Source organism: Crassostrea angulata, chromosome 1 (assembly GCF_025612915.1).
Source record: "Crassostrea angulata isolate pt1a10 chromosome 1, ASM2561291v2, whole genome shotgun sequence".
Taxonomy (NCBI): Eukaryota; Metazoa; Mollusca; class Bivalvia; order Ostreida; family Ostreidae; genus Magallana; species Magallana angulata.
Genome location: NC_069111.1, coordinates 4,147,537 through 4,212,173, shown reverse-complemented (window position 1 = coordinate 4,212,173; position 64,637 = coordinate 4,147,537). Strand labels below are relative to the sequence as shown.

The following is a 64,637-nucleotide window of genomic DNA, read 5'->3' as shown; positions in this document are numbered from 1 at the left end:
GTTAATAAATAAAATGTAATGCATAGAGTTTTTCAATTCCATATTTTGTAGTTTACTAGAAAAGAAAAAGAATGTTTTGTTTTCCAATTGCCGTTTTTAATGATTGTGCACTATAAGAACTCAACAACAATGACTTAAACTCCTTAAAAAAAGCATGTACTCCAACAAAAAAAAAATATTCTTATAAATTATTGCCTCCTGTATAAACCAGCATACTTTCTGCGGCAACTTTATGCCAGTTTTACGCACAAAGACTTTCGTTTACTTGTCAAATAAAACCAGATACATGTCAACATGTAAAGCTTTTTACACTCATACTACACAAATCACTTACAAAATAATATCGTTACGACCTTTATGAGATCCTAACAAACAACTTTTCCAGCGCCAGCCATATCAAAATCCTAACCGTTTTTGAGTTATTAAGCAAAAACTTTTAGGGGCTATTGGTCCTTAATTTAAGGGGACAGCCCTTTTTTATTGGTGTCAAATGAAAGCCCTTGATATTCTGCACAACTTTTATTCTACATGTTTTAACAAATTATTTTTCGTTAAAAAGATATAAAGGAAAATATGTCTAAATTTTTGCAATTTTTTGAAAACTGTTTTTTGACCCCCTACCTTTTTCTAAATAAGGAACGTAATCGAAAAACAAAAACCGATGTGCACCACTACAAAGTCTCTGCTATTCAAATTCGTTGGATTCCTATTCCCTGCTATCATAGTCTCGGAGCCTTTGTCTGGAAACAAAAGACCCTAAAAAATTTTAAAAGGGGAATAACTCTTTAACGAAAAGGGAATTCTAAATTTTATGAATTGCTTAAGATAGTGTTTTGTAAAGTACACTAGTCCTGAAAATTTGAGCAAAAACCGTTCAGAAATGAGCAAGATATGAAGCCTCAAAGTTCGCGTCTAGGAAACCAAAAAAAAAAAGAAAAACTAGAGCAAAGCTCGTTGCAAAGCAACGAGTGGGTTTTCCGCTAATGTCGAAAGCAACGCTAGAAGTACGTCTAAGAAAAAGATAAAAAAAAATCGAATGATTCTTGGTACAACTTAACATGATCCGAATGTTTTTAAGTACGACTTAACCAAAAACCCTTAACCATTTCAAGAACGACTTAACAAAAAAAACCAATGTGTTTAAGTACGACTTAACAAATCTGACTTCATTTTAGGTACAAGTTTACTTTACCTTGAACTAACATCTTTTTTCTTAAGGATGACGTTTACTCAGAATGAAAAAAAAATCCACTGATGATAATGAAAAACCATCTATTGTGTGTTAAAGACCTTTGCTTGTATTGTTATTTTTCACTTTCAGAAAAGTTGGTCAATGACCTATTTTTTGAGTTAATGGCCATTGAATATTTATTGACAAATCAAGAAAAATCCCATAAAATTTTACACTACGATTGAGATTTTCTTAATTATAAAAATATTACAAATAATTAAACACTTTAAAAAATAAGATACAGTTTATGAATGGTAGTGCCACTAAATAAGTACACAACATTAAGATTTCAGCATCAATTTCAAAAAATAATTCAGTCCGAATTTCCTCTATCAGTTTTCAAATCCCTACCCATTTTTAATTCAATTTTACAAAAAATTGAATGATGATAATACAAAAACATTTCTGATCTTGAACTACTTATATCGACCTTAATCTGTTGGCATAAAATTTATATTAGGTCAATGATCAAAATTTTGAGATATGATGACTTTTAGCGTTTTTAAGCATTTTTCAATATTTTTATTATTCGTGCCATAAGATTATTTTAATGAATAAGTGAGGTAAAACCAACGGAAAATATGCAAAATTACGTAGACTTAAATATAAAATCCAAGCTTTTAATATTAGACTACTGCCAAAAAACTTTTAGCAGAAAAACAAAATCTGCAAAATTTAGTCCGAATTTCCTCTGTTTGGCTAAAAGTCAATTTTTGTTTGAGCATAATTCCATAATAAAGTAAAACTATTGAATGTTTTGTCAATAATAATTTATTTCATAAATTCTTTTTGTGTATAGAACAAATTTTACTCATTACATTGAACATTTTAACAATCGGAATTTGAGAACTCAAACCCTGAGTAAATAACATCCTTAACCCAGAATGCAAAATTAAAATTTATGTAAAAAATCAATTTTGTTTAAAACATATTTCTGAGCAAATTTTCCTCTTCACTGCTTTTCAAAGGGTTGACCTTTCGTACTGTGTGCTCGTTGCGTCATTAATGGTCAGAAACTTATCGATGTAAAGTTTACTTTACTGTACCTCTGTGAATATTTTCTATGTAAAATTACTATGAACCAGACAACATTGAAATGGTGAACATTTCAAAGGGCCCCGCTTATGTTATTTCAGAGAATTCTGCTTTGACCTTGACCTATAACTTGAAATTTTTCCAGCTGGCATAGAACTTTTAATTCAATTTCATTCCCCCTAACATACATGCATTTTTGTTCAATCTGACCAAGATTAAGCATATTTGGAAAATAATCTACTATTTAAAACTAATTTTAAAAAGATCTGCTATGACCTTCACATTGACAGACTTGGTTCAAGGTCACTGCACGCCATTAACCAATAAACTCTGTAAAGGTAAAATATTAGCCAAATAGGGGCTAAAAGGAGAGTATATCTATGCTCTTAAAATATGGATTTTTGTGTGATCTGATATGACCTTGACTCTTCATCTACAAATATCATTCGAGGTCATTGCATATATTTTGAACAAAGGCATCATGTGGGTAAAGTATGAGGCTGAATGGAGCAAAGGGAGAGAAGATATACTCCGGACAAGGATTTTTAAAAATATAATTCTGATATGACCTTCACAGTTTCTTTTCACTGAAAATAGGTTCAAGGTCACTACACACCCTTTCACCCTTTACTCAAAAGCTCTGCTTATGTGAAGTCTGAGCCAAATAGGGGTTAGTAGAAATTATATATGCTCTCAAAAAAGGATTTTTGCATGATCCGATATGATCTTCACCCGTTACCTAGAAATTTCATGCAAGGTCACTGCACATCGTTTAACCATAGAGACACTCTGTGAGTATTAGCCAGATTGGACCAAAGGGAAAAAAGATATGCCCCAGACAAGGATTTTATATATATAATTCTGCTATGACCTTAACCTTATACCTAAAAACATGGTTCAAGGTCACTGCACATCCTTCAACAAAAGGAACCCTGTGGATGAGGTATGAGCCAGATTGGGCCAAGGGGAGAGAAGCTATGCTCCTGTCAAGCCATCTCGGATGGACAGACCGACAAATTGATCACTAGAAGGCGCCCGCATAAACATGCCTTTTTATCTAAAATAGTATCCATGCTATCTGCCCATGGTGAATACTCATCAAAACCATTCATTAGCAGAATTTGATTTCCCTCCTTTTTAAGGTGGTATGGGACATCTGTCGATATTAATGTGGATTAAAGTACTACTGTAGAAGCAGAAATATTCGTTGAGGATTTAATTTCGTTATTTTCGTTGATAGTATAAATCAGCGAAATTAAATCCATGACGAATTTTAAACCCGGGTATTAATGATAAAAAAGAGATTACGATATGACGAAATTAAATGCTAACGAAATTGCATTTGGTTTAAAAACAACGAAATTTTGACCCAACGAACATATGTGCTTTTACAGTATATAATTGAAAACTTTTCACCGGTTTAGAATTTTCAAATTTTACAATATTTAACCAAAATAGCTTTTAAAAATATTCGAAAAGGTAAAAATTGTAAAAACCCCAGCGGGATTCGAACTCATGACTTACAGGTTCCTAGTAAACCCTCTAACCCACTGTGCTAAGGAGTTAGGTGACCATTTTTGAGAAGAAACTACATGTACTTATATAATTACACTTTATTTTATTGTTTATTTCGATAAACAATACGTCACAACATGGAAGTGTCCCATGTCACCTTAAACTCGGAACACCTCTGACCTAATAAGATCGCCACATTAAATACAAAGTTTGATTTAACTCTAATTTGTTTATCATCAAGAAATTCTGCATCGCTGACAAATAAAGTTTTCTTCTGTATAATGAAATACCAATTAACTTACTATTTGGACAATAGCAAGTTTATTGTCCCATTCAACAGCTACTATTTCCCTTGGCTTTGCCTCATTAAATATTTGCTGTCTTGGGGGACAATAAACTTGCTATTGTCCTCATACCCAGTAAATACTAAATAGGCATATAATATCCCATCCACCTACATTTCATGTTATATAACCTCCCGTTTGTAACCTTCAATTTCACTGTAAAGTCAACATATCTGTCAAAGCCGCAAGTTTCACAATTTATTTCTGCTTCTCATGTACTTAAAATTAGGGGCCTTAATATTGCTTACCAATTCCAACAAGAGACATCCCTCTAACTATTGGTAATCATTAAAATTCATTTCATGAATCTACGCAACAATGATAAACCTTCAAGTACAGTCACTCTCAATTTTACAAAAATATTGACGGTACTTTATCCGAAACTGTTCCTTGTATCTTTAACTTAGTACACTAACATTTTTATGAAAAGACGGTTTGTCTTAGAATAAGAAAGCTAATGCAATTTTGAGAAAAAGAATACCACATATTGCCAATTCCATTGAGGTTTAATAAAAATATGGCCATTTAAGTGAACCCACCATTTCCAATTTCCTTTAGTAAACACAGATTTACAGGGTTCTCCATAGTAAAACATCTTTATCTGACCTTTTAGAGGTCAACTTTTGTTCAACCACCTTTAAAAAGAAACCTTATTCAATACAACATATGCCTACATGATATAATCATGATAAAAGCTTCACATCACTTAGAAATACCCTTACATGTATACCCCCACCCCCCAATCTTTTGATTTTCATAAAAAGTCATGGTTTGAAATGTTTTACCTAATTTTATGAAACATGTGGCAATTTCCTTGAGTCATTTCTCACACATATTTGAAAACAATCATCAATGATTCTAAAATGTGATCTTTATTTGTTTATTGTATGATTTGTACCATTTTAATTAACAAATAGACAGCTGTCCTGCTTGTGATTTCTTGTTTTCATGAAAAAAGTAAGCTAACAATCATATTTAGTGAATATCTAATCTATTCTGATTTCTAGTCTTCTTCTAACCATGCTAAAACAGTAAGTTACAACCTACAAGTTAGACATCTGCCTTAAATTAGAATTAAATTCAAACACCCAGGTAGCTGGAGACAGAGTTGATTTCAATGAAAAATGTTCAAATTTGACATGTTTTTCTACTTTTTTATGCATATATACCTTAGAAAGGTAGAAATAGGTTGTTTCTTGTTCATTTCAAAAGTAATTATCATAGCAGATGTTATTTCAAAGTCAAATGTACATTTACATATCCTACATGTAATCTTAATGCAGACAATTAAATAGAGGGGGGGGGGGTTCAATTATGTAAACACATCTAAATATCTTTATGAAATAAAAAATAAAGGAAACATAATTGTATACTTTTATTGAAAAACAAATTTTCACAGCAATTATGAATTTCTTTAAACAGCCTTAATTTTGTTTTCATAATTTCTTATCAAACACAAACCACAACATGGCATGATGCTTTCTTCAAGTTCCATTATTGTTCATGCATTATCGGATTTAATTTGAATTACCAGTAAATAGTCTGTAGAACACAAGGAATATGCATGTGGATAGAGGTGACAGGTTAATCTCAGGAGCTGACCCACAAGAATCAACAGGTACCGGTAAAAGCCATGTGGTAACAAGAGTCTGTTTTGAGCTGAAATAAATAAAAAAAATAATTAGCTGTGTTTACATACATGTACTAGTAATAGCTGTGTTTACATTAACATATGCATAGTATTTCTGTAAAAAATACACTGACCATGCAGTGTAATAAGTATGACATATCCCAATACATGACATAACATTTAGGCAGTACAAGATCAAAAATTTGCATATCAAGTCATAATATAATATTAAAAAATTTTCATAGGTATAAACACTTATCAAATTGAGAAAGAGAGAGAGTTTGAGAGAGAGAGAGAGTTTATTACCATACTTGTAGTGCAACAGTCAATATTTCAATTCGTAAATTACAAATGAATATTACCCACCGAACAGCGTCAAAGTACATGTACTGGTATTAGCTTCTGGTATACCATTTTTTATCAATTCTACTGTGTATTTTTTGTTTGCAAATAAATTTAGCGATGGTTTTTGTTTATTTTCTTATAAATTACATGTTTTAAAAACAATACTACGTGTAATAAGCATAAAACATGTATGAGTAAACTTAATGAAGAATTTTTAATAGATTATTTTTCAAAGAATGTGGTACATTACATGTATGTCAATCTTTATAAAACTAGCGTATATTTCGTGCGCCATAAATTGCAAGTTTTTTGTAAATATCATTTACTTGCATGATAGGTATATATGGTCTAACCAAAATTTTCTTCATAAAGCTACAGCTGTATGTACCACATATATGTTTTGTCACAAGTATACATTTTTAAAAAAAATACCCAAATTCCAACAGTTTAAATAAACTCAACTCATTCTCTGATAAGTTCATTGTGTTTTGTGCGTGCATATCTTATTTGTCTGCTGCAACAGCAGCCAATCAGCGGTAAGCTGAATCCACAAAAAGAAAGTTTGCGTTTTAGGAGGGGGTAAATTGTTTATGCGACACTGTCAAGAAAACCACACCAAATACAGTAATAACAAGAAACATAAATATTCACTTAAATGTATTCTGTTGTAAAGTAAAGGTTTTTAACACTTATTGCATCTTGCAAAACATGTGATGACCTTAATCATCTGTCATATATCTGATATACATGTATATGTAAAAGATGGGAGAAATAACGACGGAACAAAGTGGGATTCGAACCTGGCCCTCTGAATATCTAGTCAAGTGCTCTACCAACTGAGCTACATGTATCTGGCACCGGTATTCAAACCAGTCTGACCGTCACATTCCTCCCCCTTAAATGATCTTCACCCTCAAAGATCATCCCTGGCAGGATCGAGTTAACCTGTTAGTTCCAGGGGTTGGTCACAACACCAATATTGTAACAGGATGGGAGAAATAATGAAGGGATTTGAACCTGGGCCCCCTGAATCTCTAGTCAGGTGCTCTACCAACTGAGCTATCTGGCACTGGTATTCAAACTGGTCTGATCGTCACATATATAAAGAATTATTTTAAACAATGTTGTTCAATTAAAAATAACACTCGCAACCTTCAGTTTTTGTCTGTAATTAATCAATATTGGCGTGCGATCAGTTCTCGCCGAGTACTATTTCTCACCAGTGCATTGTTACGTCATTTTATCAACACATAAAATTATATACGAAAATATGATGTAACAGTGCACCAGCGAGAAATGGTCCTCGGCGAGAACTGCTCGCACGCCAGTACTGCCAGTAGTCAGATTAAAAAAAGAGAATAAAAAATTACATTTAAAACATTAACAAGGACAATTTAAGTACACATCATAACTGCTAAACAAGAAAAATTATGTGAACTGGTAGAATGGTAGGCATAGTTCTAACTTGTAACCTACATGTACAAGTACATGTACCGGGTACCCGTTGGTCTGCTATACCTCTTTAATGATACAATGATCGGCATCATAAAGATATTAAAGTCATGTTTTAACTCTGAAGTCTGAAGTATACAATTTTATTTACTTGAAGTTATGTCTACAGGGTATTCATGACTACATTTGGAGTCCTCTGCACAAGAAGATATGATATGTTTCTAATTAGACCCTGCTTTGAATTTTGAGTTGAAAATTCACAATCTGTTATTTTTTAAATAGATAAATTCAGTTACCCTTTCCAGTCCCCCATGAACCTCGAGCGAGTCTAAACACCCATGAAACATGTAAAAATTACACGTTAGTAAACAAACACCCACACCATAACAAAAACATCTAACAGTGTGCACGTACTTACATGTACATCTATACTACAGTGTATATACTAAATTTTAACCAGTTAACAAGAAACTTTAAAAGGAGTAAAAGCCTCACCTTCTTCAGTAACATCCACATAAATCACACACTTTAATGTCCATCTTTTCTCCTTTATTACTCGTAGCTTATCAACGGCTGATCGTCGACAGAAGTGTGGCTGTCAGAATTTCCTCGTAAACGATTCACACGAGAAAAATATCCCCCTTAAACAAATATGTAGTATTGTTCCCTGTGCATGTTCATATGTTTCACAGCAAATTGAAAATGCATGTGTACACCGAAAGAATACACAACTTCTCTTCTGCATTACGGCTCTCTCTTTTCTACAATGCCGTTCGTTACTGTTTACATTCGGCGCGCGCGCGCGGGGGTCACAAACAGGGGCGCCCCGACAAATAGTTGCACATAGAACGTTTAAATAATGTGTGTTCATTGAATTCATAAATATATAGATGAAAAAAATGAAATTGAATCACAACAATTCATCTAAGACGCAACACAACGTAATGCAGTAAATGCCTGGGCCTTAAAGTGGCATTTGTTCGCTTGTGTGTCTATGTAGACATATTAACTCGTTCGTGTACGATTCTCACATATTTGTTTTATGAAATTTGAAAAAGAATATAGGACAGAATTTGTTTAATTTGATACCAAATGACATTATTTAATATATTAACAATAACTAAATTAATTTTTTTTCATAAAATGATAACGATTTTTGCTATCAGAAAAATACGTGTATGAGCTGCTGACCCCTAATTATAGGGGCCAGCCCTTTTTTCTTAATTTTAAATGAAAGCTCTCGTTATTCTAAACAACTTTTGTTCTATATGTATTAACAAAATATTTTTAGTTTAAAGGTTATAATACAAAAAGCAACAAAATTTCAGCCCCGAAAAAATCTTAAACTTTGGCGACAAATAGCTCAAAAGCTAACAAAGAAATTTCCAAAATTTTCATGCCAGCAAAATTATAAAATGTTACCGACAATTTCGCCAAATTTCATGCATCTATCATTTGTAGTTCCCGAGATCAACTCTGGACAAAAGACCCCCCAATTTTCAATTAAAGGGCAATAACTCATAACCGGAAGTGAATTTTAAAAATTTGAAAAAAAGTCTAGAGATATTAATATCATCTACATACCCTGAAAGTTTCATAGCAATCAGACAAAAAATGTTCGAGAAATCTCGTGCACAAAATTTGCGGGAAAAAAAAAAAAATAATAACTAGAGCAAAGCTCGTTGCAAAGCAACGAGTGGGTTTTCCGCTAATGTCGAAAGCAACGCTAGAAGTACGTCTAAGAAGCAGAGTTCTTAATCTAGTAACAGAAACCTAAGTACAAAAAGATAAAAAAAATCGAATGATTCTTGGTACAACTTAACATGATCCGAATGTTTTAAGTACGACTTAACCAAAAACCCTTAACCATTTTAAGAACGACTTAACAAAAAAACCAATGTGTTTAAGTACGACTTAACAAATTTGACTTCATTTTAGGTACAAGTTTACTTTACCTTGAACTAACATCTTTTTTCTTAACCCAGAATGCAAAATTAAAATTTATGTAAAAAATCAATTTTGTTTAAAACATAATTCTGAGCAACTTTTCCTCTTCACTGCTTTTCAAAAGGTTGACCTTTCGTACTGTGTGTTCGTTGCGTCATTAATTGTCAGAAACTTATCGATGTTAAGTTTACTTTACTGTATTTCTTTGAATATTTTCTATGTAAAATTACTATGAACCAGACAACATTGAAATGGTGAACATTTCAAAGGGCCCCGCTTATGTTATTTCAGAGAATTCTGCTTTGACCTTGACCTATAACTTGAAATTTTTCCAGCTGGCATAGAACTTTTAATTCAATTTCATTCCCCCTAACATACATGCATTTTTGTTCAATCTGACCAAGATTAAGCATATTTGGAAAATAATCTACTATTTAAAACTAATTTTAAAAAGATCTGCTATGACCTTCACATTGACAGACTTGGTTCAAGGTCACTGCACGCCATTAACCAATAAACTCTGTAAAGGTAAAATATTAGCCAAATAGGGGCTAAAAGGAGAGTATATCTATGCTCTTAAAATATGGATTTTTGTGTGATCTGATATGACCTTGACTCTTCATCTACAAATATCATTCGAGGTCATTGCATATATTTTGAACAAAGGCATCATGTGGGTAAAGTATGAGGCTGAATGGAGCAAAGGGAGAGAAGATATACTCCGGACAAGGATTTTTAAAAATATAATTCTGATATGACCTTCACAGTTTCTTTTCACTGAAAATAGGTTCAAGGTCACTAAACACCCTTTCACCCTTTACTCAAAAGCTCTGCTTATGTGAAGTCTGAGCCAAATAGGGGTTAGTAGAAATTATATATGCTCTCAAAAAAGGATTTTTGCATGATCCGATATGATCTTCACCCGTTACCTAGAAATTTCATGCAAGGTCACTGCACATCGTTTAACCATAGAGACACTCTGTGAGTATTAGCCAGATTGGACCAAAGGGAAAAAAGATATGCCCCAGACAAGGATTTTATATATATAATTCTGCTATAACCTTAACCTTATACCTAAAAACATGGTTCAAGGTCACTGCACATCCTTCAACCAAAGGAACCCTGTGGATGAGGTATGAGCCAGATTGGGCCAAGGGGAGAGAAGCTATGCTCCTGTCAAGCCATCTCGGATGGACAGACCGACAAATTGATCACTAGAAGGCGCCCTCATAAACATGCCTTTTTATCTAAAATAGTATCCATGCTATCTGACCATGGTGAATAGTCATCAAAACCATTCATTAGCAGAATTTGATTTCCCTCCTTTTTAAGGTGGTATGGGACATCTGTCGATATTAATGTGGATTAAAGTACTATATAATTGAAAACTTTTCACCGGTTTAGAATTTTCAAATTTTACAATATTTAACCAAAAAATAGCTTTTAAAAATATTTGAAAAGGTAAAAATTGTAAAAACCCCAGCGGGATTCGAACTCATGACTTACAGGTTCCTAGTAAACCCTCTAACCCACTGTGCTAAGGAGTTAGGTGACCATTTTTGAGAAGAAACTACAAGTACTTATATAATTACACTTTATTTTATTGTTTATTTCGATAAACAATACGTCACAACATGGAAGTGTCCCATATCACCTTAAACTCGGAACACCTCTGACCTAATAAGATCGCCACATTAAATACAAAGTTTGATTTAACTCTAATTTGTTTATCATCAAGAAATTCTGCATCGCTGACAAATAAAGTTTTCTTCTGTATAATGAAATACCAATTAACTGACTATTCGGACAATAGCAAGTTTATTGTCCCATTCAACAGCTACTATTTCCCTTGGCTTTGCCTCATTAAATATTTGCTGTCTTGGGGGACAATAAACTTGCTATTGTCCTCATACCCAGTAAATACTAAATAGGCATATAATATCCCATCCACCTACATTTCATGTTATATAACCTCCCGTTTGTAACCTTCAATTTCACTGTAAAGTCAACATATCTGTCATAGCCGCAAGGTTCACAATTTATTTCTGCTTCTCATGTACTTAAAATTAGGGGCCTTAATATTGCTTACCAATTCCAACAAGACACATCCCTCTAACTATTGGAAATCATTAAAATTCATTTCATGAATCTACGCAACAATGATAAACCTTCAAGTACAGTCACTCTCAATTTTACAAAAATATTGACGGTACTTTATCCGAAACTGTTCCTTGTGTCTTTAACTTAGTACACTAACATTTTTATGAAAAGACGGTTTGTCTTAGAATAAGAAAGCTAATGCAATTCTGAGAAGAAGAATACCACATATTGCCAATTCCATTGAGGTTTAATAAAAATATGGCCATTTAAGTGAACCCACCATTTCCAATTTCCTTTAGTAAACACAGATTTACAGGGTTCTCCATAGTAAAAACATCTTTATCTGACCTTTTAGAGGTCAACTTTTGTTCAACCACCTTTAAAAAGAAACCTTATTCAATACAACATATGCCTACATGATATAATCATGATAAAAGCTTCACATCACTTAGAAATACCCTTACATGTATACCCCCCACCCCCCAATCTTTTGATTTTCATAAAAAGTCATGGTTTGAAATGTTTTACCTAATTTTATGAAACATGTGGCAATTTCCTTGAGTCATTTCTCACACATATTTGAAAACAATCATCAATGATTCTAAAATGTGATCTTTATTTGTTTATTGTATGATTTGTACCATTTTAATTAACAAATAGACAGCTGTCCTGCTTGTGATTTCTTTTTTTCATGAAAAAAGTAAGCTAACAATCATATTTAGTGAATATCTAATCTATTCTGATTTCTAGTCTTCTTCTAACCATGCTAAAACAGTAAGTTACAACCTACAAGTTAGACATCTGCCTTAAATTAGAATTAAATTCAAACACACCCAGGTAGCTGGAGACAGAGTTGATTTCAATGAAAAATGTTCAAATTTGACATGTTTTTCTACTTTTTTATGCATATATACCTTAGAAAGGTAGAAATAGGTTGTTTCTTGTTCATTTCAAAAGTAATTATCATAGCAGATGTTATTTCAAAGTCAAATGTACATTTACATATCCTACATGTAATCTTAATGCAGACAATTAAATAGAGGGGGGGGGGGTTTCAATTATGTAAACACATCTAAATATCTTTATGAAATAAAAAATAAAGGAAACATAATTGTATACTTTTATTGAAAAACAAATTTTCACAGCAATTATGAATTTCTTTAAACAGCCTTAATTTTGTTTTCATAATTTCTTATCAAACACAAACCACAACATGGCATGATGCTTTCTTCAAGTTCCATTATTGTTCATGCATTATCGGATTTAATTTGAATTACCAGTAAATAGTCTGTAGAACACAAGGAATATGCATGTGGATAGAGGTGACAGGTTAATCTCAGGAGCTGACCCACAAGAATCAACAGGTACCGGTAAAAGCCATGTGGTAACAAGAGTCTGTTTTGAGCTGAAATAAATAAAAAAAATAATTAGCTGTGTTTACATACATGTACTAGTAATAGCTGTGTTTACATTAACATATGCATAGTATTTCTGTAAAAAATACACTGACCATGCAGTGTAATAAGTATGACATATCCCAATACATGACATAACATTTAGGCAGTACAAGATCAAAAATTTGCATATCAAGTCATAATATAATATTAAAAAATTTTCATAGGTATAAACACTTATCAAATTGAGAAAGAGAGAGAGTTTGAGAGAGAGAGAGTTTATTACCATACTTGTAGTGCAACAGTCAATATTTCAATTCGTAAATTACAAACGAATATTACCCACCGAACAGCGTCAAAGTACATGTACTGGTATTAGCTTCTGGTATACCATTTTTTATCAATTCTACTGTGTATTTTTTGTTTGCAAATAAATTTAGCGAGGGTTTTTGTTTATTTTCTTATAAATTACATGTTTTAAAAACAATACTACATGTAATAAGCATAAAACATGTATGAGTAAACTTAATGAAGAATTTTTAATAGATTATTTTTCAAAGAATGTGGTACATTACATGTATGTAAATCTTTATAAAACTAGCGTATATTTCGTGCGCCATAAATTGCAAGTTTTTTGTAAATATCATTTACTTGCATGATAGGTATATATGGTCTAACCAAAATTTTCTTCATAAAGCTACAGCTGTATGTAGTTGTACCACATATATGTTTTGTCACAAGTATACATTTTAAAAAAAAATACCCAAATTCCAACAGTTTAAATAAACTCAACTCATTCTCTGATAAGTTCATTGTGTTTTGTGCGTGCATATCTTATTTGTCTGCTGCAACAGCAGCCAATCAGCGGTAAGCTGAATCCACAAAAAGAAAGTTTGTGTTTTAGGAGCGGGTAAATTGTTTATGCGACACTGTCAAGAAAACCACACCAAATAATAACAAGAAACATAAATATTCACTTAAATGTATTCTGTTGTAAAGTAAAGGTTTTTAACACTTATTGCATCTTGCAAAACATGTGATGACCTTAATCATCTGTCATATATCTGATATACATGTATATGTAAAAGATGGGAGAAATAACGACGGAACAAAGTGGGATTCGAACCTGGCCCTCTGAATCTCTAGTCAAGTGCTCTACCAACTGAGCTACATGTATCTGGCACCGGTATTCAAACCAGTCTGACCGCCACATTCCTCCCCCTTAAATGATCTTCACCCTCGAAGATCATCCCTGGCAGGATCGAGTTAACCTGTTAGTTCCAGGGGTTGGTCACAACACCAATATTGTAACAGGATGGGAGAAATAATGAAGGGATTTGAACCTGGGCCCCCTGAATCTCTAGTCAGGTGCTCTACCAACTGAGCTATCTGGCACTGGTATTCAAACCGGTCTGATCGTCACATATATAAAGAATTATTTTAAACAATGTTGTTCAATTAAAAATAACACTCGCAACCTTCAGTTTTTGTCTGTAATTAATCAATATTGGCGTGCGATCAGTTCTCGCCGAGTACCATTTCTCACCAGTGCATTGTTACGTCATTTTATCAACACATAAAATTATATACGAAAATATGATGTAACAGTGCACCAGTGAGAAATGGTCCTCGGCGAGAACTGATCGCACGCCAGTACTGCCAGTAGTCAGATTAAAAAAAGAGAATAAAAAATTACATTTAAAACATTAACAAGGACAATTTAAGTACACATCATAACTGCTAAACAAGAAAAATTATGTGAACTGGTAGAATGGTAGGCATAGTTCTAACTTGTAACCTACATGTACAAGTACATGTACCGGGTACCCGTTGGTCTGCTATACCTCTTTAATGATACAATGATCGGCATCATAAAGATATTAAAGTCATGTTTTAACTCTGAAGTCTGAAGTAACCAATTTTATTTACTTGAAGTTATGTCTACAGGGTATTCATGACTACATTTGGAGTCCTCTGCACAAGAATATATGATATGTTTCTAATTAGACCCTGCTTTGAATTTTGAGTTGAAAATTCACAATCTGTTATTTTTTTAAATAGATAAATTCAGTTACCCTTTCCAGTCCCCCATGAACCTCGAGCGAGTCTAAACACCCATGAAACATGTAAAAATTACACGTTAGTAAACAAACACCCACACCATAACAAAAACATCTAACAGTGTGCACGTACTTACATGTACATCTATACTATATACTAAATTTTAACCAGTTAACAAGAAACTTTAAAAGGAGTAAAAGCCTCACCTTCTTCAGTAACATCCACATAAATCACACACTTTAATGTCCATCTTTTCTCCTTTATTACTCGTAGCTTATCAACGGCTGATCGTCGACAGAAGTGTGGCTGTCAGAATTTCCTCGTAACCGATTCACACGAGAAAAATATCCTCCTTAAACAAATATGTAGTATTGTTCCCTGTGCATGTTCATATGTTACACAGCAAATTGAAAATGCATGTGTACACCGAAAGAATACACAACTTCTCTTCTGCATTACGGCTCTCTCTTTTCTACAATGCCGTTCGTTACTGTTTACATTCGGCGCGCGCGCGCGGGGGTCACAAACAGGGGCGCCCCGACAAATAGTTGCACATAGAACGTTTAAATAATGTGTGTTCATTGAATTCATAAATGATATAGATGAAAAAAATGAAATTGAATCACAACAATTTATCTAAGACGCAACACAACGTAATGCAGTAAATGCCTGGGCTTAATGTGGCATTTGTTCGCTTGTGTGTCTATGTAGACATATTAACTCGTTCATGTACGATTCTCACATATTTTTTTTATGAAATTTGAAACAAAATATAGGACAGAACTTGTTTAATTTGATACCAAATGACATTATTTAATATATTAACAATAACTAAATTAATTTTTTTTCATAAAATGATAACGATTTTTGCTATCAGAAAAATACGTGTATGAGCTGCTGACCCCTAATTATAGGGGCCAGCCCTTTTTTCTTAATTTTAAATGAAAGCTCTCGTTATTCTAAACAACTTTTGTTCTATATGTATTAACAAAATATTTTTAGTTTAAAGGTTATAATACAAAAAGCAACAAAATTTCAGCCCCGAAAAAATCTTAAACTTTGGCGACAAATAGCTCAAAAACTAACAAAGAAATTACCAAACTTTTTATGCCAGCAAAATTATAAAATGTTACCGACAATTTCGCTAAATTTCATGCATCTATCATCTGTAGTTCCCGAGATCAACTCTGGACAAAAGACCCCCCAATTTTCAATTAAAGGGCAATAACTCATAACCGGAAGTGAATTTTAAAAATTTGAAAAAAAAGTCTAGAGATATTAATATCATCTACATACCCTGAAAGTTTCATAGCAATCAGACAAAAAATGTTCGAGAAATCTCGTGCACAAAATTTGCGGGAAAAAAAAAAAATAATAATAAGAAACAGTAGAATAACAGAAGGGTTTTCCGTTGAAAAACGGAAAACCCTAATAAGAAACAGTAGAATAACAGAAGGGTTTTCCGTTGAAAAACGGAAAACCCTAATAAGAAAAATCTTAACCCGCACAATAATAGAAAGGTCTTCCGTTTCCAACGGAAGACCTTAACTAGCACTATATAACAAGAATAACAAGTAATAACTAGACTTTGACCCGTGCGTGCGTGCACGGGTCAACATTGCATATTGGACAAAAATAGATACATCGACACACCGTATTGTTGACATTTACATAACATAGCTATAAGCTCTTTAGCACTATTTTTGAATTATTGTTTTTCAATTTTCGGCAATAAATAAAAATATTCAGACGTTTAAGGTGATGCTTTGTATAATTTATTCGTTATTCTATCGTTATTTCACAAACTAGTCTTAATTTAAAGCAGAGATATATGGGAATTATTGATTTAAAATTTGAGGGCAATACACTCCCTTAGCGACGGGCTGAGACAGAGAAATATATCAGCCTTGAGGGCGATACAGCCCTAGCTTCCGGTTGCTGTCTCAACTAGTCCAAAACACGTGAATCAGGGCTGATACACTACTAGGTATATGATATATACATAAGTCCAATATACGAAGTGTAATAAAAAAAATGTAACAGATAAGCTCACATTACAATGGATATACATATACATCTCAAGAAACAGTTCATAAATATAATAAATCACTTGAGATATTTGAAAAACAAATACTGTTTGATATCTATGCTATATATAGCTATTCATATAACATACATAATCACATACATACGTATGTATGTACATATTTTATACTACAGTAAATACAAATTATGTATCGTTACAATAAAAAAAGGGAATTTTACAAGAAGAACAATTAATATCATATTACAGATTCAAGAAATATAAATAATTTAGACACAAGTCCACATACAGTTAATAATTAGGAAACAGTCACAAATCACAGGGATTATTGAAGAAGGAAACATGTATGGAGAATACCTCACAGTTCAAGAAAAAGAAGATGGGCCACCTTCAGATCTGCAAGTTTCTTACGCAAACGCAGGTTTTCCTCTCCGCCAGCAGATCCGGAGTGTTGGACGTCACAGAACGAAGCTTCTCCTCCGCCACCCTTTTCTTCTGTTGCACCGAGAATGACAATCCCTCTAACCATTGAATGTATGCCAAGATGTCTTCCTGGCTCTCGGGAACCTCGGGGAAGGCAAACGGGGGGAGATCCTGACACCTGGTCTGCGTGGGCACATCAAGTGGAAGAACGGAACACACTGAACGATCCCTGGAAAGATTTTCCAGAACTGTGGGACTCGTCCTCTCTTCGCTGATGGTTCCAATTCCAAAGGATCCGGGCAAAGAATCTCCACAGGAGCATCAGAAGGAGATGAAGAAACCGTCAAAGATTTCGGTACCAACGGCATTGGAGGAATATCCTTGTCCGCAGTAGAACTGCTCCTACCGTAGAAGGTAAACATGTCAGGATTAATGAAGGATCCATTTGGCCGAGAATTTCTCTGGCTCTTGGAAAGAATGCTTTCGACTAGTCCTTTGGCAGTGTTGTGGACACGCGTTACGGAGAAGATGGACCTTCATGTCGTACTTCCTACGGCAAGACACTTGATCAATGGAATACAGAACAGGATTATGAGACAACTTCAGAGAGGTGCTTATTTGTCCAATGTCGTTGGTACTTCGCCTTGGTGGGAAAGAGAGAGATGGGGGACAGCCGTCTATCGGACAGGACATGTCCGGGGAGAAGAAGAACCCTATGTTCTTTTGAAAATCCGTAGATGAGGCTGGTGGTCGGAAGACATGAGTGTCTTCGAGGAAATCAATCTCCTGATCATCAACTAGAAGACCTCGGGCAAAGTCGTTAAAATCCATACTGTAATTAAAATGATAGCACAAATGATTAATTATTGGTATTTAAAATTGTTTAAATATACCCCCTCCCTTTCTAAAAAAAAAAAATGAGGTATCTTTTGCATATTTTAAAAAAATCTAATACGGGGCTTATTGTGTTCCGATGGGGCCACTTCGACCTTCGCACTTTCGCCTCTAGGTCGAGTTGCGAAGGCGAAAGTGCGACGGCGAAGCGCGAAGGCGAAGAAGCGATACTATTATCTTCGCGCTTCGCCTTTGGGGAAAAATAATCACTCTTTATTTTACCACTATTCATGAAAATAAAAATCTCTGCGGGTTGATAGAAGGAAGCAACACCTACTGCGACACAGAGACACACAACCAAGTTTGGTGGTAAAACTGTTTCACAAAGCGCGAAAATCGCCATGTTGTGACGTACTGTCATAAAAAGTAGAAGTCACGGGGTGTCGAGAATCCTTATGCTATATTCCTTTCCAGTATCCTGCCTAATTCCATTATCTAAATTTGTTCTTTTTTTGTTATTAACTTAATTGTTATACATGTATAAGGACCCCATTGGAAGTAAGCTTTTTAACAAAGCTTTTATTGGTGTCCAAAGGTAAAAATAATCATTTCTTATACTTTCATGTTAAATACTGAAATCTGATTGGCTTAGACGCAGTTGATAATCCGTTCTATCACCCTCAGCGTTAGCAACGCACTTGGCAACGGGTAACACAACGAATTGTAACATGCCCGTAAATTATGCGCGTACGGTTCGCTGTAGAATTCATGTCATTCTTATATAAAAGCAGTAAAATTTATATATTGTAGGTCATGTAATCTATATTATAATAATTGAACAGATTGATCCTTGTGAAGTTGCATAGTGCTGAGACAATGTCTTTCTATCTGTTATTTCTTATATATTTTATATATGTAATCATGGCATTCTCTGATCATATATTTACCTGAATAAAATCACTCCAGGGCTTTCTTGTCATGAAGGGACAAATATCCTGGCATTGTTGTCTGAGAGGACATGTAATATATGTTATATATATAACAATTCTAACCAGATCAAAATCAGTTTAAAATACATTTACCTCATTAACAAGTTTATTTTAATTATCAATGCATCCTCATATCTTACAAATCGATGTTTTGTAAAATGTCGATTGGTGCTTTAAACAAGTACTACATGTAGTACAGAAGATGGTTTTTTTTTTTCAAAACAGACAATTAAATTAAGTTCTTCTGGATATTAGACGTTCTCCTGATATTGTTATTTTCGAAGAACTGTTTACGTTAAAATTTGCTTAGCTAAATTTTGAATCTGACGTAATTAAATTTGCAGCGATATAACTAGTTCCTGTGAAATATAACTATTTCCGATGTGATTCTCAGCAATTTTCACGGCGTAGGAATAAAGTTATCTCATTTGTGACATAACGAGAAAACTTATTAAAAAATATTATATAACGCATATATTTGCGTTACTACGCACTTTGGAAAAACGTTGTTAGACACATTTAAAAAAAGGCGTTACAACGCCGTTTTTCGCGTTTTAACGCCTTTTGAAAAGGCGCAATTACACTTTTTTTCCGCGTTATTACGCTTTTTATTTTATTTTTCAATTACCTTAATAAAATTTATAGGATTTCTTACGGCCATTACACAAACAGGTCAACGATATTTTTCTTCAACAGTTGAGTTCAAAATCGACACTTGATGAGTGGAAAGTACTTCTTTTCATACTTTCAATAAAATGTAAGATTAAACTACAGTAACTCAGAAACAAACTCTATTAACACTCATTTTACAAAAACAAGTTAAGCGTTTGCAAAATAATCTAAATGAAAATTAAAAAGAAAAAAACCTTAATAATAATATTAATTAATTAATGAAAAAGAAAAAAAGAACATAGAATAAAATCTGGTTTAATGGATGGAGGCTGTGTGGAAAATTAATTAATATAGGCCGCATTTAAGCGTACCAGTACAAGAGCCTCTCACTAACACACATACGTCAATTTCCCCATATTATTAAAAAACGTTTTGTTTTTATGCACCTGAAAATACTAGGTTAGAAGTTGGTTTAATATTATCACCATGTAAAATGTATATTTTTCATGTTGCGAACAGTTTCTATAGTTTAGCTTGTTGGTAAATTAACGATATATATTTAATTATCACCATGTAAAATGTATATTTTACATGGTGATAATGTATCAAAATACAGTTCAAGTGCCAATTAGTGGTTTGGTTCAAAATTTAACGCACATTCAACAAAAAATCAAAGTGCGTAGCAACATCGCATGCCCACAAACTATAGCGATCGTGTGCCCACTATCAGGTTGTAAATTTTGAATTTACCGGGTGGCAGTAAATACAAAATCTACACATGACAACTAGGTGGCAGTAAACATAAAATCTACAACATGACAACTAGGTGTCATGCCACCCGGTAAATTCAAAAATTTACAATATGACACCACTATTACTTCTATAACAAATCCTTAATTTGGATACTGGCCTCACGTCTGACGATGTCCGCTGTCCTCTACTTCTTACAAATGTCTTAAAAATAACATAGACCGTGTTTTATCATCTTTATAGCAAACCGCCTTTCCTGTTTTACATTGCTTGATAATTAAATTTATACTGGTATAAAATAATAAGGTGTTAATTTCACTTTGATAACAATTTTAGATTCTGTTTAATGATGCTACGATGTTATTGAATTTATTTTTAAGGATGATTCAGTCATTCAAAATATCTTGCTCTTCTTCAAAGCCAGGTACTTTCTCCCCAAGATGTCATGAACCTTTACATAGACTTCATGCTTTTCGACACTGACTCTCCAAGCTTAATACTGTTAAAGTGTTGGAAGACTCCCACGCATTTGTTTTTTGGAAAGTTCAATCCAACATTTACAAAAGAGACATCTGAAAAAATTTGTTGTAAAACTATGGAGCTCCGGTTTTTTCGTTCGATTGTGGGAAATTTGTGGCGAACGTTTACAGTTTCAGCACATGTCAGCAGTCTGCTTTAGAAGGAACAGTTGTTCTCTGAGAAGTTTGGTTGACACAGTAACTGAAGAATTCGATATATCACCAAGTGCCGAACTTAGTGGTCTTTATCCACAGGACCTCTATGTATGAATATTTTAATTTGCTGTTTATTTTTTAATTAAAATCTATATTTTTTTTCAAATTGGTGTATTTAAAAAAAATTGATTTGTCTGCTTTGTCTTTACCGTCTCTCTAAAATAGCTTTTGATGAATATCTGATTCTGTATTTCATGCAACACATACACGTTCTTGTATATTTTGAGTAATTAAATCACTTAATTATCTTACCTGGTCAGATTACCTTTTTGCAAACATTATCACTATACCTGATTTCCCATGTGTGCAAAAAAAGATCAAACCATTCAAAAAGTTTGTTTATTTCATTTCATTAGGTTGACCACAATTTGCGTACCTTGTTTGGAAAGCTAAAAAAGACTCATGACCAAGTTTCATTCAAAATTTTAATGTCAATGAATATAATAAATATAATACCAAATTATACAAAAAGCCGTCAAATTTCATTTCAATATATTTTATCAAAACAGACATGTAGAGTAAACATCAACAAAAAAACATGCACATGCAGTATGATAAATGACAGTTTCATTCAAAATATAAGACGCAGTGATGCAGTTTTGGACGTGGCTTTAGTGATAAGAAGATCTCTGTTCTATGACCGTGGGTTCTCTCTCTCTCTCTCTCTCTCTCTCTCTCTCTCTCTCTCTCTCTCTCTCTCTCCCTAAGATTTTCGTAATTCAGAATTCAGTAGCTTTCCAAACACAGCGTTGTAAGGGTGAGCGAACTTGGTGGTTTCTCCCCGACTGTTGACCATATGTTTGTTCTCATTGGCCCATTTAAACAAGCTTCCCTCCAGGTTATATACAGATATGTTGGTACTTGCTGCATCTGAAAAATGAAGACCAAACAATGAATACTACATGTGTAGTTATTCCTAATTTTCCTGTAGATAAGTAACCTGGGTGTCTCTGAGATATCGCTGTTTTGGTTCCATTACCTTTTGACTTTTTGACGTAGTCGTGTAGTTTCTCAGCGACTAAAGATGACCGATATCCAACTGAACAGTAACAAACGACATCCATGGGTTCTGTTTAAAAAATCATCATCATCAGCATCATCATCATCATCAAATACATTATCATTAACAGCAATATAATTTAGTACAACTAAAAAACGAAAAAACAAGAAGTCTCGCACTAAGAGATAAAAAATGGATCTAAAGTATATGACAGCTGATAGCACACTGGACAATATCTATTAAACAGGAAGTACCTTTCCTGGATAGGTCAATTTCAGCTAGTTTAAGTAGTTCCTCCGGAGAGGATTCATAGTTGATCCGTACAGCGCCCTCTATGTGGCTGATGTTATACTCATCTTCTGCCCGGCAGTCCTGTGTTTAATCAATATATTTTCTATTGATTATAACACAAGAGTTTTGGGTATATTTGGTTTGGGGTATCCGAAATGCAAATATTGTTACATGTACTCAAGGATTCGCTATCAGACACGGATCATCAGGTAGCGGTGGGAAGGGGGTCGCCTCTTTTTTCTTGCAACAAATATTTTTTTTAAATTTACATATAGGAAATTGAACTATCATGGACTTGCCCCCTTCCTCTACTTTTTGATGATCATTTAAAAAAATTAAAAATTGAAGTGAAAATCAGGAAAGATACAGTGAAATTGCATTGCAGATATTCGCACTCACTCTCTATCACAAACTCAACACCCCCTCCCCTACCCCGGGATAAGGATTTTCACGAATTTGGCCGTTATTTATTTATTTTTATTTTTTGCTTGTCAAGAAATTTTGGATGAGTCTGCCACCACACCTCCCCTTTCAAAAAGATGCTTCTTGTCTGGCTGTGCAGCTGCGTCAAGCATCGACCTTCATTGTCGATTTCATTGAAAAATACAGATTTTTGTTTTTTTTACAGTATAAAGTAGAAAAATCATATATATGTCAGTAATTATTTCCTTCATCTCTTTCACATTGGTTTAAATTAATGCTTTTTCTTTCTTTTTTGAAACGGTTGGTAAAATCAATCAAAACCAGCTAATATAATATATCTAAAGCACCTCTAATCGAACTGAAAATTTAAATGTAGTACACCGTTTAGTTTGTACATCAAAGCAGAGTTTTAGCAAGGCGTCATGGGCAATAAGTTTTGGCCTTAGAATAAACTTATTTTTGTTTTAAGTGTGAAGTCGTTATAAGTAAGTTTACTGTAACAGTGTGTTGCTATAAAATATTTAAAAAAATGCTGTTTTGACAGAGTTTTTCACTACTTTAATTCGTTAAGTTTTCATAAATTCCTGACCAAGATTTTGACGGATGAGGAGTGACTTTGTGGCCCCTGTCCCCCGTGAAGTCGCTGGTCCAGCCAGTGCGTGCTGACATTGCGGGCCGATGGGAAGCGCCGAGCGATGGATGAGATTGCCAGCCGCATCCCGAACCCGGGCTTACTGGCTTCCTCCGTCACTGACTCTGCCATGGCGGCACAGTAAGCACCTACAGAAACAAGCAATTCACGATGAACCAGTCCTTTTCAAGTTTATTGTAACAAAAGAAATCTTGTAACATATTATTACTTTTTTAATTGTTGACAAAGATTTATTTTCTAGTTTGGCTTGCGTAGATATTCGTAGCTAATTTATTTATGCTAAGATACAAATTCAAAATGGTTAAATATCTTAGTTACCACTATGTAACAAACATAAACTCTATCTTATTCAAATATATAACTTTTGTTCATCCTATTAGTTATAATGAATTTTAAACATGAACATTTCCGCTTGAAACTCGCACATGATGTCGATGTATCTAGTCTTTAATTAAATATTTCCAACTTCAAAACAAATATATACAATCTACCGGCTATAGGCTTGTTGCTACGACCCTAAACGCAACCCAAATCTGCATAAAAGCCCTTCGGGCTACATGGGATTTGATCATATGACCAACCAAGTTCATATCCCATTAAACTTTTCAACTTAGAAACTGGTACAACTTTTATTTCTCATAGCGGTTTAAAAAAAATTTAACGTCTCGGGCATGTTATCTTTCCGGGGAAATAACTTCCACTGTGTCGACTTCATGTTTTAGAGCAACATACGCCTACTTTCTCTTTCCCGGGTTCTGGTGCTTTTATTAGATTACGCATTATGGTAAAAGAAATTCACGTACAGGGATTGGAAGCTTACAAAAAAGCTGTGGATGAAAATAAAGGTAAAACTATATTTGCCTTGTTTTCTGGTTCCACCGACGCTGATGGGAAAAGCTGGTGTCCCGATTGTGTTACAGGTAAGTCCGACTTGAACAGCTGTTGAAGAAGGCTATATAATTGTGCACTCTCCTTGTTGACAAATAACAATTGATCACATCAATTTTTAGAGAGAACTAAGTATAAGAATGTCACGACATCGGTGGTTTTTTTTTCATAATAAAAGCAGGAAATAATACACGGAAACTAATATTTGACATCGTATGAGTTGACTGCCTGGTTCCGAAATATCGACTTCTGTTTCAGCTGACCCAGTTGTAATGAGAAATTTAAAGCACGCTGAGGAGGACGCGGTGTTTATCCATTGCGGAGTGGGAGATAGAGCTTTGTAAGTACTTTCCTTGATAGTAACACGCTTCATTTTTTCTTTAGGCTTCTGCCAAGAAACACGATAAAGGGGCACAATTCAATGAACACTTACGATTAGTTAATCTTTAGGAAAAAAGTTATATATCAATTCTTTGAGAAAATAACATGAATATCTAACATAAACTTCATACATATTTTTTTAAAGCTGGAAAGACCAATCAAACGCTTTTAGGAAAGAACCCGGATTAGAATTAAAATCTGTCCCTACATTACTGAAGGTTGGCCAGGTAATTAACACTTTGACACACTTACCTTTTCACTCACCTGAAATCATCAAATGAAATAAAGATCATTCTTAACAAATTCTATTTTATTTTTATTTTTTTGGTAGAAACAAAGACTGGAAGAAGGACAATGCGCCAACGACGATCTTGTTCAGATGCTGTTTTCTGATGAATAAAGACAGTTATACTATAATTACTCACTACATGTTTTGCTTCTTTATCAGTTGTCATCGCAATCGCAGAAAGTTGAAATAAAACAGGTTCATTTGAGTTTGTTTTTGAAGAGTATCACAGTCTTTTCGTATCTTAAACTGGTTGAAGTTAATTGTCATGTTGTAAATTTTGTATTTACTGCCACCCGATAAGTTCAAAATTTACAACATGACAAAAGACATGCGATTTTTTTAAAGCAGTAATTCTAAATCAAATTCCTTTTAAATTTCAACAAAGACATAAATTTCAATAAGGCATCTCCTTCGTTAATTTTTTTAGTGTATAAAGAATACTTTAAAAAAAACAAAACAAATTGTCCTCGCTCATATTACATGTTATAGATCCATATTTCAAAATCCCTGTCCATTCTTTCTTTCTTTATTGACCAAAGGAGCCATGTGGCTCATAGGCATATAATACATACAATTAACAGGCGAATGGCGGGGGATTCTACATGATATATATATCAAATGGTGTACAATATTATTAATATATAATAGATATGTAAATATACGTAAGGCAGATAACATCATAAGTGATTAACATAATAAGTTTTCTCTCAGCTTCGAAGCTTTCAATAAATATTGGCAAAGTTTCTGAGTAGATTTAAAATTATCATAACTAAACAACTGTATAAATTTGAAAAAGGAAGGTTTCTTATAGTAGTAAGGTTTTATGTATTTTTCTCGAATATTCGAAAAAGCAGGACATATCAGAACAAAATGAAATTCGTCCTCTATCTCTTGAGAATTACACAAAGTACAATTACGGTCATTTCTAGGTATGTTTTTATACCTTCCGTTTTCAACGTTTAAGGAATGCGCTGATATTCTATATTTACATAACAGAGACTTTTCTTTATGTGACAGTCGTTTCAAAAGATATTTCTGTAAACAAAAATGTGAAGCTATTTCCTTGTACACTATACATTTTGAAGAATTTTCAAAAACACTATAACAATTCTGTATGAACGCGTCCGTAAGGCGCTGTTCAACTAGTAGAACAAATTGTTTAACATTAGTAACTTCTTGTTGTTCCCAATAATTTCCAAGTCCCAGACAATAAAGTTCATTTTTAACGAGACTTACCCAGTTTTTACATTTTTGCTGTTGTTTTTCATATTCATATAACAATTCCTTATAACAGTTCTGAAGTATACAATTATTTGTTGTCGGCAAGCTACACCAGTATTTCAAAATACGAAGTTTTCTTTGTACATACATAGGATATCTACCAAATGCAAAGTAAACCATAAAATTATTTGTAGATTTTCGAAGCGACATAATTCTTTTCAAAAAATCAGTATGTATTTTTTCAAGTTGTGGGGCTTTATGAAATCCATGCGATTCTTAGGACGAGTTCATATTTTTCTTTTCGAATTGAACGGGTAGCTAACACAGTTTCGTATAAAATCCGGGGGGGGGGGGGGGGTTCTCTGGGGAAAAGCATGATGGGTAGGGATTTCCTGCTATTTTTATACGGTATACATGAAAATTAATTTTTGAAAATCTCAGTTGCATAATATAGTGGATTATCTTTCGAATACACGAAAAAAGTAGGTAGAAAAATTTTAAAAATTAATTTTGTGAGACTCTAAAATAAAGGGAGGTAACTCCAAAAACATCCGGATTTTACACATGCAGAATCTTATGAATTTTTTAGCGGGTAACATAGCTCTTTAAAAAGCTGGCGAATGTACCCTGAAAATACTATGAAATGACGCATAAGGACTTGTTCTTGAAAATGTATAGAAATTAAAATGGCTGATTTGGTTGCATTCTGCTTTTAGGGGGGGGGGGGGGGGGCTAAAATGCATGGGTGAACTGCATTTAGAGGCATCATTTTGTCTATTTTCCGCATGTTTTGAGTGCCAAATAAATTCTAGCATTAAATTACATGTGCATTATTTTGAAATATTTAAAATATTCACGATTTTATCTTTCTATTGATATATAGAGATATATATGTAACATGTTTTTACAATTTATTTTTATAGGGGTCAATTTTGCTTGCCCCTCATCTGAAAACGGCTTTATAACGTTACATATAAAACAGTGATTTGCACCCACGGCTATTTCAACAGAAATAGGCGTCAAATTACTTAAATTATATGTTTATATTTACATTCTACTGTGTTTTTCCATTAAATTCCGTGATGTTTAAATGCCTCTAAATGCAACAAGTAGTCAAAGGTCAAATTGACGAGTTTTATAATGACGTCACAAACGTTGAACGCTGTAAACTGCAACGTCACAAGCGAAAATCAAAGTTCACGCTTGTGGCTGTTACTGTGGCTCTTCTATTAATATTAACTTACCCTTAGGATAAGATAGGAATTTTAAGGTATGAATCACATTTGCAGACAAGGCAAGAAGTTAAAAAAAATGTAAATATAAGCATTAAATCATGATTTTTTGAAGTATACACTCTCATAACTGCAGCGGTGTGTGCATACAAATTTTCATAACGCGCTAACGCGCGTTACTCAATTTGTATGCACACACCGCTGCAGTTATGAGAGTGTATACTTCAAAAAATCATGATTCAATGCTATAATAACCTGCATGCTGAAATGTACATTCAGTATAAATAATGTTAAAATAGGATTTCTAAAATGTATAGATTCTTTAAATTATCCATTTTAGAATTTTGTTTTCATACTTTGATGCCTAAAGATCTTCTTTACTCCACATAAGAACTGAAATTTAAATAAAGACTGAATTAAATTCAAAAGCTAGTGACCTTTTACTTAGACATCATAAAATGGGTTCGAACAACGTTTTTAACGTTTATCAACACATTCTTAGTTCGTTTTAGAAAAAAAATAATTTAAAATTCATTTTTAACCGGGTTTTCCAACGGAAAAATCCGGTTATTAAAATGGTGAAAATGGCAGGCGGGCGGCTGCCTAAAGGGTACCCTCATTGTACGGATAACTCCTCCTACAGTTTTCAAGATAGAAAGTTGTTCTTTTGCAGATCAATTGAACATATATCAGACGTGTGCATATTTCTAGGATTTTGATTTCAGATAATTTATCGAAAAAATACCAGCTTTTGAACTTAGTCATTTTTTGGCAAAATATTGCATATAGGGTACCCTCATTGTACGGATAACTCCTCCTACAGTTTTCAAGATAAGAAGTTGTTCTTTTGCAGATCAATTATACATATATCAGAGGTGTGCATATTGCTAGGATTTTGATTTCTGATTATCTATCGAAAAAATACCAGCTTTCGAACTTAGTCTTTCTTGGCAAAATATTGCATATAGGGTACCCCTCATTGTACGGATAACTCCTCCCACAGTTCTCAATATAGGAAATTGTTCTTTTGCAGATCAATTGTACATATATCAGAGGTGTGCATATTGCTAGGTTTTTTATTTCCGATAATTTATCGAAAATATACCAGCTTTTGAACTTAATCATTTTTTGGCAAAATATTGCATATACGTGTTCTCATTGTACGGATAACTCCTCCTACAGTTTTCAAGATAGGAAGTTGTTCTTTTGCAGATCAATTGTACATATATCAGAGGTGTGCATATTGCTAGGATTTTGATTTCCGATAATTTATCGAAAAAATACCAGCTTTTGAACGTAGTCATTTTTTGGCAAAATATTGCATATAGGGTACCCTCATTGTACGGATAACTCCTCCTACAGTTTTCAAGATAGGAAGTTGTTCTTTTGCAGATCAATTATACATATATCAGAGGTGTGCATATTGCTAGGATTTTGATTTCTGATTATATATTGAAAAAATACCAGCTTTCGAACTTAGTCATTTTATGGCAAAATATTGCATATAGGGTATCCTCATTGTATGGATAACTCCTCCCACAGTTCTCAAGATAGGAAGTTGTTCTTTTGCAGATTAATTGTACATATATTAAAGTGTGCATTTTGCTAGGATTTTGATTTCTGATTATTTATGAAAAAAATACTAGCTTTTGAACTTAGTCATTTTTTGGCAAAATGTTGCATATTGGGGAACTTCATTTCACTGGATACGGGTTGACATGGATTATGGATACAGTTCACATAAAAGAAAACCCGGTTTGCTGTCACATTGACAGCTTTTCACTTGTTATACTTTTATGTGGTGTTAAATTGATTTGATCAATCATCGCTTTATAACCTGCGAATTTGGGAAGGGGAAGAATTATGAAATGTACATATGCCCTATTGAATCTTTTTGTTTTTCTTCAATGGCCGCGGCAGGTGCAGTAGTACCCTTCGAAGAATTGTTCTATAAATCTTTACATTTGTTTGGATCTCTAACATAATTCATCAGGCCTCTGGAAGAAACTTAATCCAGTGGTAGGATTAATGTTCTATATAGGAAGCTCATCCAGTATGGATCAGCGCATGAGAAATGTCCTTGTCAATAACGTCTGACGCTATTATCTCCCTTGCTGAAAGAATGGATTGCCGTATTTATTCATCGAAATGAAATATCAATTAATATTTCATTTATAATCACAACTATACATCTAAATGTTAAAAAAAGGATTAATTTTTTCAAAGTGCGTTAAGAGTCATGATGTAAAAAAAAAATGCTGGTCAACACCAATAACCCACTGTGAAAAAATATTTCAAAGTGTGTTGATTTGGACCAAAATTTAACGCACTTTGAAAAAAAATTCAAAGTGCGTTGCCACAACCTTCATAACGCACTTTGAATTTTTTTTTCAAAGTTGGTTAACTTGGTCCAAAATTTAACGCACTTCAAAATTTTTTTTCAAAGTGCGTAATTTTTTCAAGTGAGTTGCCACATTCCTGTCATACCTTCCTAAATTAGGTTTCACTCTTTAATGACACTACTTTCGTTAACCAGCAAATCTATGAATTAAACAAAAACCAAAATAAATTTTGCAGTCTCTTAATAACAGACCCACCGAGCTATTTACAATGTGTGGTCTCTTTGTGCAATATTTGTGCTTTAACTCGAACTGTGTTTATACTTGTACGTAATTGCTATGAAGACACGATAGGTGAGTTTTCTATTAGAATTGAGAACATACACTGTAATCAATGTGAAAATAACTATCGTCTTAGATATGTATTTTTCTGAACAGAAATTCGGTAAATGACAGCGTGAAAATTTCGACGCAAAAAGGTGTTGCAATCAAACGGTGGCTTTTTAAATCATCCGGAAGACAGTGGTTGATCCAATTTTAATTGTTTAAGAATCAATCTAGCATCCTGAATAGGTATATCTACATCTACGAAGTTAAATACATCCCCATTCATCTTAATGAAAAATATCTATTTAAAAATGTTAGCCCTCAGTAGGCACACCACGTCTGTATACCTTGCGTGACATTTGGTCAAGTGGTTAGTGGCGTTGGAGATACAGGGGCTTTTTCGTGATTTTGGGCATATTTTATTTTCTTATTTTTATAGTTTACAAGCTCTAGTATCTTATGATCAACCAAAATTTGAATGTCAGTTGTAGAGGTATACGCAGGATACAGAACTCACAATTCTTTGTTATTGGCTAAACCGTTTACATTGGCTAAATATATCGGTAAAAGTTCCATTTTAAGCTGATTTTTCTATCTGCTAATTTGTTTTGAACATAGAAAAACAGTTATTGGCGTTTGTCCATTCATTTTAGGTCTACACCTTCAACAACCAAAATGTAACAAAAAAATAACCCGAATAAATTGTTTCTTTCCCTAAATTGTTACCTAACAACATGACGCAACGGTTTAGGTGTTTACAACGAATCTGGAAATCGGATACCGCTGGAAATTTCATAGTTTTTACCTTTTCAACAAATTATTAACATATATATGAGTAAAATATTGTACCATTTTAAAATGTTAAACGGGTGAAAATATTTTATTCATTATCCAATGCTTATTTTATCCATATTAATATCGACAGGCGTACCATGAATCCATAACTATTTTTAAATGGACTTTCTTAAATGTCTTGAGTTATTGAGAGTTAATTTATTTCATGCATTTTAATGTTATAGGATTATTTATGAACAATTTATGTTCTTAGCTGCGTTGAAACCATTTGATACGTTTTATTTTTTTCATACCTACATCGTCTATTCTGGTCCTTATTCAGCGAAGTGTGTGGCATATATCTTTTTTAGAATGATTAAAATTGCAGATGCGCATTTACCCGTGGACGAGTTTTGGAATTGATCAACATATTTGTTAACAAACACATTCCAACAAGCAAAAAAGTAAGAACGTGAGATAAAATACATCAGAGATCTTTATACTGTGACAACAATATTAAAAGCTACTTGATTTGGTTTAAACAAGGGATGCTGAATGCGTCGACGAGTGATTTACAAGTTTTGGCTGCCCGCCATCTCCCTGGTAGTCCTGTATCTGTTATATGTTGTCCGTCAGCGAACAGCCCAAAATGTACAGAGGGTTACTCTTACAGAGAAACCCAGAGAACGGACCGAGGACGAGAGGTTAGGACCGACTGAACTGGACAAGTAAGACGTATTGACATCCTTAAGAATATTGTTATGATAATCAAATTTTAATTAATCAGAACTTAATCTTAACTTTGCAACTATGTGACAAAAATAAATCTCAAATTTTAACATAGCATAATTAAGAAATAAACAGCTAATAAAAAAATTCACCGGGATATGAACTTGGGTGGTCACATTAACGTTATGCACGCACTGTTGAAAAATTACGTGCTTTGAAGATTTTTTAAAAGTGCATTAAAATGGGACCAAGTCAACATACTTAAAAAATCATTTTAACACACTTTGAAAAAAATACTTGAAGCTAACTGGGATATATTCAAATGAGAGCCCAATGGATTTTCTAATGCTTATTTTCAGTTGATAATATTTTAATGTTTTCACGTGTAATTATCTTTTTTTTAATAATGAAATGTTGGGGGTTTTTTGGTTTGAATTTGATAAGCGTAAAATTGGGTTGATTTTGCCCCATTTAACACACTTTGAAATTGTTTTCAAAGTGCTAATTAAAGTCAGTATCCACATCGCACGCAAGCATGACTAAATCACGAATATAAATAAAATTGAATAGTGGAGCAAAACTTTGGAGAAACAGTATCCATCTTTCCATTGTTGTTTGCGGTGACCGTCGCAACGAGTCCATTACCCTCATCAAGTCTGCTGTCCTCCTTACCAAATCTTACATCGTCATCCACATCTTTGCGGAGGGAGAGTTACATTCTTCATTACAGAACCAGGTGAGTGTTAATATAGATCACTGATGTTTAGAGGTGTATTTATTTCATAGCTACAGTACAGGCAACGCGGATCCCGTATTGGCCCGCGTTACCGTCACGGTATTTTTATCGTTCCCGCGATTCACCATCGCGGTTTTTGATCGCGGTATGGATTGCGACCGTGATGACACCGCGACGGTGTGATTTACCGTTATTCCTGCTACTGCTTGTTGTTGTTACTTTACCTGTACTGTACATTACAGGCAATGCGGGTTGCGTAAATCCACGTCAAATATGCGACTTCAGATTAAAGCCTAACAGCTGCATTGTAAATAAATTGTGGTCCATATTATTATAAAATTAATAAATTATATTTATGAAATAGTATTTCATAAAATCGGAAACTACATTCGAATTACAACATAACATGATTATTACGCTGTTAAGTTTTGTGATGTGTAAATAAGAACACATATCTTTGTATTTGACGTGTTTATTTCGGTTATTATTTCTATTAGTTAATAATCCTGTTTTTATAACAATTTTAAAATTAAATATTTCATTAGATGAACTCGTATCAATGCAGAGCAATTTCATCTTCTCATTTTATAAGTTGACACGCATAGCGCCGTAAACTGTCAATACATGTCTATGTTTTAAATTGAGAAATGAACAAATGTCGGGAATCAACTAACAAATCTATTTTTCCATTCAATAATAAAATTATCATTCATATAATTAAGTTGGTGCTGCGTTAAAGCACATTGAATCTAACGTGTTATCAGTATGCGTTTCCTGTGTATACATATAAAGTTTAAGTCACGATCATTTTCTGTGTATACATGTAGTGATTAACAAACTCAAGGTAGAAAACGACATGCCCTTGAGGGTTTTCACACCTATTCAAGACAAAAGAACAATTCTATATCGCGTACGGCTTCGTCTAATCGCACAACACCTTACTCATACTGAATGTCAAGAAATTTGAAGAAAAATCGCTTACATTACTATTTCACTAATTATATTCTTGATATTTTTTTTAATTGATGCACAAGTCCAGATTTCAAGTAGAACCATTTTAACATTATATAAATAGTGCCTGCTTGGGAGGATAACTGTTGAAATTGACACCCCGAGAAAACCGACCCGAAGCGAAGGTTGACAATGGTTTTCGAGGGGTGTCAATTTTAACAGTTATCCTCCCAAACAGGCACTATTTATTTTATTATACTAAATGTCTTAATTTTAGAGAAAATTTTACTGCTTTTATATAGAAATGAAGTTAATTTTACGCCGAACCGTATGCGCATAATTTACGCGCATGTAACAATTCGTTGTGTTACCCGTTGCCAAGTGTGTTGCTAAGGCTGAGGGTAATAGAACGGATTATCAACTGCGTCTAAACCAATCAGATTTCAGTATTTAACATGAAAGTATAATAATAATATATAAATATAATATCTTTGGGTAGAAGTGTCAAACAGCAATGTGACGAAGGCCTGTCTATTTCGTTGCTAGTCACTCAGCCATGGCTCTTTGAAATCAATAAGATTTGTCTGGCTTTTGCGCTAAGACTACGCAATCAGTCCAAATTTGGCGTGAAACCGCGCCATTTTAACTTGTTTTGACGCAAGAATTGGATAGCTATACCCTACTGAAAGTCCAATGTTAAATTTTAACAAGACCTTGGACTTTCAGTCTTTCTAATATTCAATCCCTAACAGCGTGTTTTTTTATTACAAGTATAGCAAAAACTACGAAGTGGTTGTTCATGTATATTTATTTAAGACTATTGTAAAGGCACATATTTCCTTTGGGTTAAAATTTCGTTGTTTTTAAACCAAATACAATTACGTTGGCATTTAATTTCGTCATATCGTAATCCCTAAAATGTATCGCGTATCAACTCTGTCACCCCTGCGAATGTTATTGTCATTTAAATATTAGACAACGTGGTTTTATTTGACCCTTTCAGTTTCGCAGTAAAAATCATGCCTCGTGTTTATAGTCTATTTCATATATAGAATCTAAGTATTTGTAATCAAATATAAAATCTAGAGGTGTATTGATTTTAAACTTTATCTTCATTAATTGGTGGATAAAATGTGTTCTAAAAGTAAATGTGACAATACAAAATATAGTTTTTGTCTGCTGTTGCAACAATTAACATGCTTTAGTAGAGATCCCCCATAGGATTTATTTTCGATCCGCGCCTAACCTAGTAATAGCATCAAAAGTGAAACAGACTATACTATTTTATGCAGAATGTTCCTTGAAAATGGCTCGATATGCTAGGTTTTTATGCAAAACAGACACCCATTATTTTTCTAAAAACATGGTATTGCATACCACAAGCATCAAACATGGCCATGATTTTATTAAGCAACCCAATGTTTATATTTTCAACCACTCTACACGTGGTTGAACACGAACGATAACTTTGTTCTGAATATTATCGTTTAATATAAATAACCGCTAGACGATGAAATAAGACATACATCTTAAAAGATTTTCATGTTTTAACATAAATCAAAGTAGGATATAATATGAAAAACGACCAGTACTTACGTATTTTGAGAATATTATTCGAACACTCATATTTCCACTCGAAACTGAACAAATCTCGGTGAAGTCTCGTGAACTTTCATTCGAACACCTCTGAATTTATTACATACTTAGCAACGATAAAGAAAACATTTCGAACACATTCGCAGGGGTGTCTGTATTTATTGATACTTTGGGTGAAAATACGTCATGAATTAAAAAAATAACGTCTAGGGTTTAATTTCCTTGATTTATAATTCAACGAAAATAAAGAATCAAATCCTCAGCGAATATTTCTGCTTCTACAGTATGTCTTGTTCAACTTCAATGTTGCAAACCTCTGCAAAATGTTAACGATCCTAATTCATTTGAGAGATAAATGCAGATTTCTATGGTGTTCCGATAGGGCCACATCGGCGAGTGCGAAGATGCGAAGGCGAGAGTGCGAAGTTGCGAAGGCGAAGGAGCGATAGTAGTATCGCTTCGCCGCCTTCGCATCTTCGCGCTTCGCCGTTGCACCTTCGCACTTTCGCAATCGCAACTTCGCACTCTCGCATCTTCGCCCTAAAGGCGAAAGTGCAATGATCGAAGTGGTCCCATCGGAACACCATAGATTTTAGACCGTTATTTAAAGGGGCGTGGTCACGATTTTGGTCAAAAATTATTTTTTCGATTTTAATGTTTACAATGCTTCAGTAAGGCGTTTTTAAAAGGCAACCAAATTTTGATTGTCATTTGTTGAGTTATAAGCGAATTACAGAGCTTACAATTCTTCACTATGTAAACAAAGCTTTTGTTTACATTTTGAATGTTGAAGTGAAAATTCCAGTTTAAGACCTCAAATGAATGTGTTAATCGTTAGTAACTGAATATTTATGCTTAAAATGAATAAGATGATAGACAAATTAGCTTAAATTTTTTTTATTGGTATATTGAACCTATGTAAACAATAACAGGGCACGAGCCTTGTTTACATGACGAAGAATTGTCCTGTATCTTGCTTAAAACTCATCGACTGACACCCAAATTTCATTTGATCATTAGAAATGCATTCCTAAAGCATTGTAAATAATAAAAACAGAAGAAAAAAAATTTGACCAAAATCGTGACCATGCCCCTTTAAGAGTGTGATATCGTGTTACCTGTATATTCAATGTTTATTATTTTCAGCTCAGTTCATGGCCACACCATATCACAAAGAACTTTGAATATCATTTGTATAGAACAAAGTACCCGGAACCATCCCAAGAGTGGAAACTATTATTTAAACCATGTGCATCACAAAGATTGTTTATTCCAGTGAGTTGACGCCTATAAAATGACACTTGCCTATTCAGCTTACTGAAAAATAAAATATTAGACGTAGTGAAGAAGATATGCGCAATTTAAACTCGTCAGGCGCAATAATTTCAATGGCGTTGTAAGTACTAGTATGCTCTTTGCACTCAAACGAACATAAAAATAACTAGATAATAATACGATCTCGTTACGAATAACGAGTAGGTCTTCCGACCGATTTTTTTAAAGGGACTTTGACACGATTTTAGAACAAAATTTTTATTTTTATTTTTTATATATAAAATGGTTTACTTGAACATTTTGAATGATTGACCAAAATTTGAATGTTAGAATTAAAGGTATAAGGGAGATACAGAGGCAAGAACGCATTGTTATGTAAACAAAGCTCGAGTCTTATATATTTGTTGACAAATAATGTAAAGTATGGAATTATCATCTCTTTGACATAATAACTCGTGGAAAACAAGGCAAACCTATTCAATGTGTTTATAAAATATATTATCAATAGAAGAAGCAACATTTGATCGAAACTTATACCAATAAAACACATATTTAAACAATAACAAGGCTCGAGCTTTGTTTAGAAACAAAGAATTCCAAACTCTGCATCTTGCTTATAACTCAATATCTGACTTTCAAATTTTGACAAAGCATTAAAAATACCCATATCATCCATTCTAAACATTAAAAACGGAAAAATAAAATTTAAAATTTTGAGCTCAAATCGTGTCCAAGTCCCTTTAAATAACACGTTGAAATAAATATACAAATCAGAATTGCCCTCCCCCCTTTTCAGATAATAAAAAAAATTCCATAAGTATTTCATAAATGGGTGTGGCAATAATATTTTTTCAAACAGGTATTGTTAAGAATACCTTTGTTTCTATAATGCATTACAATAAATTGAACGTTTTTAAGTCACTTGTTATAGACTTTTCTAATTTCTTGGCCGCTAATAAAAGGGACCAGCCCCCTTTTAGTACTTCCAAGTTTTGCAAAAAACTGTATTTTGAAGATATGCACCTATATCTGATTCAAAAATAAACTCTATTTTTATACCCTTATACCCCCGCTCCGAAGGAGAGGGGGTATACTGTTTTACCCTTGTGTGTCTGTCTGTCTGTCTGTCTGTCTGTCCGTAACAAAAATTTCTGTCGCATTTATCTCAGCAACTTATTATCGCAGATGCTTGAAATTTTTACACAGTGTTTGTTAAAGCATGCCATATCGTGGGATATATTTTTTTACCAATCGGACGTCAACTTCCTGTTAAATGACGACTTTGCTTATTTTTTAACCAAAAGTTTTTAACAAATTTCCGTCAAAGATTTTTCAGCAACTATTTATCGCAGATGCTTGAAATTTTTACACAGTATTTGTATAGGCATGCCATATCGTGGGATATATTTGTGTACCAATCAGACGTATACTTCCTGTTAAATGACGACTTTGTTTATTTTTAGCAAAAATTTTCAAACAAATTTTTGTCAAAGAATTATCAGCAACTGTTTACCGCAGATGCTTGAAATTTTTACACAGTATTTGTATAGGCATGCTATATCGTGGGATGTATTTTTGTACCAATCGGACGTCAACTTCCTGTTTAATGAGTACTTTGTTTATTTTTGGCCAAAGTTTTCAAACAAATTTCCGTCAAAGATTTCTCAGCAACTATTTATCGCAGATGCTTGAAATTTTTACACACTATTTGTTTTGCCATGCCATATTGTGGGATTTATTGTTGTATCAATCGGACGTCAACTTCCTCTTAAATAATGACTTTGTTTATTTTTAGCCAAAATTTTCAAACAAATTTTCGTCAAAGATTTCTCAGCAGCTATTTATCGCAGATGCTTGAAATTTTAACACACTATTTGTTTAGGCATGCCATATTGTGGGATTTATTTCTGTACCAATCGGATGCCAGCTTTCTGTTAAATGTCGACTTTGCTTATTTTGCATATTCACATCAGAGCGGGGGTATCACTAGTGAGCATTGGCTCACAGCAGGCTTGGGGCGAATTACATTGTAAAGTAATGCATTACATTACCATTACCAAATTCATGAATTTGGGCATTAAATTACCATTACCATTACTTGATTTTCTTGAAGTAATGCATTACATTACCATTACATGAGTAAAGTAATGCATTACCATTACCATTACTTTGTTTTAAATAAGCAAAGCTAATAAAGAGTTTTTGCAAATGTTTCAAATATAAAACACTCTTTAACATATCTAGAGGTTCATGCTCAGTATCAGGTTCAAATTCAATGACTATACAAGAGTCATTCTTTATTTGCTCAATATATAATCATATTGTGGCATTATGAACAACATACGTATTACATAAGTAAAATGATATTCATTGACATTTGGCATAATCCAATGTAGGATACGAAATAGAGACACAGAATTACATGCATAACAAAAAACAATTTATGGAATAATGTTGCGGTTATCAAAAGCTAAATAGAGATATTTCCCACAAAGAGATTACACAAATCTTTACAATTTTGGACACTTAATTGTATTAATTCATAAACAGATGGTTTTTCCCAGTTATATTTTTTAAGATACGGTGTTTTAATCGTATTTCTTTTTACTGAGGACACTTTAAGACAAAAGATTGCTGTTGCACATTATGATCGAAGTTTCAGAGGGTCATCTTTGAACTGCATCCTGTTAGTTTGAAAATCTTCCCAGCTATACTAAATAAATGTTTTAAAAATACAGGAGCAGTCGAAGCTTGGACTGAAAAGTACTGTTTGATGATCTTTATCTTAGGGTATATTAAGTGCAATAATAGAAAAATACATGAATCTTGTATTTTCTATCAGCACAAACTAATGTACAGTGTACTTCATATACAAGAGAGAGAGAGAGAGAGAGAGAGAGAGAGAGAGAGAGAGAGAGAGAGAGAGAGAGAGAATAAGTAAGTAAAATTATTTTCAAATGGGTTATAATATTGGAAGTGATATCTATTTTCATCATGGATGGACAGTGCATTCATTTTGCTTTGAAAGGTGCATGTCTGTCTCCTATTCTATTGGGACATAGCGAAGGGAAGTGGATTGGGGTGTTTAGCACTTAATTCTTATAACAATAGATTGTTTTGATACTTAGATTATCCTGGGGGCATAGTGTGTTGTTGACACATTTCTTATTGAAGTGCAAACTAATTGGAGTAAATTGTTTAAATGATTAAAAACTCTTAATAACAACACTCTTAAAAATGTTATGAAATTGTGCTGTTATATTTCAACTTCATGTATAAACTTGCCTTTTTCAAGTGACCAGTATATGTATTATAACATGTGTATATTAATTGTATATGTCTATGAGCTGTACAGCTGTTGACTAATAAACAATACAAAATACAATAAACAATATTTAGTAATACATGTATTAACAATTCAAAAATGAATCTTTTAAAAACTTTTTTAATAATACAATTAAAACATTTTTATCTTAAGAATTATTTCTTTCTTCTTTAAAAATAAATTTAATCAAATTCAATTTCAACTATTCATTTATTCATCACATTTTTAAAAGTGAACATGCATAAATAAGCATAGTAATGAAAAGTAATGCCATGTAATGCCAGCATTACACTAGATTTTGGAAAGTAATTAGTTACATTACCATTACTTGTAATGCTAATTTTGTGGCATTACACATTACTAGCATTACTTTGAAAACATGTAATGCATTGCAATGCATTACCATTACATTAAGCATTACCCCAAGCCTGGCTCACAGATATCTTGTTTTTTTTATCTTTTACATATTTGTTCACGTTGCTGTTACTATGTCACCCCTGCGAATGTTATTGTCATTCAAATTTTATACCACGTGGTTTAATTTGACCCTTTCAGTTTCGGAGTAAAAATCGTACCTCGTGTATAAAGTCTATTTCACAGTATCTAGGTTCTAGTAGTCAAATCTAAAATCTAGAGGTTTATTGATTTTAAACTTTATCTTCATTGATTGGTGAATAAAATGTGTTTTAAAAATAAATGTGACTATACAAAAATTAGTTTTTGTCTGCTGTTGCAACAACTAACATGCTTAAAAAAGATCCCTCCTGAGGATTAATTTTCGATCCGCGCCTGACCTAGTAATAACATCAATAGTGAAACAAACTATACCATTTTATGCAGAATGTTCCTTGAAAATGGCTTGATATACTAAGTTTTAATGCAAAATAGACACCCATTATTTTTTTTAAAACATGGTATTGCACACCACAAGCATCAAACATGGCTATGATTTTATTAAGCAACCCAATGTTAATATTTTCAACCACTCTACACGTGTTTGAACACGAACGATAACTCTGTTCTGAATATTATCGTTTAATATAAATAACTGCTAGATGGTAAAATAAGACATACATCTTGAAAGCTTTTCCCGTTTTACCATAAATCAAAGTAGGATATGATATGAAAAACGACCAGTACTTACGTATTTTGAGAATATTATCCGAACACTTATACTTCCGCTCGAAATTTCACAGGAACTGAACAAATATCGGTGAAGTCTCGTGAACTTTAATTCGAGCACCTCTGGATTTATTACTTCCTTAGCAACGATAAAGAAAACATTCCGAACACATTCGCAGGGGTGTATGTACAGGTAGGAATTTCCATAAACAAAGATTAAAATTTGTAAGTAAGAACAGACATTTTTTACTGGATTCTTTATTCTTTACAGTCTCTTTTAACAAATGTGGATTCCTTACTGTATGTTGACACTGATGTTTTATTCCTGTCTCCTCTGGAGAAAATCTGGTCCCATTTTTCCCGTTTCAACAGTTCCCAGGTGATCGCTATGGCTCCGGACAATGAAGTTCGTCACACAGCCTGGTATAACAGATTTGCCAAACATCCATACTATGGAGAATTAGGTGCGGCATTTGGTCGAGAGATTTTGAAATTCTGCAAATGGTCGGTAAAAATTGTCATTGAAGTTTTAAAGGTAATAAACGTTTAATACCGTATATCAAAAGGGCATGGTCACGGTTTTGGTAAAAAAAAATATTTTTCCAATTTAAAAGTTAACAATGCTACAGTAAGGCATTTTTGATAGGCAGTCAAAATTTGAGTGGCATTTGTTGAGTTTTAAGCGAGTTACAGAGCTAACAATTCTCTGCTGGGTAAACAAACCTTTTTTTCATTTTGAACGCGGAAGTAAAAATTCCCGTTTTAGACTTAAAATGAATGTGTTAAACGTTGGGAACTATTAATTTATGCTTAAAAGAAATAAGATGGAGAAACCAGCTTAAATTTTTTTACCGATATTTTGAACCTATGTAAACAAAAACAGGACACGAACCTCGTTAACACGACAAGGAATTGTGAGCCCTGTTGTAGGTTGCTTATCATTCTACAACTGACTCTCAAATTTCATTTGATCGTTAGAAATGCATAAGACTAAAGCATTGTAAATAATAAAAACAGAAAAATAGAATTCGACCAAGATTGTGACCATGCCCCTTTAACCAAATAATTTGTTCTGAAGTCATTTAATTAGTTTTATCAATCTAACAGGTGTTAATTCTGGAGTGATACTCATGAATTTGACGAGGATTAGAGCTTCTACATGGCCTACGTCCATCATTAAGTACCATAAAGAGTACAAATTAAAGATGACTTACGGAGATCAGGATCTCATGAATATTTATTTTCATTTCCATCCTGGTAAAAACATCAGAATGATTTCATATTTATAAAATTCTTTTTATTTTTCAGATAAAAAATTATTATCAAGAACTACTAGTAGTTCCATAAGACATGTAACGTTTATACATTGTAACTTGAACACGACAACCACCATTTTACCCTCATAAATACAGTAAAGAAAATGACCCGTAATTTAATTTATACTAGTAACTACTGTCCAGCGTGTTTAAAATATCATCATTTGGAGTAAGTGAATAAGTCTGATTGAGGCTCTTCAAGACCGCCAAAGTTGTAACTATAATCATAGCATGTTTCTATAGTATGAAAAATAAATAAACGCATAGAAATAGTCTTGATAACATAAACAACAACAAAAAATTATCTATAGAGAAATTTGATTTCAATTTCCAAAACAGGATACCAGTAAACGATATTGTGAAAACTATTGAAAATTTGGATAGAGCGAAATTTACAGTTTAAAAATTATCAGAATAGATGGAGAGCGTATATACATTTACTAGTATTTGAAATGAGTAATAATAATTATTGAAGATATATTAAGCGGAAAAAAGTAAAGCACCAATTTGGTTTCAGATGAGCTATATATTTACCCCTGTGAGTGGAATTACCGGCCCGATCACTGTATGTATACTAGTGTGTGTGAGGGGGCAAATAAAGATGGGGCCCATGTACTTCACGGCAATCGCCGGACGATGCAGAATCAAAAGCAGCCCGCATTTAAAGCTGTTTATTCGGCATTTAAAGAAGTAAGTCTATTTTCAAATAGTCAACCTATTTCTAGCTTTTTCACCCCGCAACTGGAGATACTAATTTCAAAGTCAAGGAAGGAATTCTGAAAAATTGAAAAACCCCTGACCAATTTGATTGTGAACTAGTACAAGTTAATTAGCTTTAAAAAAAACCTTACCGTCTGTAGAGCAAACTTTTAACAGCAATAAGTTATCAAGAAAATTATTCTCAATTATATAAATGTCGCCCTCCTCTACACAGTGCCATGGCGTGTCGAACATTTTTTGTTTGTATGTGCCTTTTAAGCGTGCGTGCTTAAAAAACTGTTTTCCACGTGCATTCTCGTTGAGATCGACCATACTAGATAAAAAGAGATCCTAGGAAGAGTTGTATTATTTTAATAAAATCAAAGTTAATGCCACTGTTAGTATCATTCTGTATTACTAAAATTAGTTATGCCGTATCACATATGTGAACTTGTTTACAGATATTAGCCATATTGTATTAAAAAAATTTAACATTTTTTGTATTTGCGTAATCGAATCAAAAGAAAAGAACAAATTATAGCAATAGATATTATCGAATATTGCTTTTAACTAGTTGTGCTGAAAAATTAAAGCCTAAACTTCATTTATAGCAATTTTTATTGTTCTTTCGTTTTCTCACTTTTTAATAAGATTTGAAATCTACGAAGATTGGTAAGTCGTACGTAAAAAAGATAATCCCTTGCGCCGAACAGTATTTCAACCAATGAGATGAATGTAAATTTTCACATCATGTCTTTGCTACCAATCACAAAGGAGAGGAAATGCACAACCCGGAGACTGTAAATTATTTCAACTCTTAATACCGTCTTCCAAGGAAGACGGTAATCATCAAGAAATTCTGCAACGACGACAATTAAAGTTTTCTACGGTATAATAAAATACATATTTACTGACTCTGCGGAAGGTTTTTTTGGTCCCCCTCGACAGCAACTGTTCGCCACGTGAAATAGTTACTGTCTCTGGGGACAATAAACATGCTCTCGTCCCCATAGCCAGTAAATAGGTACATATACTGTTCAATGGTGATAGGAATTATATACGAAATGATGTTATATATCTCATTCATCAAAACACACCTTTTTATTTTCAGTATGATTTTCAAGAGAAGTTGATGATTTCGTTATTACCAATGCTTTTGAGAAATCTTGAGGCAGTTGCAAAGACTCCGTGTGGAAAAGTTGGACATATATTTTCTAAAAGAGTTGCCCAGTTTCTTAATCAAGAAGAAAAGTAGCCCATGTTTTTCATTGATTACATCCAAACTTACTAGAAAGCAGCAGACTACTGAGCACAAATGGAAAAGTAGATCTAAAGGGGGGGGGGGGGGGGGGGGGGTTAGGGGGTTAACACTCATGTTTTGTTATGGGGAGATGATTCCATTGGTTCTGCAGAAAATGGAAATCTATTTTCCAACGTACAGTTATTCTTCAAGGGACCTGGTCTGATTTGAAACTCATCAATATCTACATCTATATCTTAATCATGCTGTTGCATTATTTGTCTGTATGCTAGTATGTACTGTCAGAATTAGTACGTGTATCTATTGACCTATAAAACTATTGTGTTTATTATTGAATATCACATTTATTGTGTTATCACGACTGATGTAGAAAAAGGTGTTCTGGGTTTTCACAACGTTTGCTAATTATTTTGTTTTCACCATTAAACAATAAAATATGTTCAAATCGAGCGGTAATTTGCTGTTGGTGGTGTTAGGGCTACAACTAGTGACCAATCATGAAGCAGATAATTGTAAAATCAGTTGTTACTTTGAATAAAAATAATTTAAAAATAGATCCTGTTATTTTATTTTTCAAGCAATATTTAATGTATTACCATTATTATTATCATTTACATAACTTTTTGATTTATTGATTAATAGGGTCTCTCCTCCTATGAATGTGCATTTATGAATAATACTTTTCTTTGTAGAATATTGCATAACATTATTACTAGTAGTGACGTGAGCTTTTGCTTAGACAGAGTGTATGGATATGTTCATAATTACATGTATGTTCAGATGTTACAACTGCTTATAATTCATATGAATTTTAGCAAATAAACAATACAATACAATACAGAGCTCTACCGACTGTATGTGGTCGGGAATGGAAGTTTCAATTAAGGACTCTAACCTATTGTGTCATTGATGTTTATTCAATTACTTTTCTGTTGTAAATATTTTACGGCAAGTCTATGTCGAAACAATTGCTGTTTTCCTGATAACACACAACCCCCCCCCCCCCCATCCCCGAAAAAAACCCAACCAAACAAACAAAAACAACCATTCACCAAAATAAATGGTTTACCTTGAAGACTTAACTACTACACACAGATTCATGTCCCGCCTATGCACTGCAGTGGTTCATATTTTCTTTCACTGCGACAAAGACCCTATAGGTTTTATAGACTACATTTGTATATGAATCTCCTTCAAAAAAGCTCTGTGTACGGTAAGGAAAGTAAGTATAAGAAAATATGTAAATTTTAAAGATAATCGAAATATTTGGAATTTTGATTTTTGCACAGTGGCATCGTATCCGCTCTACACTCTATGACACACACACACACACACACGCGCGCGTACGCGCGCGCGTGTGTGTGTGTGTGTGTGTGTGTGTGTGTGTGTGTTTGTGTGTGTGTGTGTGTGTGTGTGTGTGTGTGTGTGTGTGTGTGTCATTGAGTGTAGAGCGGATACGATGCCCCTGTGATTTTTGTTTACTATATTGTATCTTATGACCGAAAATATAATAAATCTGATGAATCATGAATGATTTGTGACCATCCGGGCCCCTGAGTGACCGTTTTATCCCTATCACGTACAGAAAGGAACAATACAGGAAAGCTCAGAGCTCGCACTGCATAGATTATATGTCTGAGGCGAGAATGGTCATTGTTTTATTGGATTCGACGTCGTTGCTCCAGGATTGATAAAACGCCACCAGAATCCCTGTTCATTGCGGAAATTGCAGGCAATGACGACTGAAGACTGGAATTTACATTTTTAATGCATGATATCTAATATCTACTGTTGCCCTTAATCAACAATACTGTAATTCAATTTTGGTTGTTACGCAACTTCTGACTGGCTAAAAGAATAGTTTATACTGTTTAAAGAATGTTTCCTACGTCACAATAAGACTTTTAACAATTACGAGTGATTTCTTATGTACATGTGTATATTCATCATTTTTAATCCTTTTAAAAATATATTTGGAAGAGTTTGATTAGTTTTAGACAGAGAAATTTATTAAGCAGTAACTTCATACCATGTTTCGAAAAAAAATGCAAAATCACAAAGTAAAACATATTCATTGGTGACTGGCACGCAGGGTTTTTATTCTTAAAGATATGTCCCAATACATTTATGCAGCACATTTTCTTGAAATATTTGATAGTTATAAATAAATCCAGGTTACAAACGATGTTTATTAAATAGTATGCATATCCCCTTTGAAACGTCCCATCTAGCTTTTCATTTTTCAATACACGGTCAAAAAATAAAAGGTCTACAGGATTTTTGCAATGCCTGAAACAGCCTGAAAGCCACCAGGCGTATGATAACATTAAAAATGTGGGAGGCGTCCCGATAATTTCGAATGGGAAGATGTTATAATGTGTCCCATTACAAATCCCCATAGGAGTTGTTTTTCGGTCATGCGAGTTTCTCAGGTAAAAAACAGACGATTATCAATAAAGAAGTCCTGGACTCTACCCCTTTTCATCAATTTCATTTGTACTTAATTAACAGTTATCAATTAAGAATAAAAATTGCCAAAGTGACGGAAATTTTGGAGCGTGGGTGGGGCATATCTTTTCTTACCAGTTAAGCTGTGTATTGGTAAATACAATGTAATTTAATATGGTGTTTCATATAATATCAAGATATAATCAAAATGTTTTCTTGACCCCCTCAAACAAAAGATGACGTCATTTAAGCATGTTTTTATCTTCTTTAGGGCTTCCTTGTCACAATTTACCGAGTTATATATTTAACACATGTTCAAATGTTTAACTTGTTATATTTGTCTTACTTATCTTTCTCTAAACATGTTATACACTAGTACAATTACATCACTCGGTCGTCAACTTCAAACGTTTGCTTGACTCTGACAGTGTGTCTCGTTTTGATCTGCATGATGACGTAGTAGTGGTTGTACTACTGGCGTACCTCGAAGATCGCCACATTCTGCTGCTGGAGCCACGTGCAGTCTTCCGAATTTTACGCCAACCACAAAACACTTTAGTGAATGTCCTGCGAAATCTACTGCTAAAATAAGAGTAAAGCAGGAAGTTTCCTGATGCGTTCATAATCACTAACAGGTTACATATATTTCCAGATATCAAGATGAAAGTCATTTGAGACCTATACAAATTGTTGGCGTCTAGATACGTCCTGTACATCAGTAGGACGGTCCAGGGTAGCTGGCACAGTAGGAAGATGAGCACCACCGTTATTAGCATCGTCGTGACTTTATGTTGCTCGCTTTGTTGGCGGGAATTTTCTCCCACCACCGAGAAATTAGACAACTCGTTCCTACGTTTGTTGGCTTGCCAAACAGATTTGATTAACACACTGTTGAATACAAAAAGAAAGACGAACGGCACAAACGTGAAGAAGGTGACGAACCACCAGTAGTATCCAATTGAGTACGACTCGGACTTTCCGAAAGACGTCTGCTCGCAGGAAAATGTCGTCGTATTATTACTATGAGATTCTATGATTTCCATTTCGAAAAATTCTGGAAACGTATTCACTAAGGAGATCCCAAAAACAAGGAGTGAGAGTATCTTCGCTTTGCCCACGGTACACCACACCTTACCCCTCATAGGGTGGCAGACACCGATGTACCTCTCGATGGTGAATGCAACCGTGAGCCACACGGCGGTGTTTCCGAACAAGTCCGAGAGAACCCGAGCACGGGGTATGAAATAAAAGGCGGATTCGGGTTGCTCTGGTAGGTTGCAATGAACAAAAGACAAAGTGAAAGTAAAAATCAGGTACAGCATGTCAGATACAGCAAGAGCAGAGAGGTACACGTTTGTTGAACTGCGCATCTTCCGGTTGCGCAATACAATAATATTTAAAATATTTCCTATGATTCCAGCTGAAGCTATGATAGGGATCAGAATCTGTTTTACAATAATCCGGGTTACTTGCAGAGATGTCGCTGCTTCTTCAAAGTCTGAAGAAATGTCTTTGTTTCCACTCGAGTCATTTGTGGCTGTCTCTGTAATGTTCGGTAGGATCGTTGCGATCATCGACATAGTTGTAAATGTCTGAAAAAAAGATTCAAATTTTATTCACATCTTAAGATAGTGCGTAAGTAATATCGACCATTGATTACCAAATATACAGATACATGCAATATTATTAAAAGGTTAGTGAAGGTGTGAAGAATTTCTTTTGGATTTAGAGATAAAGCTTATTATCTACTAATGTGTCAAATTATTATGTATCAATTTTTGAATAACTGTAATACTTCAAAAAGATCTGTCACATTACTGATACTATGCTAAATTGGGAAAAAATACTAAAATGGTATAGAGTTGTCTTATTTCCTAGAATTTCTTAACATTCCTAAGGGTTTTATCTTCTATTGTCCTTTGCTTCTTATCTTCATTTTTCTTATATTTGAACATTAACTTGAAGAGGTTGAAAAGAAATATTATCTAAAAGTACAAAAACAAAAAACAAAACAAAAACCATTGGTCATTTCATGAAACAAAACAAAAACCAACTGATTTCTCAAAAATTAAATTTAATGCATAGAAATATAGCTGGCAGACTAAATGTTGTAATCTGTTTGGAAAAGTAAAACCGCTTCAGCATGATCAGCTTAAGACACTTAATTAGCTTTACAGGAAATTCAAGTTTTCAAGTTTTCAAAATGAATACAAAGCCCCCCCCCCCCCCCCAAAAAAAAAAAAATCGGAAAAAATGAACAATAAATGAATCCATTGATTTTTGTCATATTAGATAAGAATGAAAGTCTTCATACAAGAAAATAATTCGGTATATTGCACTTATCAGAATTCTTTGTATAATGTATATGATAAAAGATGTCCTGTAATTGAAGCATCGTCCGTTACGCTCCGTGAATTTCAGTCTGATATTTTATCAAATTTCCGCTTCAAATATGTTCTGTCATAAAGCTCGTTGTTAATTTGAAGAGATTGGAAAATCTTACTAATAGACAACTCTGCCATACAAAACCCCAAATCAATTACGTTCTGTGAATGAAATCCATTGATTTGAAATAAAATTGTACAATCTGTGAGCTATTTGAGCCGCGATAATTTGTGTTGAGTCGGTGGGCTGACACCGAACCATGATCTATGCCCGCATTACAATTGTTGATATCTTTTTGTTTCTCTTCTCAAGCATCTCCGCCGACGCGGATTTCTGCTCTGTTTCCAGAAGTTTATCAAGACTAAGACTCCATCTTCACTTATTTATCATGCTTTAACCATATGCATTTTAGAGACAAATATATACCTTATGTGACTTAGCTCTTCACACGAATTTTACCTGAAAAGTATCACATAAAATATGTGTTTAAAAGATATTTTCCGAATAAACGATTGATCATTGTTTAAAGGGAAAATTCTCTTGAGGAAATATATATGACTTCATATTTGGTTTTGAGGTTGAAAATACTCTTAAGGTAATCATTTAAAGACACTGTGTTGTGAATTAAGGTAGTCCATCCATATCTAAGGCAAATTTAACAATTTTGATTGATCTATACTACATCAAATATGTATTTTAAAGTTACTATGAGGCTGACACAAACCTAACTCGGAAGTCTGAATGTAGTCAGTTAAATGAACTTTTTGCACTTAAAACTTTTTTAAAGAGTTGTCTGCCCATTTGGAAAATTTAAAAAAATCATTTTCTGAAAATATGTATGGTTAATTATGAATTATTTTAGCATATTCGAAGAAAGGGAAAGCATTTGCAACTTTTTACCAAGAGAAGTGTGAGAAAATTACTTGTACTAAAGAAATATATTTAAAAATGCATTTTTCCCATATACTTTAATGTTAACCTCAACATATGATAAATTTGTTAATATTCATTTTTTTTTAATTTCAAAGGTGAATCTTTATTATTTAATAAAACCCTTAAAATCACTCTGAGATTTTTGTGATCAAACTTGAAATCTATTAGGTATGAAATATGATAGTTATGGATGGACTACCTTAAAACTAAACATACAGTACAAAGTGTATACATTGTATTTTCAAGTAAAACGATAATAAAATCATATATTTACATTCAATTCTTTCCCTCTATTAAATTGCATCGGTTGATTTGAGTGGTATTTACGCATAACACAGAAGACCCATTCACCAAATCTGGGGCGTAGGAATACATTCATCATTCCTTCAGTACATGTATTTCTCGAAGAACATGAACTGATTCTTCTCGCGACTTCAAACCGGATCACGACCTGATATTATACTTACGCTGATTAATATTTTGATGTGAATATATTTTGACGGTTAAATGAATTCAATTGATTAATTTCTTAGTGTACCAAAAGTAAATTCATTAAATCACAGAAAGAAAAATAAAATTGTGTAATTAGAATTCAAAACGCTCTGCACTATTTTTGTCAGCATAACTTGGATGTTCCAATGGCTCTTCCGTTAATTTCGCATTACTCGTTGAATAAGTCAGAGCTTTTTAAAAATAATCATGTTTGCGAGAAAGAAATAAATGTTTAAAAACGTAAATATAAGCATTGAATCGTTATTTTTTGAAAGATGTGGTCTCATAACTGCAACGGTGTGTTCAAATAAGTTATCATAACGCGCTAGCGCGCGTTTTTCAATTTGTATGCACACACCGTTGCAGTTATGAGACCACAGCTTTCAAAAAATAATGATTCAATGCTTAACGAGGCCGAGTACAGAACGAGTACGCACGCTTTCGCGCAGCGTTTCATTTGTATTGTGACGTCATCTTTTTGCTTGGTTGACGCCATGGCGTGATAGTTTTAACTGCAGATATTCAGCGAAATTTGTTGAAAATGGCTCGTTTAATGCGTAAAATTAATGTTATATTGTGGAATAAACATAACTGTCTCGAAGTATAAGCTATATTTGGGCTCGGGTCGAAAACGTGAAGAGGGTTCAGCAGGCCTAACCCTCTGTCACGTTTTCTTAACCCGCCTAAATATAGCTTAATTCATATATTTCAAGACAGTAACCATGTATTTTATCAATGACCCTTAATATTGTAAGAGTATGAAAATTGTTGATTTGAATAAATAAATAAAGTTATTGTAATATAAATAAATAAAGTCATTATAATTAATACATCTAAACAGTACACGTATAAAAAGTAAGATCCACCCTCTCTTTTAATTCATACACATGTACATATACCCTTAGGGCAGTACTTGATCATGAGTTGGTCAGTGGATATTTGTGATCTTGGTTTTTATTGGTTGTTTGTGTCAGGTTGAATTTGGTTGGTTTGTATATTTTGCTTTATGTGTTTTACCGCCAAGTTTGACAATCTTTGTCTGGACATTGACCAGAACAGACTATATATTTATATAGAGAAGTAATTTAATTTTGGACCAGACCTTGTTCTTTTTCTGGTAAGTTATATTAAGTATACTAATATCCTATAACACTTACTACTAATAAATTGATTATCCTATAAATTGCAGAAAACATTAATTCAGTCCATGATCACAAACTAATGAGTATGAATGAATTAGAATGAAAAGATATTTTTTTATATGGAATACAGTGTTGATTATAAAGATCAATATATGGTTTATTTATTATAGTATTAATTGATTCTCAAATCAATTGTATATAAGAATTTTATGAAGATCAGATATTTGATTAAATTGGTCATTTATAAGATCAATTAGATTATATTTCAGTAATAAGTATTTTTAGAATTATTTTGTTCGAATTACAGAATCAGTCAATGTCAATTTAATCTCACCACGCAATCGGTGTATGAGCCTGTTCCCATAGAATGGTGAGAAAGTGTTTTTAAATATTTTTTTAATCTGATTAATATATTTTATGACTTATTTTGGAGAAATGTAATTCATGTACATTATAAGAGTTACCTCCCGCTAAATGTTTAAAGTACAATTATAGTAAGATAATGTAAAAATATTATCTTGATGGAAATACATATATATTGTACTAATGTTATATTTTGATATAAATTATATTATTGTTTTATGATATTTCAGGGCTTAAATATACATTGCAAATTTTAAAGTCACTGTGTCCGGATACGAATAAACGAACCATACAGATATCTTTGTTGTCAGTTATTTTAAACAAAGACTGTAACATTTTGGCGCCCACGTTGGGACCCAGTGACTTTATATGTAATTGGAGCTGGAAAGACTTCACCAACCCTACCCAGTGAACTGTGGACCATGACGACCATTGCCAGTGTATTCCTATTGAACCATGACTAGTGTTCCGCGCCTGTGTTCCTAAATTGACTGGGATCCGCGCATCTATTGTTATTCCTAGGATCAGCTGTTCAACTCATTGACAGAGTACAACACGTGCAAACAAACTGTGTATCTCACCTGGTGAGTCGTATAGATATAAGACTTTGGTGCACCATATTGACATTAGTAATTTGCGTGCGCGCATGTATGCACACTTTACCTCAAGGTAGACAAGTCTTGATTTATTATAATTCATAAAACTGTTGAAAGAATTGGTATACCACAAAGCATGTAAATCTGTGATTTCTTTAGTTTGACAGTGCACTTTAGTATAAGTTATCCAGATTTAAATACCTGAGTAATATTGATTGAGACAGGGTTGCTTTTGGCCACAATCCTTAAACCATTTTTTTGTTGAGATATATTTTTGCCCTTTATTGTGAATTGATCATTTGAGTTTGAAATTAAGAACAACAATAGCAAGAAAGGAAGTGTGGGTACAGTATAGTGTAAGTGAAAACATTAACAATTTGCGCACAACCCATATTGTTTTCCCCGTATTTCCAAATATACTAATTATAAAAGCTAATTAGAAAAATATTTGCTGTATACTCTCAAGACTTTTGACAGTTTATTGACAAGACTGACGTGAGATTTGGACTACTTTGCCGGTTGATTGAGTTGGTTTTGCATCATTGTTTATTTTGAGGACGAGTTCAGTGTTGAACAAGTTTTCTGTCGCAGAGTTGTAGTAGTATCAGTCTCAGTGGTTTCTGTGTTGTTTGATAGCTATACACAGTATTTAAAACACACATTTAATTAATTTCCCCTTTAATTTAGTTTTAAGCTTTATCTCCATTGTTTATATATTATTTCTACTCGTATCAAAATCATCGGGTTCGGTTTTCGCCGTTCAAAAATCATCGGGTTCGGTTTTTGCCGTTATAAAAAAATCTAATCGGGCTCGATTTCCGTTATAATTGCGTTTCACCGGAAGTAAACAAAGTGTAATCGAGGAAATTCGCTGTTTCCATTCATCTCGGTATTTTTTCTAGTTTATCTCAATATAGAAAAAGATTTATTGAATTCTTTCGTCATTTGTTTATTGTCATCTTTATATTTGAACTGAATCTTATCTTTCAGGTAGAACTTATTTATTTCTTTGATTCATTTACTTAAAGAAACATTATCAGCTGTTGCTTGCAATAATTTATTGTGCCTTTTGCATACTGTCCAAATTATTTATGGTTCATTTTGAACTACCCTCCTGATTCAAAACAATTCACATTTCTGAATTTGCTATTTCTTGCAGAAAGTTATTCTGTGTGAAATTTAGTTACTCATTTGCTTATACCAACATCTACTTGGATACATGCATTGTATTATTGCATGAATTTGTGTGAATTTTCTTTGATACATTCAATATTACTTGTGTTAGCTACAATCACATAATTTAACACCATGGCAGACACTGAGGAATCAATGTCAACAGAGGAGATAGCCAAAGTGGTATCTGCACTCAAGCAGCTAAAGATGAAACCAAAAGCTGATTCAGCTGAAGATTTCTTATCATGGATGTCATCTGCTGTTCAGGAGAAGAAGATCAAGGAAGAGGTTGTAAGTACTGATACTGCCTCTGCTTCTTCACAACCTGCCAAATCTCTACCTCCTAGTCAGTTCCCTAAAATTCCATTTTTCTCCGGAGATTCTAAGAATGATGCAACATATGAAGTTTGGAGATATGAGGTGGAATGTCTCTATAATGAGTCTTATAGTCCAGATGTCATTCATCATGCTATACGACGCTCACTTAAAGGAGAAGCAAGTCGAGTGGTAATGCATCTTGGACCAGGAGCACGAATATCCTCAATTATACAGAAGCTAGACAGTATTTATGGCACAGTGGCTGAAAAAGAGGACATTCTGTCAGAGTTTTACAGTGCTAGACAGAGAGAGGATGAGGAATGTGCGAGATGGAGTTGTAGATTGGAGGATATTCTAAATAAGGCCATACAGAAAAACCTCATTGACCGTAGTCAGTTCGAGGAGATGCTAAGAACCATGTTCTTTAAGGGACTGCGACCTTCACTTAAAGATATATGTGGACATCTATATGATAAATGCAAATCATTCGATGAATTGAGAACATCTGTGAGAAAATTAGAGATTGAACATCATCCACAAACTACAGAAAAGAAATCAGCTACAGCAAAAGCTGCAACAGTGAAAGATCAGTCAGCTGACAGATTCGATAGCATAGAAGCTAAGATTAATCAGTTAACCACTGAGGTCAGAAGTATGAAGGAAAAAGAGTATTCTTATACTCCTATGCCCCAGCCTTATAGGGCACCAAGACAACCATATCAGAGACGCAGACAGGAAAGAGGAAACAGAGGAGGATATAGGCAATATCCCAGATTTCCTCAGCCCCAAACTACAGATGTTGCTAAGGAACCTCAGAGTTTCAGGGTAAGAGAACCCCCTACTTGTTATAGATGTGGACAGGTAGGCCATATCGCTGTGGGATGCAGAGTTTTAGTCAACCACAGGCGCCAGGCTTTAAACTACAACACGTCAGCACCTGGGGACAAGGAGTTGGCGAGAGAATCAAGAGTCCCAGAGAAAAACAACTAATTGGAAAACCAAATGAAATATCAGTGGCCATCAATGATGTACAATGTACAGCTCTTCTAGATACAGGAGCAACAGTATCCACTCTAAGCGAAGCATTTTATAATCAGTACCTTTCAGACGTAGAGCTTCATTCACTGGACGACGTTATCAATATAGAGTGTGCGGATGGTCAACTGATGCCCTATCTTGGCTATGTATGTGTTGATTTAACACCATTTGGTATTCCATCTTTGAACAAACTAAATGATTGTCTGTTTTTAGTTGTTCCCAAGAGCAATTATAATGCACATGTACCAGTGCTTATAGGAACAAACATCTTACAGAGCCTGATGGATGTGACAAAACAGGAGTTTGGCTCAAGATTTCTGCAGGATGCAGCCATTTACACACCATGGTATTTAGCATTCAGATGCATAGCATTGAGAGAGAGGGAGTTACACAGACATGGTTATGTATTAGGATTAGTAAAGAGTGCTGAGACAGATAGAGTTATCATCCCTCCGAACAGTTATGTGACCATTCTTGGATACTTGGATAAGAAGATTCCTTATCATCAAGTAACTGTCATGATGCAGCAATCTGAAAAATCCTGCATTCCATCTGATGTAGACATAGAAGCTACACTGCATCAGTATGTGTATGAAGAGTGTCAAACAATGCCTGTTACCATCAACAACATAACAACCAGGACTATTTCAATATCCCCAAAAGGAGTGATTTGCGAAATACAGCCTGTTGCTATTGAGGACACAACAGTTGAGAAATCCTCTTTGTCAAGCCCAGAGCAAATTGAGGATATTATATCCAAAATCCAACTCCCAGATGATATTGGAGAAGATGAAAAACAGGACTGTTTGAATTTGTTGAATTCTTACAGGGATATATTCTCAACAGGAGCAACAGACATAGGTACAACGGACAAAGTGAAGCACAGAATTGAACTCCTTGATGAGATACCTTTTAAGCAGAAGTACAGGAGAGTACCACCAGCATTGGTTGAGGAAGTCCGTACTCACATCAAGGATTTACTAGCTGCAGGCATTATCAGACCATCTCATTCTCCGTTTTCATCTAATGTAGTTTTAGTTAGAAAGCATGATGGATCCTTGCGGCTATGTATAGACTATAGGTATCTTAATTCTAGGACTATCAAAGATAATTATGCTCTGCCTAGAATAGAAGAGATTTTAGATTCTCTTTCAGGTAACACCTACTTCAGTGTATTAGACATGAAGTCCGGCTATCATCAGATAGAAATTGCAGAGGAGCATAAGGAGAGAACTGCCTTCACTGTTGGTCCACTTGGGTTTTATGAATTTAACCGCATGAGTTTCGGCCTTGCAAACGCCCCTGCAACCTATCAGCGTCTTCAAGAGCAATGTTTAGGCGACCTTCATCTAAAAATTTGTTTTATATATTTAGATGATTTAATCATATTTTCTAAATCTTTCAGGGAACATCTTAATCGCCTTCAGCAAGTTTTCCAGAGAATTAGAGATTATGGGCTTAAACTTTCTCCCAAAAAGTGTTCCTTACTTATGAAGAAGGTTAAATATGTAGGACACATTGTGTCCGAGCATGGGGTTGAGCCAGACCCTGATAAACTTGCTAAAGTTAAAAACTGGCCTATTCCACAGAATCCTGAAGAGGTAAGACAATTTTTAGGGTTTGCAGGATACTATAGAAAGTTTATTCATGATTTCTCTAAAATTGCTAGACCTTTATTAGATATCATGGCCACAGGAAAAAAATCAAGAAGTAAGAAAGTGGATCCAAAGTGGAGGTGGGAGAAGGAACAGCAAACATCATTTGACCTCATTAAGCAGAAACTTACATCACCACCCGTCCTAGGTTACCCAGACTTCGACAAACCTTTTAAGCTCCATACCGATGCATGTCAGACAGGACTAGGCGCAGTGCTATATCAGGAGCAGGATGGAATGGATAGAGTTATAGCATATGCTAGTCGAGGATTGAGTAGATCTGAAAAGAATTATCCTACTCACAAACTGGAATTTTTGGCACTTAAATGGGCAGTCACAGAAAAATTTTCAGATTACCTTCAAGGCAAAGAATTTGTAGTATACACCGACAATAATCCCCTTACCTATGTTTTAACTTCAGCAAAACTGGATGCAACTGGACATCGATGGATTTCAGCATTAGCTTCATTTAATTTCAAGATCATCTACAAACCAGGAAAAACAAATATAGATGCTGATAGACTATCCAGATTAAAGGAAGTGGAAACAGTATCTAGTGACACCATTAAGGCAATTTGCCAGCTTGCAACTGGACAGCCATATGCAGAATCTCTTGCTATAGATGATGCTATTTGCAACCAAGTACAACCTTGTACAGATATTGGAAAGTATTTGGATATCATGGAAATCCAAAACACAGATCCTACTGTTAGTTTTTGGAAAAACAAGGTACAGGAATGTATTAGACCCAAACGAGAGACACTCATTACTGAAGATGATTTTGTTTACCACAGGAACTTTGCCAAACTTAGAGTAAGAGATGGTATTTTACTCAGAGAAGTCAAAGTAGATGACAATACTCATCAGCAATATGTAATTCCTGCATCAGTGTATCCCACTGTTTTGGAATACTTACATAACAAGATGGGTCATTTAGGGCGAGATAAGACTCTCTCCTTAATTAGGCAAAGATTTTACTGGCCAAAGATGCAGCGTGATGTTTCTGATTGGATCAACTCCTGCGAAAGATGCATTAAGAGCAAGACCAGCAATGAGAGAGCAGAATTGGTCAACATCAGAACATCAGAGCCACTAGAGCTTGTATGCATGGACTATCTCACTCTTGAACCATCGAAAGGAGGAATACAAAATATTTTAGTCATAACCGATCATTTCACACGATATTCAATTGCCGTGCCAACCAAGAACCAAACAGCCAAAACAACAGCAGAAGCTATTTATAACCATTTTATTGTTCATTACGGGATTCCAGCTAAACTTCATTCGGACCAAGGGACAAATTTTTGCAGCAACATCATTAAGGAATTGTGCTCCATATTTGGCATCTCTAAATCCAGGACAACGCCATATCACCCTATGGGTAATGGTATTACAGAGCGATTCAATAGGACATTATTATCAATGCTAGGAACATTAGATAACGCTCAGAAAGCTAATTGGAAAAAGCATATAAACACACTGGTTCACGCATATAACTCTACTAGACATGATACAACTGGGTTCACACCATTCTATCTAATGTTTGGAAGAGAACCAGTTTTGCCAGTAGATGTGGTCTTTGGATTTTCCAGCAGCCATTCTGAGGATAAGTGTACAACTAAGTACATATCCGAGCTGAAGCAAAGACTGCAAGATGCTTACAGACAGGCACAAACAGCAATAAAATCTTCTCAGCAGAAGCAGAAATGCCGTTATGACATAAAAGCAAGAGCCATCACTTTAGAGGAAGGTGACAGAGTTCTCGTCAAGAAAGTGGCATACGACGGCAAACATAAAATTGCTGATAAATGGGAAGATGATATTTATGTCATTTTAGCGAAAGCAAATGATGACATTCCTGTTTATAAAGTCAGACGTGAGGATGGAGAAGGAAGAACTAGAGTTCTTCATAGAAATTTGCTTCTACCTATCGGAACAAAGCTTCCAAGAAGTACTTCTCCTCCTCCAGTTATTCCTAGAAAGAGAAGGAAGGCAGAACCAGTAAGCATTATTACTGAGAATGATTCAGATAGTGACAGTGAATTTTCTTATGTAGATAACTGTGCATTTAGAAATGAAAATTCCCAAGTTACTCCCAGTTTAGATGATGACGATCAATCTACAACTGAGGAAGCTTCAGCAGCTGGTTCAGGGGAGGACGCTTCCCATCAGGATAGAGAGCCTGAGAATCAACCTGAAGAGATCATCAATGATGATGAACCAGAGGATGATGTCAACAATGATGATGATGATGAGAATATCATCCATGATGTTGATAGCACTGATGATGACATCAATGAATCTGATGATTCTGAAGATGAAATGCCTTTCAGAGAAAATGTCGATATACCTACTCCAGCCCCAAGAAGATCTACCAGACAAAGAAAAATGCCAGCATGGACAAAGGAGTTTGTCATGATGAACCAGACACAACCAGATTGGCTACAAAGAGCAGTATTTGTGAAAGGGTTGATGAATGATGGTTCATTACGAGACATTGACCGAAGTAGATGCCAGATGGCTTTACTTAACATTGTGTCTGCTTCTACATGTTCTAATACATGATATTTTTTTTAAATTGTAAATATATGTATTTTATGCCATGTTACTTTTCAGATATATGCAGCTTCCGAGTTGAATGACGTGGAAGTCATTCTGCGACCGGGGGGAGAGTGTAAGAGTATGAAAATTGTTGATTTGAATAAATAAATAAAGTTATTGTAATATAAATAAATAAAGTCATTATAATTAATACATCTAAACAGTACACGTATAAAAAGTAAGATCCACCCTCTCTTTTAATTCATACACATGTACATATACCCTTAGGGCAGTACTTGATCATGAGTTGGTCAGTGGATATTTGTGATCTTGGTTTTTATTGGTTGTTTGTGTCAGGTTGAATTTGGTTGGTTTGTATATTTTGCTTTATGTGTTTTACCGCCAAGTTTGACAATCTTTGTCTGGACATTGACCAGAACAGACTATATATTTATATAGAGAAGTAATTTAATTTTGGACCAGACCTTGTTCTTTTTCTGGTAAGTTATATTAAGTATACTAATATCCTATAACACTTACTACTAATAAATTGATTATCCTATAAATTGCAGAAAACATTAATTCAGTCCATGATCACAAACTAATGAGTATGAATGAATTAGAATGAAAAGATATTTTTTTATATGGAATACAGTGTTGATTATAAAGATCAATATATGGTTTATTTATTATAGTATTAATTGATTCTCAAATCAATTGTATATAAGAATTTTATGAAGATCAGATATTTGATTAAATTGGTCATTTATAAGATCAATTAGATTATATTTCAGTAATAAGTATTTTTAGAATTATTTTGTTCGAATTACAGAATCAGTCAATGTCAATTTAATCTCACCACGCAATCGGTGTATGAGCCTGTTCCCATAGAATGGTGAGAAAGTGTTTTTAAATATTTTTTTAATCTGATTAATATATTTTATGACTTATTTTGGAGAAATGTAATTCATGTACATTATAAGAGTTACCTCCCGCTAAATGTTTAAAGTACAATTATAGTAAGATAATGTAAAAATATTATCTTGATGGAAATACATATATATTGTACTAATGTTATATTTTGATATAAATTATATTATTGTTTTATGATATTTCAGGGCTTAAATATACATTGCAAATTTTAAAGTCACTGTGTCCGGATACGAATAAACGAACCATACAGATATCTTTGTTGTCAGTTATTTTAAACAAAGACTGTAACAATATGTGATGTTATATATTTTATCAATGACTTAAATATGTCTGAATGCTTTAATAATACTATATAGATCACCTTTTCCGCCTTTGTCAAATAAAAAATAGCCATTATCTGACAAATCTGGGAAATTGGGCATACAAAAATCAACTTTGATAAGACCCCTGGAACAAACCAGGAGGTAACAGGTTTTTTTTATTTGACCATTTGATGCCTTTTAGCAATAACTTTAATATGTAGAACAGAAAAAGAAATCCCTAGGGCAGAAGTTTAAAAAAATGTGCAAAATTGATACATTTCAAGCGAAATCCCATAGGGTCCTATGCTAAAGTTTAACAAGCTTTGAGATGACCCCCTAAACAAACGGTGTGGTAAATGTCACAGTCTTATTTTTAAATCTTAAAATAATAATTATTTCAGTAGAAATTCATGTAAAAAATTTCATTAAAAAATCTAGGGCAGAACTAATTAGACCCGGCCTCGTTAAATGTATTAATATTTGTAGCTACGAGATATATCTAGTATTTTTTTAAACTAACATATGTAACGTGTAACGCCGCCTTTTAGTGCTTCTTTGTTTATCTTAATTGAAAAGGTAGCTTAGGCGCTTGATGGCAGTGGCCATTTTTAGACTGTGATTATCTCCTCATAAAAATGAGCTCTGTATAAAGATATATAAAAAACATTCAAATTGTAAAGCTTAGATATTTGGAAGTTTTCTTCCCTATGTTACATTAAAGTTTTAAAATTCAGAGAATTTAAAACTATAACAATTTAAATTGTTCAAGATAGTTTTAAATTCTCTGAATTTTAAAACTTTATTGTAACACCTATATATTAGAAAATGGCTTAATAGTCAGTTATGATGAGGTAGATTTAATGGTAAATTTGTTGACCAACCAGCCTCCTTAAATAGCCAGGGTCACGACCTTGATTAGTTAATTAAACCGATTCCAGAGTCTCACGATAAAGGAAGGCTGCAGATTGGGATGCTCTGGGACATCCCACGACATTAAAGTATTAAAAAATTATTAAATTAAAGTATCAAAATAACAGGATTATGGTAAGCCTCCGTAGTTTTAGATTGAAGAAGAAAATGGTTTTATGAGATCGCCTATAACAAAGCTCGCTAACTTTGTTAATTATAGCAGGATTGTATGGAAATCTCGAAGTCCAAATCGATGGAGTTTCCACGCAACATCCGGGCTTGAGTTTTAATTTCAGAGAAATCTCGTTTAGAGCCAAATGTTTAATTCCTTTTTAATAAGATAAGGGGCTTGCTCAGGATCCTGCCGTTTATAACTTGAAATAAAATCTTTTCGTATTTTTGAAATAGTGGTCTCCTTTACAAGTTTTAGTGATTAGGAGCGATCGCATGGCACTGAACATAATGATTAAGAAAAGGGATAAGTTTCGGTAAACGACTCCTTTGTTAGGCGCTAGATATTCATTCCCGATAATTATTCGGCCCACAAACTCTTCAAACACTCTGATACAAGGGATATTCGGGGTCTTTTGAACGAAACCCACAAACATCGTTGATTTCTGCATCAATAAAAATCTGAAATTCATGAAAATTTATTTTGTTCCTCAGAATCATCCATAAGATCTTATATTCTCTCTCTCTCTCTCTCTCTCTCTCTCTCTCTCTCTCTCTCTCTCTCTCTCTCTCTCAGAGACATGCCTCAAGTTTACGAAGTAAACATAATATATTTAAAAATTTCTCAATTATGATCCATTTTATATCAATTCATGTTAAGCAAACGCGATGGCTCGTGAAAGTGCGAAATTAAAACCAGACAAGCCTAACCGTATAGATGCGTTCGTTATATCTCTTAAAAAGTATCTTCGAGCATCGAACGTAACCGCGTGTGAAATATAGTTGTGAGTTTTTGAAGACATCGTTTTCCTCTCAATTAGAACTGGTAAATCTGTCTCCAATTAGCGGTCAGCCGGAACTTACTAGTGGACGGGAAATGTCACCTACGGTGCCGGAGTAAATCTGTCTGTTGTCCTGCCGACTCGGGAATCCATCCTTCTTGTTTCTCTCAGATAATCGCTCCTGTCAATGGTGTTCCTGGACCATAATCTCCAGCCTGCGAGGGATAATCATGATGGTCACCAGGAAACAAACACATCATCGTCTGATCGGAAATACGTTCTTCTGAGACTTTTATGTACATAAAGGATCCATAGGTGGTCACTGAGAAGCATGTCTCAAACAGCGCACGCGACCCTTCAAAGTCGAAAGAGTTTAGTGAAAAGTGCTTATACAAAAAGCACATGGCCTTGGGGTCGAGATACATTTACTTATAACCTCCTCCCACCCGATAATAAAACCGCAAAACCAGAAAGTAATAATAAAAATACTTACTTTTTTAACTTCAGTTGAAATGGTTTTGTATTGTCTTCATCACTGCTTCATCTACAACACCTACTGTCAAAGTCCTTAATAATTACACCGTGGCAAGTTCTAACACATAAAAAAACAGACTTAAAGCACAAATCCACATCGCATTCCCACCTCCGATCTGATCGTTGTCTATTGAACTTTTGGGCTGTGTTTGTCCATAAAAAACGTGGATGTCAAGCCTCCACAATTGCCTTGTTTCGTTGTTTGTAAAATGGTAATCGTAGAAGACTTTAGATTAATGGTCTGGCACGGTATTTCTATGACCGATTGCCTATACCTCTCCAAGTGGGCCGCCAGCGGTTCTTGGTCCCCACCAATATATTACCAGCGATTAATTACCACAAATCCTCATCTACATTGCCTGTCCCTCGTCAACAGATCTCATTTCTCCTCATCCAAGATCTTTGTTATTGCATTCAAATGTGTTGCAGACGGACAAAAAAATCACGGATTTGGCGGCGTCCCCGTCTAATAGCACAACAGGACCGCGGATACTGTGACACAGCTGAATATGTCTCTTTTCCGTTAAATTACCTCAAATGTTTCCAGCAATCGTAATCAAGAACCCAACTTACTAAATTCCCACTATATACAATATTGTAGAACTCGTTACATTAAACGCCAGCCAAAAATATCCAGATATTTCACAAATCAAAATTTACCAATTAAAACTTTTTTGTTTTTTGTGGTCAACTGTCGCATGTTGGTATAAAGCCTCTGTGTCCGTTCTTCATACGGTCAGTACGGCCAAGTGTCCCTTAATATCGCCGATCTCTGTGGAAAAAACAGATTTAACAGCATTTGCTCAAGTTGTCGGATCCCATTACCGGTTACCGTAGAACCATTGCGAGCCCTGCTGCTGAGGAACTCTCCGGAATCCTATGGCCGTGTATCGGGAGAACCCAGTGGTTCACAGCGGGTCAGAAATACACAATACACAATATAAGTGAGAAATCTCGATCAACGCACTTTAAAAAGTGCATATCGTACTAGGCATTCTATGAACTAATACGTAAATAAAACACCATTGGCATTAGATGTACATGTATATTAAAGGGTTCGATTGGCATGACCAATTTTAGACTATATTGATCTCCTTCAGAAGAAGAGGTCCATATAAAAATATAGAAAAATGCCTTAAAAAGGTAAATTATTTGGATTTTTTCTTCACTGAATAATAAAAAATAACTAAACAAATTATATACTAAATTTTTAGGTAGATCTAATGGTTAGTTTGTTGATCATCCAGCCTCCTTAAGTATATTGCACATGTCACTTTAACCAATAAATTACATACAAATTACGTAATATATATATATATATATATATATATATATATATATATATATATATATATATATATATATATATATATATATATATATATATATATATATATATATATATATATATTATATGTAATTATTTTTTTTTCACCAAAATATGTCGATATGCGACATGTGTCAACATGCAATATTACTGTGTTTAAATGCAAAAAATAATTGCAAGCAGATCAAAATAGTTTAAACAAATTAAATATCGCCCACATGTGACTTCCAACATTCTAAATGCTACTTACGTATGGCAAGCGACACAAACATGTTGACAGGCAACTTATTTATGGTGACATGCAACTTTTTAGGTTAACATGTAGCTT

The 64,637-nt window shown here is 33.9% G+C and overlaps 4 protein-coding genes and 3 long non-coding RNA genes across 7 annotated transcripts; 3 read left to right on the top strand and 4 right to left on the bottom strand.

Annotated features, from left to right (window-relative positions):
- Positions 1-5,485: 5,485 nt before the first annotated feature.
- Positions 5,486-8,507, bottom strand: LOC128156357 (uncharacterized). Its single transcript, XR_008239706.1, has 2 exons — positions 8,048-8,507; positions 5,486-5,784 (listed from the first exon to the last, which is right to left on the bottom strand). It is a non-coding gene; the product is annotated as an uncharacterized LOC128156357 (long non-coding RNA).
- Positions 8,508-12,705: 4,198 nt separating this feature from the next.
- LOC128157042 (uncharacterized) lies at positions 12,706-15,838 on the bottom strand. Its single transcript, XR_008239787.1, has 2 exons — positions 15,261-15,838; positions 12,706-13,004 (listed from the first exon to the last, which is right to left on the bottom strand). It is a non-coding gene; the product is annotated as an uncharacterized LOC128157042 (long non-coding RNA).
- Positions 15,839-21,938: 6,100 nt separating this feature from the next.
- LOC128187278 (uncharacterized) lies at positions 21,939-23,959 on the bottom strand. Its single transcript, XM_052857601.1, has 4 exons — positions 23,744-23,959; positions 22,695-22,812; positions 22,420-22,509; positions 21,939-22,310 (listed from the first exon to the last, which is right to left on the bottom strand). The coding sequence occupies exons 1-4, from the start codon at positions 23,915-23,917 to the stop codon at positions 22,144-22,146; spliced, it is 549 nt and encodes a 182-aa protein (XP_052713561.1). The 5' UTR covers positions 23,918-23,959; the 3' UTR covers positions 21,939-22,143.
- A 545-nt stretch (positions 23,960-24,504) lies between these two features.
- On the top strand, positions 24,505-25,569 carry LOC128187286 (thioredoxin domain-containing protein 17-like). Its single transcript, XM_052857615.1, has 4 exons — positions 24,505-24,726; positions 24,953-25,034; positions 25,221-25,302; positions 25,407-25,569. Exons 1-4 carry the CDS (start codon positions 24,588-24,590, stop codon positions 25,473-25,475), a joined length of 372 nt encoding a protein of 123 aa, XP_052713575.1. The 5' UTR covers positions 24,505-24,587; the 3' UTR covers positions 25,476-25,569.
- A 6,144-nt stretch (positions 25,570-31,713) lies between these two features.
- LOC128156342 (glucoside xylosyltransferase 2-like) lies at positions 31,714-44,324 on the top strand. The gene is made up of 7 exons (XM_052818445.1): positions 31,714-31,985; positions 32,557-32,722; positions 36,416-36,544; positions 41,263-41,455; positions 42,099-42,248; positions 42,825-42,997; positions 44,118-44,324. The coding sequence occupies exons 1-7, from the start codon at positions 31,813-31,815 to the stop codon at positions 44,259-44,261; spliced, it is 1,128 nt and encodes a 375-aa protein (XP_052674405.1). The 5' UTR covers positions 31,714-31,812; the 3' UTR covers positions 44,262-44,324.
- A 2,087-nt stretch (positions 44,325-46,411) lies between these two features.
- On the bottom strand, positions 46,412-63,914 carry LOC128163990 (FMRFamide receptor-like). The gene is made up of 2 exons (XM_052827700.1): positions 62,942-63,914; positions 46,412-48,307 (listed from the first exon to the last, which is right to left on the bottom strand). The coding sequence occupies exon 2, from the start codon at positions 48,293-48,295 to the stop codon at positions 47,102-47,104; it is 1,194 nt and encodes a 397-aa protein (XP_052683660.1). The 5' UTR covers positions 48,296-48,307; positions 62,942-63,914; the 3' UTR covers positions 46,412-47,101.
- Positions 51,282-52,328, top strand: LOC128164000 (uncharacterized). Its single transcript, XR_008240888.1, has 3 exons — positions 51,282-51,642; positions 51,975-52,037; positions 52,261-52,328. It is a non-coding gene; the product is annotated as an uncharacterized LOC128164000 (long non-coding RNA).
- Positions 63,915-64,637: the final 723 nt, after the last annotated feature.

What these genes read in the sequence shown, in the direction of transcription:
- LOC128156342 (XM_052818445.1), top strand. Translation starts at nt 31,813, where the DNA reads ATGCGTCGACGAGTGATTTACAAGTTTTGGCTGCCCGCCATCTCCCTG. An exon ending in CACAAAGATTGTTTATTCCA is followed by an intron (nt 36,545 to 41,262) that starts GTGAGTTGACGC and finishes TATTCTTTACAG; the next exon opens with TCTCTTTTAACAAATGTGGA. An exon ending in TTATTTTCATTTCCATCCTG is followed by an intron (nt 42,249 to 42,824) that starts GTAAAAACATCA and finishes ATTTGGTTTCAG; the next exon opens with ATGAGCTATATATTTACCCC.
- LOC128163990 (XM_052827700.1), bottom strand. Translation starts at nt 48,295, where the DNA reads ATGTCGATGATCGCAACGATCCTACCGAACATTACAGAGACAGCCACA.
- LOC128187286 (XM_052857615.1), top strand. Translation starts at nt 24,588, where the DNA reads ATGGTAAAAGAAATTCACGTACAGGGATTGGAAGCTTACAAAAAAGCT. An exon ending in GTGTCCCGATTGTGTTACAG is followed by an intron (nt 24,727 to 24,952) that starts GTAAGTCCGACT and finishes CTTCTGTTTCAG; the next exon opens with CTGACCCAGTTGTAATGAGA. An exon ending in GGAGTGGGAGATAGAGCTTT is followed by an intron (nt 25,035 to 25,220) that starts GTAAGTACTTTC and finishes ATTTTTTTAAAG; the next exon opens with CTGGAAAGACCAATCAAACG.
- LOC128187278 (XM_052857601.1), bottom strand. Translation starts at nt 23,917, where the DNA reads ATGGCAGAGTCAGTGACGGAGGAAGCCAGTAAGCCCGGGTTCGGGATG. An exon ending in CCTCATCCGTCAAAATCTTG is followed by an intron (nt 22,813 to 23,743) that starts GTCAGGAATTTA and finishes GATTAAACACAG; the next exon opens with GACTGCCGGGCAGAAGATGA. An exon ending in AATTGACCTATCCAGGAAAG is followed by an intron (nt 22,510 to 22,694) that starts GTACTTCCTGTT and finishes TTTTTTAAACAG; the next exon opens with AACCCATGGATGTCGTTTGT.